The following is a 72,089-nucleotide window of genomic DNA, read 5'->3' as shown; positions in this document are numbered from 1 at the left end:
CTGTTGGGAGAAAAAGTATTAAATGACTGCAGAACAGCTGTAAGTTAGAGATCATCTCCACCTACCAGAGGGCAGGAGTTTTTGGCAGCTGTGTGTTTTTGCTGTCATATCTCATTGTGAAAAGTTTTATCTCCCATGGCATGTTGCCTGAACCATTTGGTTGGTTGTTGTACCCTCCTCAGTTCATAGCTTAAATCAGCGAAGAGAGAACCAGCCTGATGTGGCTTCACAAAATCAAGGTACTCGGTCTTCCTCCTTTGCCCCCAGCTGCCCTCCTGCTACACCGGGGGCAAATGCCAGGAAAGGAGAGGGCATCGCACAGCTATTAGCATTCGCTATGGCAAGGCTGATCCAAACCAAACCAACAGCTCAATGTTATGCTCAGGTGTTTCAAAAGGCAGGTTTTATATCACTGTAACACCTTCATTTGCTGTGGATGTTTTCCAGAGATGAAGACCTGATCACATTTATTTCCACATAACATAATGTCTTTTTTTTTTTTTTTTTTTTAATTAGGAATATATACCTCCCAGAAAAATGTTTTGCTGTATGACTACATCATTTTTTAGCAGGGTGTTAACAAACATACAGGCTGATCATGTCACTGCTTCTGAATTAAAGTAGGGTTTCTTTTGTCAAAGCTTTTAATAGACCTTTGGGTTGGAAAAGTGCCAAGGTGGTCACAAGATTGCATGACTCAGAGGGCTATTGAGATTTAAGAGTGTTTTAAAAGTTTAAAACAATAAAAATACTTCTACTGTGTCATTTTTAATAGATATAAGTAAGTTACACAATTCAGACCCAGAAACTCCTTTCAGTAATGAACAGGGATCATGAAAATAACTGGCATTTCTAAAATGCTTGAGAAGTAAGTTCAAGGTCATGTTCGAATGCAAACATGTTGCACATAGTAATTATCATGAGTTTGTTATATTTACTGGTACAAACTATTCAGAGAGTCATGCAGCAAGTAAACTAATGGTCTATTATTGAGCAAAGTTTAGCATCAGGCAATGTGCTATGAATTTTAAAACATTTTTTAATGTCAGACTCTCAGAAATTGTAATGAGAAAAGCATCCTGATTAGGAAATTTTTACGAAAGGGGAGAGGAGGGGAGAGGGAATTGAGAGTAGAGGGAAGCACTAGACAAAAAAAAAAAAAAAAAAAGTCCCCAAACACAACGTGGAGATCCAGTTCCACAGCTAACACAACAAGAACTGTGGAAGCGATTCAAATCCTGTTATGTGTGCTAATGTCTTAAACTTCCCAAGCCAGGTCAGACTCCCTCTGGTTAATTTTTAAGCCAGTATGTTTTGATCCACTGTCAGACTGAAACTGCCGTGCTGCAAGTGAGCTCGGCCTTTCCAGGAGCCCTGTGCGAGCAGCCCGCCAGTCCAGCTCCCCGCACAGAGTCCCTGCGCAGGAGGCAGTTTCGGTATTAATCAGTCGGTCGTCGCTAGGGGCTACAACCTACTAACAAAAACCCTGCACTGCTCCCTGATTCATTGTAGTCAGTGCGGTTACTTAACAAGGTTGTAATTTAACCAATGTAATTGCCTGCAAGTTTTTCCCTTTTTTTAAGAAAGACTTTTTCTGGCAGAGGATGTTTATTGATGCCGTGGTCTCTTTCTATTATTCGTTTCATATTTGCACTGTGGTAAAATTGTGGCATTGCTTTCTTTTAAAATCCTTGGCAAAATATTGCCAATTTTGTGGTAGCGACAAATCCTGGAGGATGGATTCAAGCTTGCTCAGGAAGACATATTGACGTCGGTGCTGGGGGCTGCAGACAGACCTGAAGAAAAACGAATGAATGGGAGCTCGGTTCAGCGACGATTTCTTCAAGCCATCGAGAAGCATTTCAGCTGCAGCTTTCTTCACTACTCTGTGGTGTGGCTCCACCACACAAAGCTCCGGGGTGAATTTTACTTGAAAAGAGGAAATTGAGTTAAGTGTTAACCAAAGTGACACTGCAGTGGTTATCAGAGATAAAGGTAAGGGATAATATTCAGACCTGCAGGCCTAGACCATACCAGAAGAATTAGGGAGTTAATTTAGCTGCCTCTAAGAATGGGGCTCAGCAGCGAAGTGCAAATTCAGCAATGGGCTCCAACAGCTCCAGCAAGGAATTAGACAAAACGTCAGTTCCCAGCATTGAAAAGCATGATTCAGCAAAACATTATATATACCCTCACTATGAGGTTTTGTTTGGTCAGGCATAGAAAATGCTGCTAACCTCCAAATAGAAGGAGAAACAGATTTGCTCCCCAAGAACTGCAATTGCTATTTTTGTATCCTTGGAGTGCCCATCTAGTGAAAAGATTTCTTTCTGGGTTGATACCAACTGTCTTCGCTATTTCCAGAGCCCTGGGAATCACTATTGCGGTCACTGTAACAATCCCTGGCTTCTTTCTGTGACAGTTTTCATTGGCAGATCTCAACACACTTTACAAAAGAAGTCAAGATCATTAACCCCGTCTTACAAATAGGATAAATAAGGCAAAAGCCAGGGGGGCGAGGCAGGCAGAAAGTGACCTGTTCAAGATCTCTCATGAGGTCAAACAAGGACTCAGACACCAGTACACTAAGTCCCAGGCCAGTGCTCAGCTGGGTAGATTACTAAGCTAGTGTCTCTACTTGCCTGCTTTGGCCCTCCGTCCGTTTTTTTTTTTTTTTTTTTTTTTAAGATCTATACACAAAAATGTAGGACTGATAAAAAACTATTCAGCAGCTGGTGGAGTTCAGGTTGTTGTTGCCCACGTTGGTGTCTCATTGTTATCATGTGCAAATACTTTTATTTCCCCCAAAACATGACTTATAAGACAATTTTTAATAATCCTAGAAGTATCTTTGTCTATTTAAAAGTATTTCCACATGAAAAACCACTCCTGAGCACAGTACCTCAGATTTAATTTTTAAAACAGACCATTTGAGTCAGTAGTCATGATTGCAATTTACCACTAAAGATATCGAAATACTGGAGACATCAGGGCTGGCCTTTTTGAAGTCACATTTCCTGGAGCCATGGGAAAAGAAGAGCATCTCCACTTCATTTTTTAATACAAATTTCTAGCTTTAGTTTGTGAAATAAAACTGAAAAATGTGAACTTGGGAGTCCTAAAAATAGGAATTAATTAAAAGAATTAAAAATATACATACTTTTATTTATTTACTTTTTCTTTGTAGGATTTCCAGTTTTGAGAAACTTCACTCATCTTTTTTGATGACACAGTGGTAGCATAGTCCAGAGAGATTTTTGCTGTGGCTTTGGATTTCTCATGGGTGACTCATGAAGCATCACGGATCTAGTACATAAAAATATGCTGGAGACAAATTTCCTGGGGACAATATATTTATGGTGACTGGAAAGGGCTTTGGTTCTCTGCAGGCCTTTCATTAGCATATTTCCAAATTTCTGTAGCTAACTGGTGATGATCCAGCCAAACAGATTTGGGAGATAAAGCAAAGGGGCAGGGACGCAGCTTGGGTACAAGGCAACATGCTACTCCGTTCTTCTCTTAGTTTTGAATGGATAGTCACAGCTTTGTCAGAGAGAGAAAGCTAAAATCTATGTGAGGATACAATCTCTTTGAAAAACAGCAGACTAACTATTACTGCTTAAATATAATCACCAATACCATGCCCCTGAAAAGCTATTTCTCTCATCCCTCACACACAGCTAGGAGCATATCAATACTCTCTTCAGAGGAGATGGATGACTAGCTTAATTCACTTTGCAAATCTATGGAAGCAACACTTTAGCACTCTGGCACAAACTGTCTCTGACATTGAAAATTAGTAAAGAAAAGAAGTGGTGAAAATGTCAGGAGCAGGAGGACTTCATTTTTCTCTTGTTTAAAATGTCATCTGTTATCTACGTTCAATGCAAGGAGACAACTTCCCATACCATAATGATTTACAGTATGTTTATAGGCACAGATAGAAGTAATCACAGGGTTAGGGGAATGTCTCTTGGTGAATTCTTCAAGTGTCAGAAGTGCTTAGTTCTGCAGTTCTCTCTTCCTAAGAATGCAGGAGAGATAGACACAGATAACTATGCAATTGCAGTATTTCCATATACAAACCTATAAAATCTGTAGTCTATCTGGCCTCAACTATGCATAAACACATCCATGACCAGATGCCTTAAGACTTTTTAAAAAATGTTGCCTTTACCAATGAAAAAAAAGCCATAAATATTTTTCACTCCTTTCATATCTAAACAAATATGTATGAAAGGAAATACAGTCATAGTCTTGGTGCTGGATTTAATGTTTTAAACTTTCCATTGTTTGGAATTTCCTGTTTAAGATCTTGAAAATAAAACTTCCATTACTGATTTTTGTCCTCTCCCAGTGAAAACTTATTGTCCAAATCTTTTAAACGGTACTGAGATAAATGAGTTCAAATTTATTCATTTCCTCTGTCCACCAGCATTTGGAATACTATTGGATACAATATCTTCTCTACCCACAGAATTCCTGTTTAATATTCCGTAGCAACAGAATCTTGGATGTTTTGCTAGTTTTTCTGGCCATACATCTCCACAATCCTCAAGTGCTCTTTCCACTCAATATTCCATATGAAGCAAGGAAGTGTTGAAATTCCGAGTTTATGGATGGTAAATTAAAAACAAACAAACAAACAAACAAAAAGACAGCTCAGCTTCTAAATACTTTTGAGAATTTCAGCCTACAGCACAGAGGTAGAATAAGGAACGAGTGCCAGGCCTTTCAAGTCTTGGGCTATTGCCCAAATAACTTGTTTGTCCTTCCTGTCAGTAAGTGAATGATGGCTTTTAATAAATGGAATGATTCCTGAATCTTGCAGCCACTCCTCATCACATTAGCACAGTGGTTTTCAAGAAGAGTTAGACACTTACTCCACATGGCTGCTGCTAACAAGCTCATCTTCCTACAACTGGGAAAGAGTTGAGGTTTACATAATGTTCAAAATTAGAGCTGATCAAACATTTTCAATTGAAGGATTTTTTAAAAATAAAACTGTTCTACATTCTTGTAATCTCATTTTTTACATAAAATATTGAATTCCAAGTATTTTAATGAAAAAGCTGAAAAAAATATATTTTTCTCCTCCTTTTTTTTCCCTTTGAAAGCCTACAGAAATTTCCAAAAACAAGCTAATGTGTTTTTACAATTTCTCACCAGCAAATACTTACATATGTTCTAGCCAGTTCTTGCTAGCAGGCTCTTTAGTCTTTTGTGGGAGCAGTAATGGAGCGCACAAAGCGTAGAGTGGGGAATTCTGTCTTCAGTCAGCACATCTGCTCAGGAACTACCCAACAGTCAGCTCCTGCTCAACAGCAGCCAGATAATGATCTATTCTGTGTCACCATTTTTCCCCCAAGCCTGGTATATTGTGAGTGTTACAGGGCATACAGTTGGTTAGAGCACAGATTTAATTACTCATCTAGGTCTATTTTATAATATCCAACAATCCCCTCAAATTAAAACATATGCTTTGGTCCCTAGCATTTCCACAGTGTTCAGTCAACTTCTCGTAGTATTTATCTATTCCCAGCTTTGCCAGTTGCCTGCAGGGTGACCTTGAGCAAGTCCCTTCATTTCTCCATACTTGCACATCGCTGGCTTGGGTTTTATTTTCAGGCTCGTCAGAACAAATATTACCCAGGAAAGGGACAAAATGATTTTTCTGTGTCTACAAAGAGTGTTACGAGGAAACAAAAATATTAGTATTATTAAGAGAATATATATTAATATTATTAAGAGAAAGTAATATGAGCAATAAACAGTAAATTAGTTGTAGGACTATAGTTATAAATGGTGAGGTCGTGCCCTTGCTTAGTTTACCTGTCCATGCTGCTTTTGAACAGATTCTCAAGTACCGTCCCAAGATAGACCATATAAACAAAACACAAAAACTCAGAGAAAAAGAAAAGAGTATAATCTGAAACAATATAAAAATAAGGTTTTTTTTTACAACTATAGATAGTATCTCAGCCCTGCACACACATTACTCAGCACAAATCCACTAATAAAATATAACTTGATGCTATGTCTATGGAAATAGTCATATACCTAGAAATCCTTGTATGGTAACACTTTGGCAAGCAATCCTTTAAGTGAAGGATCAGTCATTTTCCGTCTGTTACAGTAAAAGCTTCAGGATTTCAGATGAATAAATCCTTTGCAATTTGAGCTCGGTGAGTCATACTTAACAAGGCAGATGTGTGCAGAGAATTAGCAGTCTATAATGCATGGGTTTTCCTAGCCTCCTTTGACTACATTACTGAAGACAAAGTAGGCAGAAAATGCAAAGACTCAGACAGCCACGTGCTTGTCTTAACGCACAGAGATCACTCGCGTAATGGTCACATTACCCGCAAGGAGAGGCGGGAACCCTTCAGTCCCAGCGGTGCAAGCAGGGCACCAAAACTGCTCTGAAACCAAGAGTTTCCCAGGCCCAGGGTGGCTGAGAAACTGGCAGTCAGATCAGACTGAAGTCTGCAAACCGCTGCGCCTGTGAGCCCGAATTCAGGCACAGATTCTTCTCTGAAACTGATGGTTGATATGAAAGAAAATGAAATTATCAGGATAACTTACCTGAGCAAAAGCCATATTCATGTGAAGGAGAGAAACGGGGAGCTCTGCATGTAGCAGAGGAACAGCCTTTCACCCCACGCAGTCACTCCTGACTCTTTTCTGAATCTGACTTCACATTTTGCTCTCCCTCTTGGTCGCCTTGGTTTCATCCTTGATCCTGAACTTTCCTCAGCTCCTGTTTTTCTTGTCTCTAATTAACCCACCTCAGACATCCTCTACGACCATCACTTTTGTTTAAATTCTCAGGTATGTTGTTCTGCTCTCACCCTGACTGCTGCACTGCCTCTTTCTACAACACCCTCAAACTCCAGCATATGGCATTTGCCCATCTTCTAGGATATTCAGAAAGTTCGTCTTCTCCTGTCCTCAAGTAAATCCACACACCTCTATATCCATTCCCAATTGCATGTCCCATTGCAAATCTCTTGTCCAGTCAATATTTTTTGTTTCCTTATTGTGACCCTTACTGTGATTTCTTTTTTTCCTTTTAATAGAAAGTCACTATTGTTAAGAAAAATTGTTTTTATGCAGAATAGTTTCTCTGCCTATTGCTATCTCCTTGAGTTTTGAAGTTAAAATCACATCTTCTGTAGAATTTCTTTTGAAGTTAGTGGGACTGTGTGCATGTGCCTCAGGTTTATTTTTGCCCACAGATACCTCTAAAATAGCAATGGGAAAAAATATATTGTATCCCCTTGAATTCTGTCTCTTTCCACAATACTGAATTTATTTTTCATATATCTATCTATTACATATAATGATTTACTCTATAAAGTGCTTTAGAAAAAATATGTATGAAATAGTTGATATAAAATGAAATTGCCCTGTATCTCAGCTTCTGTAAATCCCTGTGTTATCTTTGGCTATAGGATACATCTTAATCACGGAATCATAGCCGAATATTAAATATTTGTACATGTAAGCCCCAAGGAATGCTAAATTTCTTTTCTCCTTTCAACTAGGCATGCTATTAATTAATGCATAGCAGAGTGATTAAAAGCATGAACAATACAGAGACAGATGAGTTGATTGATTGATTGGTGTACGAGCAGGGTCCTAATGGATTAGTATTTGCATATTAACACAGATCCAATCTCTCTTTCTTAATGAGCTACTCGCCACATTTTGTCTTCTTTTAAGCAGCAGTGAGCATAATAAAACAAATAAACCCACTGGATTGCTCTCTCTCAAGGGACAAACTTAAAAAAAAAGCCTTTCTTCAGCATTGACTTATGGAAACACCCTGTACATCAGTACAGGAGGTACCCAGGGGTAGTCACATTTATCACAAGTTGCTTCTGAAAGCTGCAATTCTGAAAATCCTGGAAATTTACAACTACTGCTTAAAAACGCTTATAACATAATTTTCCCCACAATGATCTACTATTTGCCTTAGAAGGTTTTGCTGTGTAAGAAGACAGAGTGGGATGTCACTGACCAGCTCTTTCCATCTCTAGATCTTTTTGTTCAGGCACAACCACAAAAAAGGGGGAAAAAAAACCAACAAAAAACCCGCACATGTTGATGAGGGCACAAAACCCCTAAGTGCTGCTGTCGCCAGGTAAATCTGAGTGACTGTGGGTGCAATATCACACAATATTGCAGGGTACACATACATAGCCATAATCATGCTGTGTTTTAGCCAAGTGAACTGGCAATTTGAGAAGCTTCTGGGATCCAAGTTAATATCACAATATGGAATCTCACTGTCCCATACACCAAATTATTTGAAATTAGCTCAGTGACCTATAATACAGCACTGGTGTGAGCCATGTAGACATGCCCTTTGAGTTCTTCTGTCCCAGAGCCTTCATTAGAGTCATTTGGCATGGTTGTAGTATAGTTATTTCCTTATTTACATAGGATGAGGATCTGTTCCATTATGTATTTTGGCCATGGTGTACAGCTCTGCCGTCTGCTCAGCTGGCTGGTGGTGAAGAAGGCAGGCGCTGGGTTTTGAACTTGGCATTCAGGGTCATGCCGGGTGACACTTCAAAGCCTGCTGGGCAAATGTCCAAGTTTTCCAGGAAAGCTGTGTGACCTCCAGTTACCTGAGATTCTCTTGGATTGTTTTACTTAACTCAGAACGGCTACTAGGGTCAACATTTACCGTGGGTGCACGGAAAGACTCGCTCAAGTCCTGCCCATGCTGGTACATTATCAAGGAACGTGAACACTTGCATCCAGGCATTGAACAGGAAGCAGCAACAAGCCAGCAGCTCAGACGGGATGTGCTGTCTTCAGGGTGATCATCATACAATGAACTGGCTGCAGATTTTGAATTTCTTCTGTATTCAGCAGTTAAAAGACCATGCTGCTGTTCTGATTGATATGGTCCAGAAGATATGAAGGCTATTTTCATCTAAGGCATGCAGTTTAAAGTAATCATTAGAAAATTCCCATTTCATTTCTAGGATCATTTATGGATCCTATACCAAATGGATTTAAGCTCCTGTTTTTTCTACAGAGATAATTAATCCACTTAAGGATTTTTTTTTTTTACTCAAATGGATTGTTTCAAATGAGTTGTCCTAAATTAAACATAAGCTTATCCGTGTTAAGTTAATACAGAATGTAGGACTGATCCTTTTCTTCACTCTATGAATGCTTTTTTCTTTTCAAAATCCATCAACCTGTGCTAATCATTTCAATTCTAAAAGAAAAGGCAATACAAATCTCAGAAAAAATCTGTCTTTAATTATTATTCTAATAATGTGTATATTATAAATTATAATTACATGTTGTGCATTCATGATTAATGGAGACTATAAAGATCTTTTGGAAATCAATGCTGAAGTATTTTGTTACTGTAATAGTGTCTGTTAATATCTGTCACTTTTTTCAAGGAAAAAAATATTCCAGGCATGTGTAGTGCTCTATCTACCACCTGTCTATCCGAGCATGATAAATGCAACAAAAAACCCCCAAGCATTGACATTGATACGAGTTTTCCATTGACTTTTATCAAACAAGAAATAAACCCTGTGTAGGGGCCTGGCCAAGGTTTCTATTTGTGATAGTTATTTTCAGTCTTTTTTTTCCAAGTAGGTATTAGAAAATAAGAAGAAACATAAACAGACCTCGTCTCACTAAAATGCCACATATCTCAAAAATAAAAATTAAAAACAAAAGCAGGAAATCTATAGTCTGAAAACTTCTTTGGTTTCATTTGCTAATCTGCTAAGAGCTGCTCAAACAATTGAGACCTTTATGATTTTGATAAAATCTTGTTTTCCAGAATTTTGTCAAGCTGAAAAAAGCATAAAAATGGCCAATATTTGTATGTTTTTCCATTCCTCTCCCTCTTTGCTTTTGACCTGCTTTAATATTAAGGTACACAGTTAATCAGAAAACAAAAAGAGGAAACATTACTCCAGCTCAGTTTAGTTGGGTGCGAAGAAGGCTGGTGGATACACTCCCCCCGGTGCGTGATGTATCTGCGATCGCGCTGCGTCACAGCCCCCTCTCGCGCTCTCCAGCCTCCCCCATGCCCATCCTGCATCTCAGCATAATCAGTGCCGTAATGGCGAGAACAGAAACCTTTCTTTTAGACTTTCTTATCTCAGTGTCCTTTGCTCATGCCAAATAGCAGCTTACGAATGCCAGCTGCTTTCCTCTACCTCTGTCTCACAAGGGTTGTGTTTCTCCAGTCCGAGGGGAGAAACCTATCATTCAAAAACAATTGAGGAGATTTTTATCTAAACATAAACAAACAAAAGCCCTCCATAGGGAATGTGGAAAAATGCTTTTCTCTAGAGCAACAGTTCCTGCACACGTCCCCCGCGTCCCTAGGGCTCTGCCGTGGCTTCTGCGGTGGCCCACCGCTGGAGTCAGGCTTAGAGGGTGGGAAAGCATGTCCCGGGGCTGAGGGAGTGTGGGGCAGCGCAGCAAGGAAGGGCTCCTGCTCCTGCTCCTTCTCCTTCTGCTAGGGGAGTAGCAGGAATCGAGCTAACGCTCATCATAGCAGGTATCCTGTGCTGCCGCCCATCCTCAGGCTGCCCCAAAGGAGCCGGGAGGAGCAGGGATCAGCTGGGAAGGCCAGTGGACGTTTGGAGCTGGGTAGAAAGAGTATCCATGAGCAGGTGGAGAGGGGCATGCGAATCAATGAGAGTTAACCGTGTAACTTCAAAAAAGTAAATGGCTAAATATTTTGGAAGGTCCAAAGTCTAAGAACATCCTCCTTTCCCAGGTCTCTGACAATATCCCTCTCCCATCCTCAAACTCTTCCTCTAGTTCGTCTTTAAATCTTGTCATTATCTTCAAGTCACAACCCAATTCTTCTCCTTTCTACTTGGCAAATCTTACTTCTTATAATGTCATTTTCCACCCTGTCACCTCTTTTTATTCCACAAAGAGGATCACAAACCCATGTTGATCCACTACTCCCAGAACTGTTCCTATGATTTCTTTCCCCCACAGAAGTTAAAATGTCGCTAGTCCCTGTTGTATGGCCCTTTAGTCTCAAGAAGGGGCATAGGCAGTTCTGTCCGCGTGACTCCTCTCCAGTGGTAACTACGTTTCAGTTGCATTCTGTATATAGATTCAGAACAAAAAACTAAGCCGGCATAAATGAGTAAAAACTTTAGCTGAATTAAAATTTATATTCACTCTGAGGTACTCAGGGTCAGAAAATACTAAACACTTAGAAAACCTCTGACAAACAATTTTAATGCAAATGAATGAGTTTATACCTCATCCTCTAATAAGAAATCTAATTACACTGTAAGGCCTTTGGGTCATTGTCTGTACCATTTCTTTTTGCTGTGAAGTGTCCAGAACACTTGGGCCAGAACCTTTTGCGTGAATAACTGCTTTTCCAGTGTATTCAACAAGAAGAAAGTAGGGACATAAACAACATAATCATGCAAAGTACAATAAAAGCATGCAGATAGGAAATATGAAGTATTAAACAAGAATTAGAAATTGGCAACACAATTATGATCAAACAGTTGTTGTGGAGCAGATTTTTGGCTGGTATAATGGCAGTGATTTACAGGGTGACATGCATGATCTGGAAATGTATCCTTTTAGTCTGACACTTTACTTTTGAAGATATATTTTCCTGTCCTTTTACGTACTTCATTACAACCTATACTCTCCGAGTTGTATCCTCTGCGTCATGGCATTATCATACCATACTGTCGGTTTCTGGGACTAAGACTCATCATTTCAAAATCCTCATCAGTTCAAATTCTGCTTCTTTGTGAGAAGCAAACTACATTACCAGTAACAGAAACAAGCTGCATAGAGAGGCTTGCGTTTGCTCCTCCACTGATGCTTATATTCTGATAGGTCAGGAATAATTAGGCAGATTGGCTTATTTCCCACCAGATCTTTTTCCCCAATAAAATACAATGTAAGCTAGGCAGTAAGAAATAGATATATCAGACAGACCTATTTCACCAAGAAGCATGAGAAGTCTTTTATAATTCTGAATACAGCTCTAAATGTAAACACTGTTTACATTTGAATGTAAACGCTCATGGAAGCGAAATATCAGAAAGGTGTGATTTGGCTCCTGTGGCTCTCTTGAGCTTTCTGTGACTGGCATTTCTCCCTGGGGTAATTTATAAACTAATATTCGCTGTTGTGAGAACATTGGCAGGCTTGAGGAGTGAACAGCTCCAATTTTCACTCTAACATGCCTGGCTCACATCCAAAATTGCAGAAAGAGTATTTGCCACAAAAATGAGATGAAAAGGAAATTCTTACATAGTTAATGACACAATGCAAAAAAAGGCACATTTAGAGCAAAAGTATATAAAGACACTATATATAATAAATAAAGGTACATAACATAGATTAGTAAGGTGGAATTATTTAGATTACAAGCAAGTATATCCTGTTGGCAGTAACAAAAAGGTAGAAAGAAATTTACAGAAATGAAAACAACAGCCCACTAAGCCACAACACTAACTGGACATTGGAAGCTGTATAAGTTCCCTTCTAAAATGTAATTTTTTGGATCTAGCTCATAGGTTTCATAAGCTACATGAATCAACAGATATAGCAGGTTTGAAGATATACACTTCTTAAAGTAGAAATTCTTAAAATAGAGCAACTGTTGAAACAAGATACAGTAGCGTTAATGGCTGCCTAGACACCGTTCTATTTTAATAAGTGTCACGGATGCTTTGGGGCATATCAAAAATAAATGGCAGTAACTAGGTAGGAAGCCAAGCTTCTGTGACTTCCAGCAGAATTGCAATGCAAATAAACTCCAGTGAAGTCTTTCAGAACCTCTCCTGGGTTATCTCTGCACCATTGTCTCCAGTCAACAATTTATAAACTTGGATTTGCTGATTATCCTTGTCTGGACAATAGATGACTCCAGCTGCGGAGGCCTTATATAACGTCAGACTTTGACAAGTGATTAACAGACTAGACTTACTAATTTCACCTTTACCAGGGTACTTTAGTAAGTCCGTTTTAAAATGTTTAATTTTCTTCTCCCATCACTTTTACATCCGTGCAGGTTCACTGACTCCAGTGAAGCTGAATATCATTTATTTTGGTATATGTGAAGAAAGCAAATGAGGACAAAGGCATTTCAACAGCGGCCAAAAAGAACCATCCAAAATCCTGAGCAGGTTGTATTTCAGAAGCTCTCATGAATGAGGGCAAAAGGATATTACTTCAGGCATTGTTCCTGTCTTCTGCACTGTCAGTCTTGCTCCATTGCTTCATATACAGAAAGATTTTTTTTTTCCAGAAAAGTTTAGTATTTTATATAAAACAAAAATATTTAACCATTTATTAAGATTTCACAACTAAAGACTTGGTTGCCAAATTGTTTACGTGATTAATAAGCATTTTCCTATTATTTTAGTTACAAGACATGATTTTTTTAATTTCTCAATTCCTCTATAGTATATACAAGAAATTAACAATTTATTCACTATACCAACTACCTAAAAGTCCTAGTGTATGTATGTGTGCATATGTGAGAAAAAAATTTTATATGAGAAGGACATATTAAACATACTACAGAAAATATACACTCGAGGAAATCTTTAGATAATAGTGAGATGTGATAAAGAAATTCAAACCCCTTGCATGATGACACTAACATGGATTTGTTTTTATTCAAGAGATTTTGGCACTATAAAGAACAGTTAAACACGTGGACAAAACTTCTTTGAAGAATATTTTGTTTCCAGCTATGTACATGAAAGATATTTTATGAGAAGAAAGTTGCTGTAGTCACAGACTAACAAACCAAACTTACTAATTAACTGCAGTCTGCACTACTTGCACTTAGCTACGTGCCCTGGCTGACAACACAGCATTCAGTGCTGGGTTGCAAACAAATTTAAATATTCAGCGCACAGCTTCTGGGAAGGAGGCCATCTTTTTTCATGTTGTAGCTTTGGGATGTAACATTTATTAGTGACTTATGCCTATTTCTGCTGGCTGTGTGATGCCAGGAGAGTTAGCAGCACTCTAAATCCCATTAAAGGTGTGTGTGGGGGGAAGGTGTATAGTAGGAATCGGGAAGGGATAGGACAAACGTGAGGGATGCAGCAGGAGGAAGAATATGAAAAGATATTTATTTAATGTTGGCTGGTAGTACAGCTGTCTAGAAGAAAAAATCCGTTTTGTGACAGATGTTGAAATTTTAAAACTCTTTGCATTCTCTGTGGGAAGGAAAATTATCTCTCTTGAAAAAAGTTCACCAAAAATAAATAAAAGCAAGGCCTATCCTAACTGAATATCTAATAACTAGCCTCAATAGCTCTTTTTCTGCCATTTGGCCTTTCCCTTACTACCACACTGAAAACCTTGACACTAATGATCCAACATGTCTTCCCTGTCCCTCTTTCCTTTCCAGAAATAAACAATGCCTCAGTTTTGGTGGTTCCTTGGCCTAAAGAAGAGCTATATTTAATTTGAAAGGGAAATGTTAAAAGCTTTTGTCATGCTGTTCATCGCGGAGCCTTGGAGATGACTGGTGTTAGCTCTACAATATATGCTGCATCAAGGGTTCACAAGCAAATAAAAGTTTTTTTTTTTCCTTCTAAAATACAGCTTGATCTGTAAAACAGGATAGCAACTCCAACTGGTTTGAAAGAAGCAAATATTTATTTATGAAAGCAAAGAAAGAAAGACTAAATCTAGGTCAGGTAGAGTAAGGCTGAAATGCAAGCACTGGTCTTATTCCTGGGTAAAGAGTATTCATTCCAAGGAATATCATAGTTTAAATATCTGGACAATGTATAGAAATTATTTATAGACTCATATTTGTACTTTACCACTTATGATCAAGTTTCCAGAAATTTTCCCTGTCTGACCTACAGTCCTCAATTTGCAGGTTCTACTTCATGAAATCTATTGCGATTTCTCTCTCGACTCGCATATATGTATGCGATTTCTCAGACATATATGCCTCCTCCTGCAAGCATGCTCCAGCCGGTTTATACCTGTCACAGTTGAATTCATACTTTCTAATAAAATTTGTAAAAGAGCATGCTTTGATGCTACTGGTCTCAGGTATAACTACAGTATAGTGATAAATGAAGTGATCTTTATGGCATATAAACTTCAGTATGACACGATTCATGTCTATAAATGTTAGGTACTATTATATGCTCTCCTAGGCCATAGAGACCATTTCTGCTCTTTACTCTCTAATATAATTTGGCTCTAATTTCCTCTGCAGAAGGATTAAACTAGAGGCACCTCCTACCCCACCTCCTAACACCGCTTAGAAGCATTTGATGTATGAGTTAATTTATTCCATCTCATAATTAATCATTTTCTCTCTCATTGTAAAAATGTACAGTCATTTACATTGCTGTATTCATTCTACCATCAATATAGTAAGTGACATTTCCTGTAATTAAGTAGAAATATTACATTAAACAATTAAGATGCACATATAGTGTGTGGCCTGTTCTGAGAAGTGGACTGACCTTACTTCCTGAGCATGCCAGTGCCAACCAAATCATTAACTTCTGTAATCCACACTTGAAGCCATGCAACAAGGAAAAGAGATATACCTAAATGACATTTTTGGTAATCTGGGCATTTTGGGTGCCTGCCTTGAGTCACTTTTAAAAAGCCTCAGGAAGAGGATTTCAGCAATAACGTAGCATTGCCTATAAGTGTTAGGCCACATCGTTGTTTATGCTGCCCATGTACTTACGGCCACAGAAGAGGAGTTCCACGATGCTACTTCTGCTCTATGCTTTGGTCACTACGGACTTCATAAAGACCATCATCCCCTTCTGTTCTCTTTAGAATGATGGTAATAAAGATGAAAGATTCTGGAAAAATGCAAAAGTCTCTCTAGGAAGATCCTTGATTTGAAAATAGTGAACAATTTTCCATCTTAAAGAAAAAAACACTAAAATCAATAAAAAGTCAAGAGGTGAAAAAATAACAACATATTCAGTGATGGTGTCCCTAAAGCTGAAAAATGTTGCAATGAAAAGACGAACTTTTCAGGGGAGTTTATGACAAGGAATTGAAAATAAATAAAGATCAGATGTCTTTTTTACCCTTTTCTCCCTTTTTTTCTTACTATTTTTAATACAAGATTGAAGAAGTCCCTCAAATGAATAATCTGTTGAACTAACAATATACCACATTGAAAGCTACCAAGAAAGCTACCAAGTCAATACACCGAATGTTCAATCTATATCTTTTTTGAAGGACAAGTACATAGAAGAACTGGAACTATCATACTAGGTTAGATATACGGAATAAAATACTGCAGCTCTCCGTAATCGTTAATCGCTGTAATCGCTGTCTTTGACATATCTGGTCATCACCAGATAACTGAGACGGTGGTCTAAGACCTATCTATCAGACAGGTGTGATATAATCAATTCCTTCTGTTAGATATCATCTGCTTTTGTACAACAGTACTATTCTCATTTAGAGTGAATAAAGGCCTAGAGCACAAGGTTTAATGGTCATTTCGATAACTACTCTTACACAATTTGCTTATTATTTACGATAATTTCAGGTACCACTGTTACCTATGTAAATATTGAGTCTCACTCAGAAACTTCCTAGAGTTACTGGCCTCATTTCCTCTGAGATTGAATCCTGCCATCTATTTACGCACTTTAGAAAAAGAGTTTCCTTATAACATTTTCCAGTTTGTCTTTTTTTCCTTACTGTTCCACGTTGTTAAACTATTTGTCAGAGAAAAGGGACATCTTCATTCTAGCACTTCAGTATCATACTTCAATACTTTTGATATGTTTGCTCTTATTCTCCTCTCTAAATCAAACTATTTCATCTTTTCAATCTCTTTTCTTGAAAGCTTTTTCTTGCTTGTGATCACTCTCATTATCTTTCTCCGAACACTTTCTAATAAATGATATATAAACACAAGTGTTGATTCTGCAAGATCCTGCATACCCACCAGACGATACCTAATTTAAAGTACACAAGTATTGTCTCTGCTCTCCGTGGGACTTCTTGTGTAATTAAGTAAATGCTTAAAGACATTGCTGGTTAATATCGCCAGATATGTGTTTACGCCTACAACCAAAAAAAAAAAAAAAAAAAAAGTATAGTTTTCTTAGTCACCCTCAAAGCACAACCTGTACAGCTATTTAGTTCAGCCACATACTCACATGCTTAAAAATAAGCCCACAGTTAAGACTTTGCTTCTTCAGCTTAATGCCAATCTGCCTATGTTTGTTCCTGAAAGACCACACACTTACCACAAGTATACCCTGTGACAATAATCTGCATAGAAATAAAGTGATATATGGAAATAAAAATTATAAAGAGCCCATTGAATTATGAAACAGCATTACAGCCAAACACAATGACAGTAAATAATTTTATGCACAGGCAATAAAATATTGCATCATTAATAAAGCTAAGTGGAGAAAAATTTTGCTCGTCAATTTCATTTATAACTTAAATTTTATACTCTACCCTTACACGTTAGCTCAGTGCATTACACATCTCTCAGACAATTCCCCCCTGGCCCCAGCAATCATGAGTTACTGCAGTTTCAAAAAGTGGTGAACTGGGTAAATGGAAACTGACTTTCAAGGATGAAATAATGGCCTAATTCAGGACTGCAGCAGTTTTTAAAGAAAGACAGCTGCGACAGAGAAATAGCAAGGAATTGATGATACAGAGGTTAAAACTCCAGCTCCTCGTGAATGTGGGAGACAAACCTGAGAGGAACTTGGGGAACATACTTAAGTTGTTCTGAGATTAATCATTCACAATTTTTACATGCCACCAATGACGGCTACAAATAGTGCTGTTCCTGACCTTCCTGGTGATCCAAACATGAAGTCCATTCTATGTCCTTGCTTGTATAGGCCATTCCAGAGAATGAAATGAAACGAAGGAATAAAAAATTAGGTGAAAACAGCACTTCATTCTATTGCATGGTTTCGAGAAAAAACAGGAAGAAATAGTAGCAAATTGTCTCACAATTAGAATGTAGAATATGGGGTGGGTGTATCAGTGACGTTAGTGAAGAAACATCTCAGTAACAGTGCATTTGACTCTCTCTAGTAGATGCAAATCAGGATAACACCATTGATGGCCTTAAACACAGTTATGGCTGTCTAGGATCTGGTCCTGAACATTCTTGCTATACCGTTAGTTCAAGCACCTAGTCACGGGAGATTTATTGGGTAGAAATCCAGCAGAACAAGTGTTTCACATATGAACCAATGATATTTGAGGGAGATAGGAAAACAGATGGAGACAAAACTCCTAGGGTTACCAACTTCTGGAGAAAGCAAAAAACTCACCTGCAGGCATCCAGGGAAACAGAGATCAAAAGGACTAATGGGCTAAACGTTGAGCTGCTCCTGAGATCTCCCTTCTACCAGCTATAGAAACTAATCATTATTACCACCTCTTGTCCTTTCGGCCATTTAAAAGAATATAGCATGTCTGCTAGAGCCAAATGTTAGTTTTGGTTTTATTTTATGAGTGAGCGATCAGTGAAACAGATCTTTTATTATTTTATTGCACTTATTTTTTGTTCTATGTTTTTCTGTTAGGGCACCTTATGGACACCCTGCTGTAAACTGCAATTGTTTATGGTTTGTTCCTTTAATATGTTTCATATTGAAGCTGAGAACTCCGTTGCAGTAGATAAAATTCAGTCTCAGTAAGAGAGAGATAAGCCTAGAAACTGAGGAAAAAAAAAAAAAAAAACAGAAGAAAATGCACATCAGCTGCAAACTAAAGGAGTTGGTAATGGTTCTGAGGAGGATTCCATCTAATGACCATGGCAGTCAGTGGAAATATTGCTAATGACTTTGGGTTTCAGTGACACAACTCTATGCCTGCTTCATTTGATCAGGAGCAAAAGAACTTTCATAAAGCTATTCCAAAGCAGAAACAATGCTAGAATCCTTGGAATTCACAAATGCATGCATGATTAAACTACTGTTATTAACACAACTTCTTTACCTGAAACTTCTGTACATACCTAATACATTCAGCTCCAAATCATTTCCAGATTCTTAATGACTCCCAGTATCATTACTGCTATTTGGTTTCAATCTTCTACATTTAAGCTCTTATTATAACCTTTGATGCTTTCTTGAATCAGGAAAGATTGATACTAGCAGGCTGGAGATCAAAAGGAAAGATTTATTATAACAGTAAACAAAAGAATATCTCTCTAGTTTCATCTGAATCTATCCAGATTGTAAGAAACTTGTGTTAGATCTTGTGTTGGGAAGGATTATTGTTTGCTAGTATTTACTATCTGAGTTTATTTTTGCAGTTAAATATTTCTCTATAAACAGTGTTAAAAAGTGTTTAAAAAAAAAAGAAAAAAAAAGAAAAGATAAGTATAGAGTATATATTTTTCTGGCACAATTGGCACCCTTATGCATTATCAGGCTATCAAGGACTCATCCATCCCATCACGTAGCATGTACTGAAGTCCATTCTTCTACTGTGAGATGTGAATGTATTTTAAGCTTAGTCTTAAATCATTTAAGTAAATATTTACATGTGCTTCTATATTTTATCTAGAGAGAGATGAATCTTAATTTTAAGCACTGAGATCTGATTATGAAGAACTTAATTCAGTTACTGCCAGATATTTTCCCATAGAGTTAAATAAGAGATTATCATTTGCTTCAATGGGTGTGTATTGCACCATTCAAGAGCTGCATGAAAATCAGGTGTCTGAGTTAGATAAATATGAATTTGATTGAATTTCTTTAAGTATTTTTTTAAAAAATTGAAATTATGTGATTTGGAACATATTTATATACCAATATATTCATTGATAAAATTTGCGTCATTAAAATTTTTTTGCACTGTAATTTTGTAATGTGTACACTTAAACACTTAGTGATGGGGCCCAGATTGGGTTCTTTTGTCTAATGAATAATTTGTCACAGGCAAACGCTGCTTTCTGACTTTGCACCTTATTGATCCTTCATTCTCAGTGAATTCCAATTCTGTGCCCTAAAGAGAAAAAAAGTCCCTAGTTTTCTTATGAATTGACATCAGTTGTAACTGTGTACAATACTGAAGAAACAGGCCTGAGCTAGACAGACTGAATGATCCAAAACATTCTTGAAAATGGGTTACCACTGTTGTAATAAATTTATTGGGAAAGGAATCTCCTGAGAAAAAGATGGTAAGTTTTGCACATTTTCTTGGTTCACTAGTAGCAAGTGGTAGGGAGCCAGAATATTTTCCACTGTCCATGATGTGATGCTCCAGATCATCTGCAGTTCTTTAATTCTGTTGATGTAATGCACTGCAATAGAAGCACTACTATTTGTATAGTAGAACCAGGCATAATTATGTCAAAAAGCAACTTATGAATGACTGTCTGAGTTGTCCTTTTTGCTGGTCACTGATTTAGGGATCAGGCTGCCATTCTGACCTCCTACAAGTACATTCCTGAACAGTCTTTGCCATAATTATACACAGGTAGCTGAAGGCAAGAACCAAATGAAATAATCATAGGGGAACTATCAAACAGGAGAAGGGAAAGAGAAATAACCAGTTACTCTGATGGTTATCTACTGAATAAGCCTCATAGAGTTGTAGAGTTTTGGTTTTGGTTCCAGTCAATGTATCTGTAAATTTAAACATGTCAGGATTAGTTTGAAAACTGAGGAAAACATCTAGTTTTCAAACTACTTGCAGCAGACACTGTCTCTCACATTAAGCTAATTCAGTATCTGGTCCAGTAGGAACCCAATTTCATCTGGATTTTCCAAGGGCAGCAACATCATTTTAGCTCATCTCACTTTGTCATATTTTCAGCGTGTTTTTGCCTGTATGCTAACTTTTTCCTGTTTTCTTTCATTATTTCAACCCAACTTTTCTGTTTTCTGAATGATTTTTTTTTCTTGTTAGGCCTCAATTCAGTATTCCCTAGCCAGCAGATACCTGCTTATTGTCTTATATAAAACAGACGTCTTTAAAAGATTTCCTGTGATGGTGAATTGTTGGCATCATGACTTATGTTATTTTCATCAGTGCCTCTCTCCTCATCATCTCAGCATCCACACGAGCAATCTGGTCCAGCTGTGCGAAGTGTACAGTGTCCTTTCTTCCTCATTGAGCAGCATTCTGAAACATACACAGAGCCTAACCATGCTCCTATAAAATCTGCAAATCTGTATCACATAACGTCCTTACAGATTGTTCTCATCATCTCTGCGATTTGCATGTACTTCTTTTGATAAGACTCATTAACTTCTACAATACAGAATGCAAAGTCCAGTTTCCTAAGCTTCATGGAGTCAGTCCTTAAGTAAACATCTAAAATATTTTAGAGGTAGTACTCTCTAAAGGTGTCTCTTCCTCTCCATTGGCTTTAAAGATAGCTCAGAAACAGCCACCCAGCTGTAGACATCTATGCTTTGGATTTCTGAGTGATATAATTCCTCCCTTAATGACCACATGGTTGTTTCCATCAGGGCACAGCAATGGGCAGTAGAAATAATAAAGAATAAAATTATCTAAAAGAGATATTAAGCTGTGAAATAATCTAACCAGGAGAGTGATGAAAAACTGTTTGGAATATCAGAGGCTATACAAGGCAAAGATTTAGAAAATATGTTTTTGTGCTTAAAAATATTTAACATTGCTAAAGCTTCTCATAAAGCAGTTTCTTGCTGCTCCCTAAACAAAAATGACTGAACTAGTCCAAATCCACAAATCTCCTATAAATATGTTTGTTCTGAGTTTCTATTCCATATCCTTACACTAACATAACACTGTTGTGCTGACATGGTAACTGCAGTGAAATAGGGAAACAAAAATAGAAACTGAAACTATAGTACCAAAGTCTGGCTTTATTTTTTTTTCTAGTTATTTGAGATGGAAGCTTTCATTTCATTTTCAATAATTACCTTTAATTGTCAGACACAAACAGTATTTTCTATTGCTGGTGTCCACTCTGCAACAGAAAATAACTCAGTCTCTACTCTGTCCCTGTAGAGACTGAGTTAAATCTGAACATCATTAGAGTGCCTTCTGTCTTTCAGGCTTCTTGTGTCAAAGCCTGTGTTGGTTTTGATAAATGTACAGTGATTTTTGTGATTAAAATCCCTTTAAAATCTTCAGAGCAGTTCTCTACTATAGAACTTAAAAGCAAAAAAGGTATTAAACCACATATAGCATTAGATAAGGAAACCAATGTGGAGGCTGTCCTTAGTTAGGCACACATAAGAAACTGCTAGAGAGACAAGGAAAGTGAAGTGTAAAAGAAAGCAGTAGAAATGAAGCAATTACAGAAACCATCATGATGCACATCACAGCTAAAAGATTTTTTTTCTAAGTTGGCATCACATTGGTTTGTCTTATTTTTACACGGATTCATAGAGGTTATTATAGTAGGTAATCAGAAGCGGTGCTCATTTTACATCACAAGAATTAAAGGATTAAACATCTGCAATCAATGACTGTGTTGTCACACATTCCTGCGCAGCCCAGTGGTATGTCCTTAGCGAAGAGTAAGGTTGCTATCCACTGCACCTTCCTGAGGGCTCATCCTGGCTACTGGGCAGATAATTAATACACGGATTAATACTGGATAGCTAAAAAGCACAGAGGTGTCACTACTGAAGACAAGATGGTCCAGGATATAGATGGAGGTGCTTTCATGGTGTAGGTGATAGGTCTGACTTCATTTATTCCATGGGCGGTAACTCATATTCCATGAGCTAGTCCCTGAACTGGAAGCACAACAGTGTTGCACCCCAAAAACAGTATGGTACGATACTGCGCTCGGACTAAGCCCTGTCAAGATCAGAAAGTGAGAAGATATGACCACATCAGGAGTCTTTCATCTAGCCAAAGTGTGTAAAGGAGCATTCATGAAAATAAGGATCAGGACCAATGTCTCTTGCAAGATACATGTAAGATGCTACTAATCCTCTCCAAAATAAGACAGAGATTTTCAGTGGCATCTATTACATTACATTCACTTCAATTTAAATAATAACCAAGAGACTCCTACCAAATTTCCTGAACACCTTACTGTTTAATTAGCAATACAATTAAATCACAGCCACGTTAAAGATCTCATCAAGAACTCATCAACCTACAAAATTACTAGCCTTTCCTTCTCTAGAAAGCTCGGTGCCTGTCCATCTAACTTCCTTAACTTCCTCTTTGAGAATCTCGAGCAATTGTAATGGAGCCATGGAGGTCTGAAGGCTTTGACAGAAACTCAGCTCAGTCTGTTAAAGGTATTTGTCAGTGCAGATACATGAAGAGGCTCAGAGCTATAAGGTTTTTCAGACAAGTCAGATAACGGAGGAAGAACTGCAGCTGTGTAGTCTCTTGCACTTTGACTTTGGTAAAGCAAAGTCCTGCCCATTACATACAATTTGCTATTTCCCTCCCAACCTTTTTCTCAAGAACACTAGACAAAAAGAACCAAAAAAAAAAAAAAAAAGGAAAAATATAAAACCACTACCTCTGAATCATATGTCAAAGAGATTACTTCCCTCCTGGATAGCTGGGGCAGAAAAAACAGAACCTTGAATCACAGTTCTTCTTCCAGTCCATGGCTGAGGCCTCTTATTGTTGGCCCAAAGCAGAGTCCAGCATCTGCTCTACGCTAGCAGAGATGCAAGGCCACTCCGCGGCTGCGACTTTTACACAGCTAGCAGAGCGGAGCCAGCCAGCAGATCTCTTTGGAATACTCCGCCGCTAATGGAGCTTCGCTCCCGCCCCACTGACACAATCTCCGAAGGACCTATAAATAACCAAAAGAATTCACTCAATGCTGAAATAAACACAAGGGACCAGACTGTATTGATGTAACTGAAACAAAGAATGTATTTGGGCTGTCAGTGCTCATCTTACAATCAGATTGCAGCAAAGTGCAGATGTCTGTGACATACTGACTTAGCGTACCATGGAGAAACAGCAGTCAGCCACTGTGGGACCTGGACTTGCAACTGGGAAAAAAAAAAAAAAAAAAAAAAGTCAAGTATGTATTCCATAGTAGTTCCCAACAATTTTAATACTGCCTTCTAACCCATTTTTTTTCTGAAAACTGCAAGCAACATTTAATTGTCATGGTATTTTTCTTCTCTTACTCTTGGATTCATCCACTCTGAAGATCATGTAGCTAAACTATCATCAGCATGATTTTCAACATTTTGGCCAGCTGTCTAATCAGTCTCCCCAATACTGCTTGTGTCATCATTTTTATAAAGAAGATCCAAAGAAGGAATGGCTGTTTTCCCAGCAGTGAAGCACCCCTGAACAAAATAAAAAAATGCTTCACATTCCCTCTGTTCAAACAATGCCTGCAGCCACAGAGTGGGTGACATTACTGAGAACAACGACATCTATTCAAATTTGTAAAGCAAGCATTTGATAGACATGCTTCCTCTGACACAATAACTTCACTGAATGAGCTGTTAGCTTATCTAGCTTCTACGCTTTGAAGTATACAGTTTGAAAAAGTCAAGCACATACCAGTAGTCCTAGATTCGAGTTTATTAGCTCAAGAAATGTTTTCAACTTCACACTGAAAATAAGAAAAAATGTGACAGCTTATTTTCTTTGCTTCGCTTTTGCTGATTGAAACAAGTGACAGTGAGCATTAATTTACCATACAGTTGTGAGGAGATATGCAAAAAGCTATGAATTTCTAAGAAGCCTCCTTTCTTTTATATTCCATGTTACATAATTTTATCCTTTGTGGAATTCACATTTGACATCCCACTCCCACAATACTTCATCCTATGGAAGATGTCACCTAACATGGATACATCATGTGCATCTGTTAAACAGATCAGTATGCATGGTACTTACCACTCTATATTTTGGCCTGCAGCTGATGTTGATGACAGTAGAAATTATTTTATCAAGTAAATTGGTCATTCAGATATTGCTGGTTATCAAAGTTTTCTGGTTGGTCGGGACAACTCACAAAAATAAGTAATTAAACAGTAAACTTCTTACCGAAAAAAAGTGTCTAAATAAGCCAGAAGCTACATCTTACATTAAGGGGAGAAAAGAGGGAAAGAACCAAGGAAACAGATCTCAACTGAACAAGATCGATCCTGCTTTGAGAAGGAAGATGCTTTCATCTGTAGTCCTCATTGCAACTACAGAAACATCCTTATTATAATATATAACTAATCTCACAAAAAGAATCCTTATTATAGGCTTCAGTAACAGTCCCAAATCATACTTATTTTGTTTGTATAAACTTAAAATAGTTTGCATTGCTTGCTACTTTTTGAACTTCATGAATCTTGATGTTTTAATAAAGCTATAGTCTAATTCCTTACAAGATTTCAATACTTTTTTTGAAAAGCTGGGACTGCCAACACCACAAAAGTATTTACACTAAAAGGGAGATATGACGTCTTTCAAGATCATTAGAAGCATTAAAAAGGATTTATAAACATAACAAACAAGTTTACAAACCATACACCAAATGTTGCTGTTGAATGTGCAGAGATTCAAAGCCAAATTTCCTTAACTTCACACAGAAACTCCACATACAAAGGATACAAAGAGAAATAAAAAGATACGTAATGTCCTGTTAAACATTTCTTGAAGTAGCTCTTAGGAGTTCTTCAAAAATCTCCTCATCTCTAATCAGATATGATATATTAACTTTTAATGTTTTGAAACATTCAATCCAAAATAGTTGTTGCTATATTGTGATATAGACACTGTTTTGAAATCTGCAGAGTTCAGTAATACAGTCTCATATTTAATATGCAATAATTTCAGCTGATTTTGACTGTCCATTAATTGGGCTAGGAAAAGAGGATACTTGCTGTATATTACTAAGATGCTGGAGCTAACATTCTTATTTCATGATAGAAGTATAGCTGTATCAGTGATTTCAGGAGGTTAAGACAGACATTCTCAAGTCTGTGTCAGACAAACTTTTGAAATGATCTACATTATTTCATGTAATGATACGGATTTCCAAGGATTTGTTGGGGTTTGTCGTTATTTTTTGTATGCAGAACAGGCCACTTGCCAATTTACCAAATTTTGTTTTGTGATTATTTTAAAGAATTCTGATTATTCTGTCTTCTAGGTATATGAGAATGTGTGTGTGTACTAGGCAACTTCCAGCTGTATAGTATTATCCCAGTAATAAAAGTGAGTTATTGAGCCAATTAGCAGTCTACTGAGGTTTACTGTAAAGTTTTCATTGACAGCAAGTGGTTTTCTGCAGCTAAAAATCCTTTATGGAAGGAAAGGAAAATTAGTCCCATAGCAGAATAAAAAAATAAAATAAATAAATAAAAAAAAAAAAACATTTTTTACAGTATGACAAAAGCTGCAGACTTCAGTAAGGCCAGTTTCTAGGAGGAACACAGGCGATACCAATCTTCCCTACATTTACTCAGATCTTTCAAACATCACAAGAAGAGCTTATGTAGTTTCATTAAATGGATGGAAAAGAAATGGCTTTAGGCAACTAAACAGGCAGGTCATTAAAATTTAAACAGTTTTAATATCTGTATCAGAAATACACAAAAGTGATAGTTTTAAATATCAGTGTTATTTTTCTTGAGTACATTACAGAGAGCTTTCAGCATGCCTGCAGATATGTAAGTAATCATTACCCACATGCAAAAGGTCAAGAACCATCTCAGCTGCGCAGGTTTATGTGATCCAAAGGGTTTGTTAACTATTCAACAGTCGATGATGTTGTTAGAGTGCATCTTATCAAGTGAGTCAGTTAAGCAGGAAATCAAGAATGTTTCAACTTAAACAATCCCTCAGCAACGGTTCAGAAGTCCTGTTTAATGAATTTGTAAACTGTACTATAAAGGAAAATCTGACTGCTCATTTTCCTTGTTTATGTCTTCTTTAGGAAACATCTGCTAGCCATTCTGCTGCTTCTCCTTTTTTTCCCCTCCTCTTCCCCCCCCCCCCCCACTATATTTACTCACATTGCTATTGATTCAAGGATTGAAGGCTTAGGTAATCCCCCCCCCTTTTTTTTTTTTAAAAAAAAAAAGGCATTTCTGAGTTTTCTTGAGGTCACCTAAGGAATGAAGAAACTACCAGCTGTTTGTTGGAGTGTAAAGGGGGAGGCGATTTTTCCCCATGGGGCAGAACTGTGAACTGTTTATATGGCTGGAACAGAACACAGCTTTTTTTTTTTTTTTTTTTTTTAATGTTTTGCTTCTCTTGCAACTGTGCTACCACACATATACAATCCCTATTAGACTGTCTTAAAATGCATTTTGAAAGATCCACACAAACCTGACTGCTACAAACCTGACATTTTATTAACAAGATTTGTATTTTTGAGCTGTGTAGCCCCAACTTCAGGAATTTAAAAGGTCACTGCAGGCACCAAATAAGGCTTCAAACTTTTAAGACCTGCTGTGAAGGACAGCTGGCGTGGCATGCAGAACTCTGCCATGGGGTGATAAAAGAATGAAGTGAATATTTTAGCAGTGAGCTGTCACTAATTAACACAAAATTTATTTACTTGAAAGATAAATATATTTGGAAATGGTAAATGCTCCAGAAAGAATGTTTGGCCGTCAACTGTGCAAGTGTTAGTTAAGTAGGAAACGCACAGAACGTGCCTTGGCCAGCATCTGAAGCATCAAGGCTGAATATCTCCAGACTCGGAGATGTGTGGCTGTTAACCTGGATACTGATTTCCCACTGATTGCAGAAAATCTGCTGGCTACAGTGGAATGACCCCTGATTTACACTCTTAAAATGAGAGTAGAACAGCATTTTCTGAGCACAACATCTAACACTTCAAAACTTTCCTAGACCTCCACAGCCCTGTGACAACTGACCTCCAGGTGCTGTGGGACGTCAGCATTTTGAATCGGCAATACGTAGGATTTTAAGCCAGTGGATCACAAACAAGAATTAGAAAAGGTGCTTCTCCTGCATTTGGCTTCTTTTAATGGGAATGACAGAACTGACAGCACTGCTTTGTATCCTGGGAGGGGCAGAAGTGTGAGGGCTCTGAAGAGGGGGGTGTAAAAAAAAGTTCAGAATGAACTTTCTCCTCCATGGATATTTTATGCTTTTTCCTTGCCCATTTAAAAGTTTTAATACACCCAAAATTCTGACTTCTGCCAGTTTTTTTTTTTTTTTTTTTCTCATACGAATGTAAAAGAGAGCAGAGCCAAAGCTTTATCTGCTAATACAGAGTAATCATATGAGGTTTATCCTGCCCACTCACACGACACGTGAAACAAGCCTAGTGAAAAATTTAAGGCCATAGAGAGTCCTGCACAGATATGCTAACAAGAACTGGAGCAGGGAGGATAAAAATATCAACAATTAATCATTGTAATTTGAAAATGCTTCAAGAATGACCTTAAAGGCTTCAAATGAGACAATACAGATTTTCTCTTGAAAGAGGTTCCAGATGACCATGATGCCCCTACATGAAGTCAAAAATGTTTCCTTGGGCATTAAATATATTTGATCCCTGTGGCAACACCGATACAGGTCATTATGGACTACTTCAAGGAAGACCACATCCCATGCTAGCAAATCTCAAGCCATCTTGGCTATGTATGACCACAGAGAACTTCATGTGAGGCTACTGCACCAAACCATATTCTCCAAAATACATTCAATTTAATACTAATAGGCATTGTTACTTTGCAGCGGCCACATGTGTGATCTCAACAATAAATACCTTTGAGAACTGGTATCCCGGGATATGCATGTATGGCACCAAATCCACTCAGGTTACTCAGTAAGAAGTTAAATTCGTGGACAAGTGGACCACGCAGCGAGAAGCTGTCTGCCAACGTACATCATTCGCACCTGCAGGTTACCAAAGCTTTGTGGACAATGGAAGACAATCATTTTAAATTGCCTTGCTGTGCTGTCTAGCCAGAGGAACTGGAAAGCACATATACAGGATCTTTCGATGGCATTTGAGCCAGTGAAAGAGATGTGCTTATTAAGGTGCTGACTGAATGGATTGCACCACGTTAACTGAGAATTCATTTGCTTTTGCCAGATGTTAAATAGTTATTAACCTCATCTCAGCATGACATAATTTATTTTTAATATATCATTTTTTCTTCAGAGTTACAATCTTACACAATCAAGCCAAAGCAAAGAAACAGATCTGAGCCATTCCAGAGGGCATCCTGCTTTGTTCCCAGGTGACACTATATATAGGAAATGTATATATCTGCAAGTTTACCTATACGGTTACTTCAGTTCTTTGTGTCACAGGATTCAACTGAAACCCACTCTGTGCAAAACCACTGCAAGGGGCAGTGGATCTGAAACACTGTAGCAGTACCTCAGATCCTCTACAACTCTGGGACCCCTCCATCTGCAGCACAATATAGGGAAGCTTTTGGATGCTTAGATGTTATTGAACAGAGAAAACCCAGTGGAAGGTTGCAGTGTTCTTGCAGTAGTGACTCCTCCATTGGAAACTGTGAGAAAGGGAACAGTACAGAAGCAAATCAAAAAATTCTATGTCATCCTAAGAAACCCTGTAACAAAGAAATTTGCTGGTCTCATAATCTAGACAATGTATGACCATTTTGAGTCTCTGAAATAACATAGAGGGAAGTTAAATCGAAACATGAGATTGTCTTTTTGTCTGCTTTTCCCTTAGAAATCTTAAATTCACAACACATTCTATACACTATAATAAAAGCTCAGAAGCACTAATGCACAGCCTATAGGACTGAAAAGAGAAGCAAAGAAGTGGGCAGTCTCAGAATGATTTTCTTTGTAATTGCCTACTGCAGTAGGAATGAAACATTTTCTTAAATTATGCTTCATTCTTTTTTGTTGTTGTTGTTTGAAAAAGTGCAGAGACACTGCCAAACTGAAACATTCAGACTCCAGCCAGCATTAAATGACTGAAGATGATGTGCTTCCATATAGTACTGAATCTCCTTAGATCATGGTCTAATCAAGCCATAAATGAAACATGTCAAGGCATTGGCTAGCCGAACTGTCTCATTAGTAACTCAGTCCCTACTTTCACAAAAACTCCATAAAGAGTAATATTCGTAGCAGAAATATTTTTGTCTCATAAAGAGTATGGTGGTGAATAATGTGTAGTTAAGTAGTTTCTTCAGTATTCCCAAAAAGCGTTTGAAGTTTAATTCTGCAAGCAGCACTGTGCTTCACAGCATTTTCAACTCCTATTGGCTTAACAGAAGTTGAAAATACTATTGAACTATATCTGAACCAGTATGTCTTCCCTATTGACCTGTGTTCTGTAGAACCAGTGCTTGATTCCAGCAGTCATCAGTGCTGAGCTTACAGGCACGATGTCAAATCTGCTACTTCGAAGGTCCTATTCTGTCTTGTATTGACAGAATACAATATTTGGAATATATTGGAACCATCCATATATGATATTGGATATTTGGATACTAAATATTGGAATATTGATATTTGGAACCATCAGGCTGAAAGCACGGAATGTAAGAAATTTATTAGCAGCAACTCCACAATTCCTTAAAGCTTACTCTCATATATTCTGCAATTTCCTCTTTCTCTCCATTACTCGTTAGTAAAGCCAAGGCCAGAGGGGGTGTCATGAAGCTCACAGGCCTCTTCTTAGAAGGGGTTTGTTTTAGACCTGAGAAGAAAGACGCAGACAACCCCGGCATGACTGAGGCTAAACTTAAAACTGGCTCCACATTTCTTTGTAAATGAACCTTGTTGGAAATCTTCAGTGTCTTACTTCTCCTGGCCATTGCCTCTTAACTAGTGCGTTCCCACTAAGATCTGTTGACAAGAATTATGTCATAGGACTGCAACAACCAATTCTAATACACCTATAACAGCAAAAGCCTGACATCCAGCATATCACACAGAATGGCATGGCAGAGAAATATAGCTCAAAGATTCATATAAATATTAACACAGGATCTTTTAAACATCCAGCTGAGGTAGACATGACCTCAGTCCTTAGTCTAGCCTCCAGAAAGTACATAATAATAATAAATGCTGATAGTAAATATTGTTATATGGAAAAAGTTTAAGACACTCACTGACCATCTTGGAGAGCTACAGAACTGAAATGACCTCTTTGTAACTTTAGATAATTTTCTAAAAATAAAATTTTAAGTTTCATAACTAGAGGGCTTAAATTCTGGCAATACCGATTTAAGTGGGAGTTTGCCATTGACTTCAATGGATCATGCTTTTTCATTGACTGAGGGGAGCAAAGTGTCTAATATGTTTAGCATTTGGAGTGAAAAAAAGGAAGGAGTGTTGAATTTGCTGGAAGATGGCATAGAAGACTTAAATTGCAAACATAACGTATATGTGTAATTTGAAGCAAAGGGGCTCCTCACATGCTAAGGATATCAGCAAGTCATTGTAGAATCAGGCTTTTGAACATTATTTGAGAAAGGTTACATGCATTATGTATGCTTGGAGCATACCCCCACCACAATGTTGCTTAGATTTCAGTAATGGATAGCTGTTACATTAATCTTGGTATGAATAACGCAGAATAATTGAATGTATTTATTTATTTATTTCCTTTGGGGCTTGAAAACCTTTTGCTTCATTAAGCTTCCCCCCACCACCACCTTTGGAAATGAGAAATCTTTAGGTTAAGAGAGAGGATTAGAGGACTGCTATGATAATTTAATGTGTATAAATTCCTCTTGTATCATGGTTGGTGGCCAAAAAATGTAAAATTTATCCATCAGAAATATCAGTTAGCACTTTTGGTCATCTAGTATCATAACACTATGCAGTAGTGGGCTTTATTTTTATATTTGCTGAACCTTTCTTCACTCAAAACTAGAAAGTTTCAAAACTAGTATTCCTAGACTTCAACAAAATTCATTCTTTCTGCAGTCTTTCCAAAATAGATCACATATGGAAAAACAATGTATTTTTTACTAATGAAATTGTACCAATGAAGGTTACCCAGTATTACTTCAAAAAATTAAAAGATCACACAAAATAAGAGAAACAAAAGTAAAAAATGCAGAATACGTAATAAATTGTATTGTAAGAGATTGTTTTTTTTAAAAAAAGGAAGTCATAAATGTTGCAAATGATACAGTCTCCCCAACTTTCAAGAGCAACGAGAGATCTGTTTCTCTTTATTTTAGGCCAACGTTAAAAATATATTTTAGTCTTGGGAAATGGTAGGCATCAATCAAAGCAAATTGCTGCCACTGCAGTCACTAAAGTATATGCCTGTCTTATGAGCTGCAACTCAGTGTGTGCAACATGTCCATGGATCTAGCTGCATGACTGCAACCTTAATTTCAGCAAGCACTACCCATGGGCCTGTGATAAATATTATTTTAGTTCTGCCACTATGAATCAGGGCAGCTACAAGTTTTCAGAAGCAAAGTGCATTCACAATGTAGCTTAAAAAAAAAAAAAAAAAAAAAAAGGTAGCTTCCATTTAAGGAAATAAAATACCCTTATAAATGTCAGGCAGTGTTATCAGCTACAGTATATATCAGACAACATCACTGCTTTTTTATCACAGCTGTATTTCTTATCATATTTGAATACTGTCTTTTCCCTTCAGTGTAGCTATCCCAGCAGTTTATTCTCTTGCTCTATCTTTGCATTCTCTCCGCTGCAAGTATAACAAATGTGTAATATGACTGGTATTTCAGCCAGCGAAACCAGCAATCATTCCCTCATGCTGGCATTTCACCTTTGACTCACCGCTCTGGAATCCTGCCGGATACAAAGCTCAGACGTTGTCAGGCTGCGGTCAGCGCTGCAACAAAGCAGGTGATAGGTACGAAACATGTCACTAATGACATCACCGGGGATGTGTGCACACTGCTGCGATTACCATCCGTTATTTGTCTCAGTGATGCTACAGATTGGATTAAGGTGTTGCTAAATACCATTGAGAATGTAGAAATATCTTTTAAATATCTTCACCACACGTTTTTGCAAATGGAGCTAAATGTCCCCTTCTTCCCATCTCTTCCCTCCCCCTGCCAAGTCACTGATCCAGTGACACGGAGGCATTCCTGCGACTATTCAAATCCCATTCAGATGGTCTGAAGAGGGTCTTTAAATAAAGAAAAAAAATAAAAGTAAAACATTGTGCACGATTATTCTGAAACAATTCAGTTTATCTTTGTGCCACTGGGGTGTCATTTTCAGAAAAAAGTTGAATCTGTAAAGCTTCTTTGCTGTTAGTGTTGTCAACTCCTGCGATTTTATCATGAGTCTTGTGATACTTGTGCCTTGCTTCATTTCAGAATGCAAAATATTAGACAGAATTTACTATTCCAAGATAAAACAGACCAACACAGGCCTTCAAGAATGTGAAGAAAACCCAGAACACATAGGCCCTAGAGCTTAAAAAGCTAAGATTCGTAACTTTGTGAGGTAAAAAGTGGAGGCAACTTAGAAGTTTGTCATTAGCGGTATTGGTAAGCATCCTGCGTTCGTTTGGCCCTTGTATACATGATAACCCAACTAAAGCCATGGGCCAGCAGCAGAGCTCACATCCAGGCATGTATTCGAAATTTCAAACCTCCCTGATGGCTAGGTAAGGACAGCATAGAGTCAGAAGCCATGTGAAGCTACCTATCATCTGAACAAGCAAGAAAAAGCTCAACAGAGCTTGCGGGCATAAAAAGTCTAAGTAATCACTCACTTCCCCATGGGATATGCAGGATGGAAAAAGAGTCATGGTATTGCATCATTCACCTCCTAATCCAAGGAGTAAGGCTGGCATCTTGCCAGGACCCCAAGTAGGACAGCTATTTCCTTTCACTCTATTTCTTTTACACTGTATATGCAGAAAAGAAAGAGGAGAAATCTGGCCTTCAGGTTTTGATTGCTAATCAGTTATCACACAGTTACTAGTGAAAACCACACCACTGCTTTGTGTAGAGCTCCAAAAGATCAACACTGGCACCTACTACTTTGTTTTGCAAAGTTTCACCCCTCTCTTCCTCCCCCTTTTCTGCACATGTGCTCCTCCATACACACACACAAACACACACACACACACACACACACGCACGAACACACTTCTGACATTCTTTTGTTCCTGTTTTTGTCTGTATTAGTGATATAAGAATACATCCAGCCTCATTTTCAACACATTTTCTTAAAGTGTGCAGATAAAGCCTTATTTTCCTAAATGCTTTTCACTCACATTCTATTTAAAACAACAGTTACAGCAACTGGCAAGGAAATTTTGAAAGAGAGAGAGAGAGAAACTACCTCTATCCCACAACAACTGTGGTAGGGAGATTTTTTTCAGCCCTTAGAGGTCTCTCGAGAACTTTGAACACATTTACTAGTATCAAAGCAGGGCAATAGCTTTCCAATGACATCATCTTCCCACTCCTTGTAACTGAGAACTCACCGTTCCCTGAACTAGATAGAGTCAGGAGGTTTAAGTGCCAAAGGTCTTACACCATAGTTTCACCTACAAGTATTAGGATTTTCAAGCAATCAGTAGAGACTTGCTGCATTTAATAAAATTTGCTAGTGGCAAAGCTCTTTGCTGTCTAAACATCAGTACTAAAGGGTACCCATGTCAAATTGTAAGGCTTTTTTTAAGACAGCCCTAAGAGGCTTGAATCTAGTATTAAAAAGTGTTCTTAAAAAATGCACGAGATTTTTACTATCCAAACTGAGGGCTCAATTATATTCACAGATGTATTCCAGGAGCAAATCAGTATAAGCACAGAGAAAACTGCTCACAGCGGAGTGTTCAAGGTACACAGCAGCATAACCTCATAAAAAATGAACCTTTAGGCCACAGTTATACTGTCAGTGTCTAGTAAGTTACACTGAAGACAAAGAAAATCATAGGCAAATACAAATCCTTTCCACTGATACAGCCTGGAACATTGTAAACGCAACTTACAGCCAACATTCATTCTGTTTCAGGAAGAAAAGAAACATATACAAACAACCATACTTTTCCATTCCTGAAACAATGGAATAACACATGAAAGCTCCTTTACAGTGGTGAAATTCTGACCGGGATCTCAACAGCTGCTTAGAAACCAGTCACAGCATTTGCAACTGGTTAATTAAAGACACCCAAAGCCTTGCAACACATTTTGTTTTCATGGCCCAAACAGTATAATCAGTGACTTTATCAGTGACTGCACAATAATGTCTCTGTTTATGAGAGAACAGAATATCGTGACTTACCCCCAGATTCATCATAATCTGTACTTAAACGTATCAACTTACATTTTCTGTTTTGTTTTTCAAATCTAAAGGAAAAAAAAAAAAGTTTTTTTTTTCTTTTGTAAAAATGTAAAAGAAAACTGCAGATTGAGCTTGACTAGCCTTTAACAAGATCCTTGTTCTGTGCCATGATTATAACAATTTGTTTTTGAAAGTGGGAGGATGAAAAGGATGCTCAAAATGACACACTTCAGATCAGTGTGATGCCCTTCCTCTTGTGAGTAGCACTTTACAAATACTTTCATTCATTTGGACTGCTCAAAAGCAGAATCTCTTTGTGCACTTGGTTGAGGAACTAAGGCATGAGAGATGTGGGGTATCTAGAACTATCAGTCAAATGGCTCTGAGGAAGAATTAGCATAAATTATCCTGCAGGAGGGATATGAAACAGTAAATAGGGCAAAAACAAATCCAGAATCTAGGGAAACTCTTTTGTTTGCTCAGAATGCTACATTTCTCTGTATGTACAGTGCTGTTTATCTGAGAATATTGAATTTCTTTACAAGTGTTATTACCTGTGTTTGAAAAAAAGTGCAGGCTAATTTTTCAAATGGTTCTTTTCTTTCAAGGACTTGATATGATACTTGAGTTTTATGGCAGAAAATAGGGTGAAATCTCTGAAATACGTTTAAGTTTCCCCATGTTCACTATTAATGGTTCAGTGCTCAGTCTTCTATCTGTCCCACACTTAGTCAGTAACAGAGATTCAGACACAGATCTGACAGCTTATCCAGAACACCAGGCCAACAGAGACACTGCTCCAAAATACTAACATTTGAAGCTTGGTGGAAAAAAAACAAATTAGCAATAATAACAAAAATTAGCAATAAAGTACTGAAACTAAACACTGGATTGGGCCCTTACTTAGCTGCTTTTACTGCAGAAAATGTTTTTACCAACTTACTTTGCCAAGGAAATGAATTCCAACCTGTTATGTAAAAGTCCTAATGAATTCCTGCTCCTGCTGAATCAGCTGTGCTGCGAAAGGAGACCCCCTCCGACTGCGTGCTGAGCACAGCGCAAATCCTGTTCAAATGTGGCTGGCCGACCGAAACCACCGAAGGTTTGATATTTTGAAAGATCACTGAAACGTATGTCTTTAAAACCCACAGTCAAGAAACCACTAGAGGATATTTGTTAGGTGACAAATGTTAGGTATTTCTCAAATCTTACTTCTATAAACAAGGAACAGCTGACTGTGATCCTGCAAATTCCACTTGAGAAAACTCTGATGGTATTAACGCATTACGTTGTGTCCAGAATCCCTTGATAGAATTACAACATTATCATCCACAGTTGGGTGGATATTATTATGTTGCACTAAGAAATCAGAGCTCCTACTATCAGGAGTAAATGAAACTGAGATCCAACACTAATACGTATTAATACAGAGCTGGTATCCCCAAATTTAGCACAGTATGTTTTTCAACACTAACTTTCTAACAACATGGACAAATAAAGCCATGCATAAACTAGCAAACTATACCGTGGCTAGAGCGGTTTGCTGATGACAGTCTTGTTATTGTAACAGGAAATGACTCAGCCTTGGCAACAAGAGATCAGATATTTTATTCAGAAGCATTAGGTCATTTTTTTCCCCTAACCAACAGTTCCACAAGGCAACTGGTTTTGTTTGAAAATAAGTATCTATTTTGAAAGTGATTTACTGGGGCAGGGGAGTTAAACATTTACAGTTAGGAATAATCACCGAGTTCAATTCAAGGCATCTGGAAATCTCTTGTCCGTTTAACTCTCTTGAATTTGCTGCCTGTACAAAATTCCACCCCCTCAGGCAAGAATTCTCCCACATGAGTGAATAAAGTATCACCAGTTTTATTATCATCCTGATAGCGAGGATGAGTGAGATTTTGTGCCTGGACTAGTAACTTTCCATGACAATTACACATGACTGATGTCATTGTTACACCTAAAGTAAAACTACTTCATAGCAGCATCACAGCTGAATCAAGTATGTGCTTTGTTATGATGGCTTAATACATGATCTTTCATCAGTTATTTATAAATAGTACATGATCTTACATTTCTCCTAAGATCAGTGTGAAACAAATATCCTACTCATATTTCGCATTCAGCCTTACCTAGGGCAGTTTTTCTCCTTCTCAGCTTGTGCACTGTTACTTATTCTATGTATCCTTTTCATTATATGTAAGTTCACACAAGCATATGGATAAAAAAAATAGTTTTCCATCAAATCCTAAAAGTATTGGTACTACTCATTTTTGTTTCAAGCAGCTTTTAGCACAGCTGACAACTGCATAAAGGTTATGCAAAAAGAAACTAATTTTTCAGGCCAATTTAAAATTCTCCCTCTAATGATAAAGAGTAAACACACCACCAGCTGCAGCACTCCTAAAAAGAACAGGATTTCATCATCTTCCTAATATCTTCCTGACTTGGTTGTCAGTTTTGTATTTTTAAAATACCAAGGAAGCATAATACTCCACATCACAATGACTCAAATATCCCATACATACATATAAATACCACATAAATAACAACACTAGCATTTTATCTTGGGCCAGGAGCAGATAAAAAAAAGTTGATGGGGGTAGCTTTAAAAAAACTATAGCAACAGGGTTTTATCTGTTGCCTCCATACTGTGTCCAGAGCCTAATTTTAAGCATTAAAAATAAGACTCCAGACAATTTTCAGCACCGGGCACTGCAGGAACACAATAAGGCCTCGAGCAGTCTTATTTAACACCACAATATTTTTGTAAATGTGTGAAAAATTAAACTTCTTTGAAAAACCACTGCACTGAATGCAAATATACAATTCAGCATTAAATGAAATATATCCAAGAAACCTCAATGCCCTACATTATTTTGAAGTTATCTTCCTCGTGACACAAGCAATGTTTTATATTTCCAGCCCCCTAAAACAGCAAATTTCAAAATTTTTCTGCTAAAGCAACGTGATTTTCTGTGCTCTGTCAAATGACATTTTTATCTTTAAGCAGGGAAAAAAAATAGCTATCTTGTTCCACCATCTGCCAAAAACTACTTAACTCAGGGTAGTGCTTCTCTGCTTTCAAATTGCAGAGGCTTAAGTAACTCCAGTGTTATACCTATTAAAGATACCGACAATCAGATCCTAACATTTTCAAAGTACTGTGGCATGCTAGTTAAGAAAGGTATTTCTGCTGTACTGTTCCAGGGTTTAACTGCTAACACTGTCTGCATTTCAGCTGGTTGTCCTTGCTGACCACTCTTCCGTGTTAGATGATTTTAACTAGATAGTGGTCTTGAAGAGATGGACACAGGCTTACTATCTATTCAGAGCTTACCACTAAATTTGAGAAACCATGCTTCTTTGTCCAACTGTATATAACCATTGAACACAATGTGAACATGACTTCTCCTCTATTGCAAAACTCTTCCTATTCTATACTAAGTCTCATGATAACAGCTGCACTATTGCAATCGTCTGACAAAGCTTACTGCCTGAGAATTGCAGTTTTATATGTGAACGCTCACAAGCACGCGTGTACGTGTTGATTTTTGTATCTCATATATGTCCCAAAAGATCTGAAAACACAAGCCTCCAGTGTTTTAACACTCAAAGGATAATGAAAGGAAGTTATATTTCTTATTATCCACATTTCAATATTTTAAAGCCAATGTCCTGCTTTTCTCAGGCCTAACATTTAATATACAAATGCTTGGAGTCAGCTTTTTCTGCCTTATATTCAACATGCACAAATATACTGCCGTCTTCCATTGGCACCACGGCGGTTTTACAATTACAAATCCCCCATTCGCATGTGTTCTTTTCAAAAGTACTCATGTTTTAATGGGCCTCCATCATACATGAAGCCTTAATCTAAAAACTGACAACTTTCAACCCTGATGTTGTATTTCTTACTAAAATAGAGACTGCAGAAGTATGATTTAGGACAGCCAGTCAGGAGCAGCAATTGACAGGAAGAGATAAACTATAACCTGCTTATTATTGTGTGCAACTCCCAACTTCATCTTAGAGCAGGCTGACCTAGGGAGCTGGAGATACAGAAAACATTTGGAGTTTTTCAGATAAATGGCTTAAATTTTTGCACTCTTTGTGGGACAGGATATTATTTTAACTTATTGTGAGGCAGAGTAGCAGCTAACAGTGTTCATAACTTGAAAAGCTGGGAAGATAACGTATTACATTTTCATAAGCCAAAATATTTTCTTCAGTTGTATGTATTTGTGGTACTGCTGTAATGCATTTTAATGGAGTCAAGTTCTAAACTTACAGATTTTGAAAATTCATTTTGAGCATGCAAAATTAATTTTCTGTAAAATACACAAGCTTTTGGTGGAATATGCATATCAAAGATATGTAGAGAGACCTATTAAATCATTTTATGATCATTTTTCTTTTCAGGAGACATTGCAGCATATGCAATAAGAAAAAAAATGCAGAAACTATGCAGAAAAAGGAAACAGGTTGGATAGGAGCAGGCTCTTCTTCAAACCAATGAAAGAAGCAGAAACTGTGGTTAGAAAAAGTATTTCAGAATGTGGTCTTCGTTTGCCTAACTCATTCTAAAAGTGATCCTAACAGGGTTACAGAAGAAGTAGTCAGGAAGGGAGAAAAAGAAACTTTTATGAATCACCCGCATGAATAGAGAAAATGTTCTATATTGAGATTATATCCTAATCTGACCGCTGAAAAATTATGGTATTCCAAAAATTCTTCATTTCTCTAAGGAAGACTTCACTGTATAGTAATGTATCCTGTAATGTCTTCAAGGAATTGCAAGCAAACTACTCCGGTGAGGATGCAGTTCCCAGATATTTTACCAGATATTTCCAGGTATTTTATTTTAAGTGAACAGGTATGGAATTCATGCCCACCTAGAGGTGTTACAGAAATCTTTCCACATCACTTGAGCCCAGGAATAGCCTTACAGACCTTCTGTATTTGAGTTTCAGACAATATTTCCGTATTTGTTTCATTCCGCTCCCTATTCACTTTCATAGCCAACAACGTCATGACCCAGGCTCCTTGGGCAGGGAAGTTGCTTCCTACCACCCTCCACTCTAACAGCAAGGACATGGATGAACACAAGCCCAACTTGCTCTGTGCTCTACAGTGCCTCCCAGCTCTTCATTCTTCAGACTGGAACTTTTTGTAGTACAAGGCTTCCCTCCCTTTACTGGATATGCCCAAGGTTTTTTTTGTTGTTGTTGTTTTTTTTTTTTTTTTTTTTTTTTTTTTTTTTTTTTTTGCCTTTTTTTTTCTGGCAAAAACAGTCTAAGATAGGTAACAGTAATCCTAGTATGAAATTAGGACATAGACAGTGCACACTGCTGAATCCTATTACTGAGACACGTTCTTGAGTCCTCCTAGTTTAAATGCAGAATTCATGAGACTTACTGAGAGAACAAAGCCTATGTTATTCAGTTGATCTTTAAATACATGAAATCCTCTCTTGCCTCAGGTTTTGATGTGAACTGGATTTTGATCTGAGGTTATGCATATCTGAGAAAGGTCAGAATTTCCTTCTAATCCAGCCCCTATTTCTGGATAAATCCAAACTGATGTGTCAGTCAAGAGTTCTTTTTGGTCTCTGCAAAATAAATGTCTAAGACTCTTCATTTGGACCATGCTTGGAATAAACAGAAATTACTGAAGGATGAAGAAATTCAGGAATTCATGTGTTCTGCAAATCAAGTGTCTCCCTATAGATGCAATATTGACCTGAAACCATCCTGTTGATTGATGAAAGGCTGATGATATCTTTAAAATCAATTGGAGAGTGCAGTCTTTTTTTTCTTATGCAATTCATAAACCTTTTGAAAAAAAACTGACTAAAAGTATTTTTATTAAAGTACATTATTTTAGTACAAATGTTTTTATTTAGTTGCCTCTTTTTTGCACATAGTGAAGGAGGCAAATTTCTTTAAGTTATTTATGTATGACCAGTAATTTTCACCAGTAATTCTGAATCTCATCCATATCGTTTCACCAATAAATCACAGGTCTGCCATCTATTAGAAATTCCAAATGTCAATTAGAAACCATGAGTACCTTGCTAGTATAAACAGGATTTCAAATATTAATTCAAGTCTTGTAAGAAAGAAAGAAAATATATACTAGCAGTTCCACATGGATTCTAACTTACCATTATATATTACTAATATTTACTCAATGTTATAAAATCAAATAGTTTATGGCAGAGGCTTTTCTACTCCCATTTCCCTTCTGAGTTGTCCATTTCTTGTTCTGCAATTTAAACATATTTCCTGTTAGCCACCAAAAGGGAAAAGAGCAATCATCATACACAGCTCTTAACACAATGGTGTGTTTCCCACTCTGAAGAGTAAGAGCCTGTGGAGCAGGTAGTATAAGCCTCAGAAATGTTCATTGTGAATCAGTTCAATAAATTCAATACACTTCTTGTTAAAGCTAGTGCAACAAAAGATACTTAAATATTTACAGAAGTGAAAGTAGGCAACCTTTCTACCTACTTATCAGAATATTTGTAGTTTCACTTTGAGGAAAGTGACATCTTGCAGACCAAACTGCAAAGCAAGTCTTATTTAAAATGTCAAACCAACGCAGGAGTGAATGAGAAAGAAACAATCATGCCTCTGACAAATATTTGGGGGTTCCCGGGGAGACATTTCCTGAGGTTTTTTATGACTATCTGAAGCTCAGATAGGTTAAGGATGGGAATCATGATCATAAAAGTAGAATTGCATGCACAAATTAGTGACATGCATGTGACATCAAGGACGCATGACAGGTAAAGACCAAATGCCAGTGATGATACAGAACAGTCATCACGATTATACAAGCAGCCTTGTTGAAGAGAACCTGCTAGACAGTGGAATATCCACTCCCATGAGAAAGTCTGAAAGATGAAGGTGTGTTGGAAGTGAGTAAGTGCCAGCTCAGGTCTGCCTCCAGCTCAGTTGTCTGCCTATAACTAATGCAAGACCAATCATGACTAATTTTTAAACAGCAGCACGGTAAATGGCATAAAACTTCCTTTCTGTGCTGTATAACTTGCAAATCCTGGCCCATCATCATTGTCCTTGCTTTTGGACAGAGCCTGAGAGTGAGAACTGAACTAACAACTCTAGCTGAGTGGTTATGTCAAGAGGCAAAAAGCCTATTTAAAGTCTGAAATATGTCTGCTATGTATCTTGAAAAGTGAATGCATGTGCATTTACTTCAAATACTACTTGATGGTTTGAGATAGGACCAGAATACTAGTTTCTATGTTACGAAACCATATTATTTTGCTGTTACCAAGCTAAACATACCTTAATATTAAAAAAAAAAAATCATATAGCTGAGGACTTTCACTATGTAAGGCTGACACAAGGAATTCAGCAAGGGCAAATACTTCTTCCTGCTCAGAACTGAAATGCAGGGGATGACTGGGAGGGACCTACCTGTAATGTAAAGCCTAAACTCCTGCTGCCACAGGCAACAGACATTACTATTAGTAATAGACAATATAGAATTAGACAGTAAACCTATAAACAGATTTTTTAAAGCACAGATGTAACGTCTATCACTAGTATAATTATTCTGAACACTAAGTAAATACAGGAGGAACTGAATGTAGAAAGTGGTCAGGCTAACATGTTCTCCCTATGTAAGATCTACTGACACTGACTTTTTGTTTTTGTTGTTTTAAGGGGAGAATGCAAATGCAGTCCTTCATTACCACAAATTCTGAAGTTGAATTTCCTGAATTTCTAGATAAATATTATTGCTGTTGGAGACAGAATACTGACTTGATAGACCTTAGGCCTGACCTAGTAGGGCCTTCTTATGTTTTTATGTAAATTAATGGTATTTTTAGTCCATTGCTACTATTAAAATACTTACTACAGATCTTCGTTCCCAGTCTAAACCAAAAACATCCTGGTCTTGAGCCTCAACTTTTCCATAACCACCTTCTATGGAACACTTCTTTTGCCTACGTTGGATCTTGTTAAATAGCTCTCTGGTGTTTATTCTCTTGATTTAGAGAACAAACATATGCCTCCTCAGCTGTCTCTCCTTGGCTAATTAAGCCTTTTTTTTAAAACTTTCAGTCTCTTGCAGCAAAGGTTCTCTAGGCTACGTGTCTACCTTCTCTGCAGTTATTCACATACAGCACACTTCTTAAACATGGAAGACACCAGATAGATATGATATTCCAGACAAGATCTTACTTAGGATTTTGCATCTCAGCATATATTTCAGGAAATTCCTACTATATTCCATGATTTCATTTATCATCCTCCTGAAAATCTCCTAGCAAACCAAGTGATCTCATGATCAGATGATTTCATGATCAATGAATAAATGACCTATTTGTTCTTCTGTCAAATATAACAGATGACCCCGCCGTGCCAAATAAAATCTTGGGTTTGGTACATAAGTGCATGACCCCAAATTTCACACTACTTTTTTTTTGTTTCCTTTGGTATTATCCCAGCCCTCAAGGCCATTTCTTCTTCTGTGGTACTACAGTACAGTCCATCTCTGTATTGACAATGTCTCCCAGCTGTGTGCCATCAGTATATTTCATTACTCCATTCCTACTTCTTGTGCCAAGGTCAGAATGAAAACATTAGTAATTCTTCATGTAGTATCACTTCAAATATTTTCATGAAGTCTAGGTAAATTAGATCTGTCCAGATTCCCTTAAGAACTTCTATTGATTTTCTCTTGATAAGAGAAAATCTCTTATCAGTGAAATGTCTAATTAATGATATCATGTTAGCCTAATGAAATCTAAATTAGACACCAGAGGCGTTTGTATGGGAGCCAAGAGAAGGATCATAACTCTTTATTTTTAACCTGATTGAGATCCCATTAAAATCTGAAAAGATTCCCAATGATCTCAGAAGGAATGCAGTGAAATATTTAGCATGATGATGACGTCTGTAATATAAAAACATCAGCCAGCACTTAAAATAAATCCTACATACTGTTGGTCAGGCTTCTAAAAATTCATATTGTTCCAAAAACAGTATTTTTTACACCACCTTGCTACTGTTCCTGTGTTTGGGTTTTGCATTATTCTCTTATATTTTTTGAGTCCTTGAAAGTAACTTAAAGATTATAAGTTTAGATTTTTCTTAACTGTTTAGAGACAGTGAGAGCACATATTTTCTGGTGGAACTCATATTTTCACCTGTTCATATGCCTCCAAGATATAGGTTTCAAAGGAAAAAGCAAATATTGTTAATTTCTTTAGAGATGGCTGAGTGTAAAAAAAAGTGGTTAGGCACAGAACTTTTGGATCGACTGGTGAAAAGGGGCATTTTACAACTAACTAACTAAATACTAAATGCTGCAATCATATTAAAATTTCACAAGAAAGGTCATTTCATTAAGAGATTTTTGCTCTAGAGATTTCACTTAAGGGGTCCCTGTCACTGCAATTGTACTGAAGTAAGAGGACATCCACTGAGATTATGGTGGATAAAAGAATTACTCATATCGTAGGTTCATTCAGGGCTGTCTTACTTGAGCCTACTAGTATGAAAATTAATGTTCCATATTTCATTTCAAGACTGAAGTATGGATAAAGGATATATGAATGTGTCTCAAACTTGAAAAATATTTAAACAGTGCTGTAAAGGTGTAGGAAGCAACCGCATGGATTGGAAAGGACTCTGTTTTAGGTGATGCTTTGAGATGGAAGTTTGTGTTTCAGGGCCCTATTTAGACCCAGGGATACACTTTGAGGGCTAAATAACAATTGTGGCAAAGATCTCTTTCCTTGGTAAGACAGGCACACCCTTTTTTTCTTTTTCCAGATGAAGGCATTGCTACAAGCATCCTGGCCTTTGGCAATGTGCAGATTAGGCTACTGTGATGGTGTTGTGCCCCCTATTTGGAGCTACCCCAAGACTTATTCAGCTGCAAGAACTATTGCTGAATGCAGCTGTCTGATAAAGTAGGATTTCATAAGCAAGATTGTTATACCTGAAGTCAGTGTTTGCAGAAGCTATTTACTTCTGGCTGATATTCATACTACTAGGTTTCAATGCGGCAGCCAAAGACTAATTAAAAGAGCATGTTTCTTCACTGTGTAGAACTGCTGTAACTCACAGAAGTGCTCAAACTAGTGCCCTATTTTTAAACCACTTTCCCTGACACATTTTCTATAAGAAGTCTTTCACTCTGGAACTGTCTCCAGAGTCCACATTCATTAACCTTCTGAGCACGGCACAAGGCCGATCTTTTCATCCCACAAGGATCTGGGAAGATTGAAAGCTACTGGATTAAATACAATTTTACTTGAGCAATCAGTAGTTCTATTGCTCAAAAATCTTCAGGACAGTTTATTTAATTGCATTTTTTGAATTCTCAATTTTAGCATCATTTTACTTTGTGAAGCAGCACCTATAACACTGTCTGATACTTTATAAATGTACAGAAACACCACATATTGTGAATTACAGTTCATGGAGGCAGGGAAATGATGGTATTTTAACTCTCTGGTTATTGATGGTATTTTAACAAGTACCACTGCATGCTGGTGTCTTTAAACACTCAGCTAAGAAGCTTTTACTCTCCTTTGAACAAGAAGTCACCTTAAAATATCCACTGTTTTCATTTTCTACTTTTCCACATTGCCTTCCATGATGCTCTGAGCAGCTATTCTTTTTCTTCCTATGACTTTTTCTCCTGTGTGATCAGGTATAGACATCTCCCCTTTAAAATTACAAAACAATTTCCCTAAGTCTTTTCAAAGATTGATGCCTACATTGCTAAAAAAGTAATACTATGAACATCAGCCAAAAACTACAGAGTAATTCTGCAAACCTTTGGGACCAGCAACAGCACAAACGAGCAAAGGATAAAAACCCCCAAAGCTCATACTTCAGGCGATGTTTCCTCCTATGTACCAATAATGAGTTACAGCAAAGTGAAAGCCATCTGTTCATCTGGACACAGATACTACATGTCAGTTAGCAGGAAACATTTCTACTGAAAACTCTCACTTCAATCTCCTTGTGTAGACAAACTTCCACCATTTCAGATCCTTTAGTCTGTAAAATGGGAACACCAGTTCCACACTTCCTTTCACCACGTTTTTGTCTACCTTGCCTCTTTTGAATACCAACTCATCAGCAAGAGGTGGTCCATGTGGATGCACCCGTACCACCTGGCTAGTACACAGGACTGCCAGGTCATTAATGAGAGTACATGTTCTTGTCACAAACTAAGTACTCAAAGCCAGCCACACAAAGCATCAATGACTTTCAGCCAGAGGCTGAGGTCTGGGTTCATGAGGCCCTCCGGCAGCAGCATCTTCCCACTCCTGCTTTCCTTTCCTGCTGCCCATAACAGGGCTGGGAATCCTCCTGATTCTGGGGAATTGGCATGGTCCTTCCTAAGCACAGCCTTGCCACGAGCTATTGATAGAAATGAGAAAACCACAGTCATCATTAATACACTGGATCTTGAAATGATCATCAGCAGAAATACACTCTGTAAAGAGACCAACTAGCCATAATTAAAGTCACATTTAACTGAACTTTTGAGGGTGAGAATTGGTATTTATTATGTGTTCCTGCCACATGTAGCTCAATGGGACTCAGCATTGCTATCATCTTCAGGTGCTATCCCAACATAAACAAAGAATAGTAACTACATAAGCAGAGAACTTTTTCCTAGCATGACTGCTTCTGTAAGCATCATGCTGCAATTCACTTGACTATGGTCTAGTCTAGGTCATCACTGTATAAATGTTTAGCTCCCCCAGAGCTACTCATATGTGCTGCATGAGTAGCTAATTCTTTTCATGTGTGTAATGTTTTGGATCAAATTATTTCCACACTCATTCTGATGGAGTAGGTTTCAGGTGAACAAGATCCAGAAAATCAGACAATTACTCTTAAATACTCTGCTACGCACTTAGCTACTCTGCTACTCTTAAAAATTACGTCTAAAAGAATAAGAAAGCACTATATACTTGGATTAAAATTAGATTTACAACATAGAGGCAAAATTATCTCCAAATACATTTTTTCCCAAAGAGCCATCAACATTTCTTAAAACAAAAGTGTGATTTAATATTAAACTAGATGAGTTTAATATTAAATTATATTAAAGAGGAACCTAGTTAAAGTTCCCTCAAGTTAAAGAAATAAGCAATGCCTTTATGCTTCAAAGTACCTAATTTTTGATTTCTATCATGCCTCTGAAATCCATGATTTCTAAACTAATGCCAAATGAGATTAAAAAAAAAAAAACTCACATGCATTACCCATAATTTCATAAACTTCAGGACACTGGGAAAGATCTAGAAAGAAGGAATTTGGCTTTGGTGTATAAATATTAACTTAATTATTTTCCCTTGAAAATAGCAACTTGCCTAGAGTATTTATAGTCAAAAAGTCCTCATTTAAAGCAAACCTTTTTTTTTTAAAAAAAAAACACCTGGGAAATCTTCTAACAAACTATCGATATATTTTTGAGAGAGAAGAGAGTAGATGTAAATGACAGGTTAGGCAGTCAGAAAAAAAACACCATGAAATGATAAAATGATAATAGGTGCTTCCAGCACCAGGTAAAAATCAGACAGCATTCACCTTCAAAAAGACGGTCAAAGCTTTCCTGGAGAAATCTTGAAGGAAGCCACCTATTTCTTAAAAAAACGAAAAAAAAAAGAAAGAAAAAGAAAGAAAATCTACAGGGGAAAAGAAGTTTTAAAAGGCTTGTGAAATTGCCAGCAGGAAATGAAAATGACCATCACAGATAAGACCTCCATCAGTCTGTAAATGTATAGGAATACGGTTAACACTTTGGTTGTTATTCAAAACCAAATGCCAAATGAAAGATGAGCTTATGATAACAGGCCTGGATTAGGACTCAGAAGATCTGAGTTCATTTCTTGTCTCTGCTGCAATCTCTCTTTGTGATTTTGGGCCAAGGATTACATTTGGCATAGACTGAAGAAAGGAAGTAGTATCCTCTTTGTATATTAAGCAATTGAGACCCAGAGATAATAATAAGCAAAGATTCACAATGTCATATAGGCATTTATATTTCCAATAAATTTCCCTGAAGAGAAAGATGACTAACAGAGCTGAGGAGTACCTTTGTGGGTCTGATCCTCCAGTTACCTCTGTGTTTCTGTTTCCTCATTACAACACAGTGATAATAATCCCTTCCTCCTGCACTTCGAACAAAGGCAGGGTTTTTTTTCACTCTCTCGCTAAATTTGAATATAAACTCTGAGGAAAAAATACTCTTTAATTTATATATTTCTTATAATTTCTTGAAGTGAGTAGAGGAGCCAAGGTGCTTCTACCAAGATAATGACTAATAAATAGTTATTATGTGTATATATAATTATTATGTATACATATATCCTGCTGCATGATAACAATAATAACCTAAGTATATTGATGGGGTCTTTCTTGGGGCTTAAACAATAAATAGTTTTTCAGATTTCCTATGCAATGGACTAAATTCTGACACTGATTGGGATTAAACCCGGAGTACTTCAGTGTAAACTTGGGATTACTTCATCAAAGTCACTTGCTTTTCATTTCCTTTTCCCTACCGATCTTCTGAAGTTACTAGAATTACACTGATGTGAATGAGATCTGAATCCTGCCCATTGGCAGCAGTTACTCATAACAGGAAATGGGATATTTCAAATAACAATAGGTGGGAACAGCGAGTAAAGGTTCACTATGTTGTAATGGTGCTGACTCTTTAATGACCATGTTTATTTCCTTGTGTCCCAAAGAAGGTTAAGTTGCTGAAAGGCCACTTCTCATTTTACTCTGAAATATGTATGCATATTAGATTTTCAATCTAATTTTGCAGTTTATACTAATGGAGGGGGGAAAAAAAGTTATGACTCTCACTTTTCTAACGAAACAGTTAGATTGCTTTCTTGTACCACAGCACCAAAAGAACACGTCAAGCTGCAAGGGCCAAAAGGATCTGCTCATGTCTTGTCAATAGGGAAGCTCACCTCCGCTGCAGCAGCAGGTTAGGTGTTTTGTTTTCCCCATGCAACAAGAAAGGGTCTTGTGACATAAAGGAGAAGCCCTTTAACTTACAGTCTACATGATACACTTAGCATAAGGTCAGAGCCGAGATGTTAAAGAGTCAGAAAAGGTATCCTGGGCCATGTAGCTCATTCCAAGCAAAGGTCTGCAATTCTTGTCTGAGGTTTCCACAGAATTGCTTGCCTAGTCTTGCCTTGATTAATTCCTAGAAAAGGCAGTTTCACAGCCACTCCAAGCAAGCAACTCCTATGTCTAATTGGCATCACTGTTTAGAAACACTTATCTGAACTCTTTTGTGAAGTTCATAGTTATAATCTAATCCTTTATGTTCTTGCTAAGCCTTACTCGGACAGACTCAAGCAACTAGTGAGACAGTCCAGCTATTTCCAGCCATAATTAGCCCTTCAGTCTCTCACTACATTTCACAGAATGATTGGTACATGTAAGGTTCCTTTTCTTACAACTTCCAAAATTTGTCTGAATTAGATTTCCTGGCACGATGCACTATTAAATAATGGTCTCTTATTAGCAATGGCCAAAAGAAAGAAATGATCATGTGAAAATGGTAAAATGTCCAGTGACACCATTTTTTCCCTGTTCAGATTGTTTTTTCACCATTAATCACTGCAATTGCTGCTCCTTGACCTGGGGAAACAGTCACTAACTTCCTGAAAGCAGCCAGTAACTTGGCATCACACAAGCCCCAGTTGCTCATTTACTTCTTAGGAAGATGCTTATCCTGCAACCCAAGTTTCCTAAAGACAAATGGCAAATAAAGTCTGCTTTTCTCTTCCTTTTTTAACTCGTATTTAGGAAGAAAGACTTGGAAATCTACCTCATCCACATTTTTCCCAACAACAGAAATTCAGGTCTTCTAAACCATAGAGGATTTTATAGAAGACTAGAGAAGGAGTCCTAAGGTACAGACACCACAAAAATGAAAACTGTTAACTTTCTGAACTTTTATTTATACTGCATAGGACTAGAACGCTGTGCTTTTAAGTACTTTAAAAACCCGCAAGTGCTATTTGCTGCATTAGAAACCACAAAATAAGTAGTATTTAAATAAGACTTATAATTATTAATAATACTCATGTACTACTAAGTGGACTGTTCTACTAAGGCTCTTGTGGGAATAGGGTCTAATCTTTTACTAAGCTGTCACCCAATAAAAAGTTGAAAGTGAGTATAATTTTGTTCATAAATACGTCCAGCAGCTAAGTATCAGGGAGGAACAGGAACTATTTAGATCAGAACAACAACATTAGCACATGGGGAAACAAGTAAAATACACTAATTGTGGATATTCCTGGTATTAGGAGACCATCACTAGCAATTACTACACTGAGAAACAGAATTACCTTTCCACTGTCAGTTATGGAAGCAAACTGTCAAGGTGGAGGTATGCAGAATTAAGGAGGACATTGTGTAGTACCTTTACCTGAAAAAGGATTGTCTTTTGGTCTAACACTGTTTCTTGGTGCTGATAAAGATCACTGACCAGTTCCCAGAGTGTTGCTTTCTCAGGAACTGTTTATGCATATCTGAAAGTAGCAAAGTGAAAACATGAGCTTGAAAGCATGAACTGGGCTCTACAGCAGGTAACTGCAGAAATACATAGCTCCAGGTTTGGTCTGTGGAGTAGGAGGAAAAAAAGTATCTGTTGACTCAGTCAAGACTTGACTCAGGTCATTACTTCATGTTTTGTTCACATTAGCTAATGACAACAATTTTGTCCCTCTATTCTGGTTAATTCTTTACCAGTATTTGTAGCACAACACATCACCTTTCCTAGTTGGCTTTTACGTATGCTGTACGAGTTCAGGTTACATCTACCAAAACTCTTGTATTATTGTATTTTGGTCACTATTTCTTTTTAATGATCTCAGCTTTCCCTCTGTCTTAAGCCAGCTTATGATCTGAAATGTAATTCTTTAATTCTGCTTCTGCCAGAGTGACAGATCAGGAATCACCCCACTTGCTTGCCTACTCATAACACTTCTATTTATATATCCTCAAGAAGCGTTTACTTTATCTGTGGTAGAATCACATTGCATGCTAGTTTTCGATTTAGCAACTTACCACCTCAGAAGCAGATCATTTCAAGTAGTGTTCTTTGCTAACCAGCAATGCTTTCCTGCACTTGACACTCTTTTTCCCCAACTAAAGTCCATTTATCCTAATCAAACCGCAAGCTATTGATTCTTTTCCCTTTCATCTAACTTGCCTGTACATGAAGTATTTTCAAAAGGATTTCCTCTTTTTCTACTCTCAGCACTGAATACAGTAAAGCACGCTAATATGTCCTCTAAGAATGTATGAATATTCCAAGAACAGAACAGGTGCTCCCCCTGCCTCACACAGAGCACAGCCCACGTGGAAAAACACGGTCTGTCGCCTGCTAAGCAGGCTAGATTTTCCAGGAATGTCCCACCATCCCTGGCAAAGCGGTTACTACGGAGAAGTGGCATGGCCTTTAATGTAGTAATACAGCTTTTCAGACAGAACCTTATTAGAATTAGTGAACCGAAAAAATTAAAGCACACGTTTTTTCCCCCTGCAGATATTTGTAAATCAATGGCCTTGAAGGGGTAAATTGACTGATTATCCTAACTTTACTTGTGGATAGTCCTTCTTCAAAGCTCTTGTGCAACTCTGCAGGCAAAACACTGACATTTTGGAGTGATCTTATATGATTCGTACAAATTGTTGCTTCTTTTACAACAGACTGAGCTTAATACAGAGGTAAAAACACTCTGATCATTTACAGGACATTGGTGACTACCTCTACGTAATCAGGGGTACACAGACCGCATTAGCTGTAACGGAGTCAGAAGAAATTTACTCAGGAACTGCCCAGCTAGAGGCCTTCCCTAGCCCTGGCTGTTCAGTACACATGCGTCAGTATCTTTCACCACTACCATCAGTGAACAGTCCTCTGCTCTAAATCAGGTTGACTCTGACCTGGGTTGGCACATCTAAATACAGTGGTACAGTCTCAAGAGATTAACTGATTTTGGTATGGTGTTTTTTTTTTTTGTTGTTGTTGTTGTTGTTGTTTTTTTTTTTTTTTTTTTTTTTAGTTGGAACATGTTTTCATCAAGGTTTTCAAGGTAAATTCCACTCTGGCTCATGATTCAAAAAAATCATAGTGGTATGAAACAGGTATTTGGATATTTAAGACTTTATTACTATGTATAGCTTGCAGAAAGGCATTAGAACCAAATTGTATCTTCAAATATTTCCATTAGCTTGTTCTTTCATTTGGAGGACTATAAAAATTTGTCCTTATGTTTATTATCTTTCACACAGTACAACACATTCCCTTCAATTTACACTCTATCCCTTCATTCAGCCTGGCTTCTCTCAGTGCAAGAACTTCTCCCTTCAGCTCAAGGAACAGACTATCAGACCACAGCATTTTATTGACATACCATTTAATTTTAATTCCTGATTAAAAATATACTAGGTAAAAACACTGTTTACTTCCCTCTACACAGCCCTACCTACTCTTACTAATCTAAGATTGCTCTTGGTTCTGTGACTCCTTTTGTTATTTAAAATCTCCTAATATGGTTAATAACCTAAGATGTATATCAATGTATATCAATTTTGTTCTGAATAACCATTTATAATGGCCCCAAAAAAAAAAAAAAAAAAAAAAAACATTTAATAAGGATATAATGTAAATATTTTTTACTATAGCATAGTCACATCTGTGCCATGGTGTTCTTTGATTTGCTTTATTTTTCCTTAAGGCAATAACCTTAATGCTTCTAAACCAATCACAGACTGGCCAAAGTGCATGAAAAGTTTTATTTGCCAGCTAAAAAATTTATTTCATTATAGGAGTTTTCTCTTTAAAAATGCATATCCATCAATTTACAATCACTAATCCTAGTTGTCCTTCACTGGGAGACACCGTCTACCTGAAAAATAACTGTAATTAAGTAAGATCCTGGATGCTTCCAATTCGACATGGGCACAGTAAATCTCTCCCAGTCTATGAAGTGCCCAGATCTCTGCAACATGGAGCAAAGCTGAAACAGGCAAATCAGGGAACAGCAGACAGTAGCATTCGCTGTAACTGTGTTTGAAACTACAGTCCTCCCAAAAAGGGAGTGAACCTGTTACACAAATAGTAGGAATTTCCAGCTACATTACAAGGTTATATTCCACTGGAGCCCACATCACATTTCAGGCCACAAAAAACTCCACAGAACTAAAAGTAGGCTCCAGTTCGGTGTATAACTAATCTACTTAAATCAAGAGGGTTTTATTTTTCTCTCCACACTTAAGCTTTCTGTCTACCTGCAGCCGAAACTAGGTTTCAAACATATCTCAACCATCATCTGAAAGGCAATTTTGGATATAAATTCACATGCTTGGTCATGTGAAGCAAAGTGAAGAGCTCTAAATCAAGTAAGCCTAGCTGTCCCAATGTAGATGTTTCGAGTCTTCTGTGTTGGCTTATTTTTCTAAGCGTATAACAACACTTTAATCGGCCTTAAGCATTTCTTCATACACACATAAAAAACCCAAGCAGCTGATCCCAGCAGCACCAGTTGTTTATGGAATCACCATATTAAGTTTCTGCAGGGTTAGGAGATGGAAAGTCAGACTGGTGACACTTTCTCTGCTAGCAATCACCAGTTCATGGAAGACAATAAGCAGAAGAAACAAATGCTTAATACTTGCGTTACCATCTGCAGGTAACCAGCAACAGATACAGAGAAAAACATGGAAATGGAAATAACAGATGATGATAGCAACACTAGCGGAAAATTGTAAGTCCTTTAGTAACTGAGAAGCATCAGATGCGTTTACTCCATGTGCTGGACACTCCTTTGGAAGGTTAACAACCAGAATTTTTAAAGTTGTACTACAACATCTGCAGCTCTGGCAAGATTAAGAGCTGGTCTTAAAACACCAGGTCTTTGATGGAAGCGCACGCCGGAGAGTGAACTCTTCCTGGAGGAACACCGCCTTTCGGTGAAGGCCAGGAGCTCGCCAGCCCCAGCTCAAGCCACACAGGGATGGTAACTTTCACTTGCAAAAAGTAAACAGGAGGAAGGAAAAAGAAATCAAGTTTCCAGCCTTCCTGTTCACAGCGAAGGCCTGACCCACGCGAGCTGGCAGCACGCACGGCACTCGGCTTTCGCCTCCTGAGCCTTGCGGGGCCGCCGGGGAGACCGTGGGCACTGCTCCTCCGGCCGGACAGGGCCTCCGCATGGCACGGCCCGGCCCGGCCCGGCCCGGCCCGGCCCGGCGGCCGCCGCGCCGCGCCGCGCCGCTCGGGCGGCTCCGCAGCGCCCTCAGCGCCCGCCGCCGGCACCGCAGCGCCCTCAGCGCCGCCCCTCCCCCGCGCCGAGCCGCGAGCCCACCGCGCGCACGCCTCCCCTTCCGAACAGGCAGCAGCTCCCCGCGTTATATACCCTGCTAAAAATAGCCTGCCGCGGAGCTCGCCAATCAGGACGGGGCGAATTTCGAATCGGGCCAATGGCGGGAGCCGTCACGGAAAGGCTCGGTCACGCCAGGAGGAGCCGCGATGCCTGCCGCCCGGCGATTGGGCGGCTCTGACATCATTGGCACGCGGGGTAAGGAGCGTGCGGCGGAGATTGGGTCGCGCCGCCCGGCGGCGTAATGGGATCACGCGGGGCGGGGGGAGGGCGCGGGGGGCGGGGGCGGCGGCGGCTGCGGCCGGGCAGAGCTTTGAATAGGGAAGTTTTGCAGGGGGTTACATTTGCAGTCAGCGCCGTGTTTGCAAATATTGTGTACGCTCCTGCGCAAGTGTCCTCCGCCAGCCGCGGGAGGGGAGAGCCGCAGCGGCAGCCTTTGGAGACGTCCTACATTGCTGTGCAATTAAACTTTGCATGAAACTTCGGGTCTTTTTTCCTCCTTAAGCTCCTAAAGGAATTAATATATATCTATAAATACATTTTTTTTTCTTCTTCTTCTTCTCTGGAGAAAAGGGGGGGGCTTGGAAACTGAGACAAGAGGTTTGACATCCCCCCCGCACACACCCCTCACCCCTGCACATAAAGGAGGCATCTGTATTTTTGTAACCAGCACTGACTTTGTTGTTGCAACTTGAGACATGGATGTTCTCCCAATGTGCAGCATCTTCCAGGAACTCCAGATTGTGCACGACACGGGTTACTTCTCAGCCTTGCCGTCCCTGGAGGAGTATTGGCAACAGGTAAACGAGGTTGTCGATGTTGTTGTTGTTGTTGTTCTTGGTTTTTAAGCCGTATAAGCGGATTTAACAAAAAAGAAAAAAGAGAAAAAAAAAAACAAGTGTCAGCAGCGAATGTGGGGAGCACTGAGCACAAACGTTTAGAAACGTTTTGAAACAGGTGTCTTGTTTTTAAAATAGCTTTTCCCTTTTTTTCTTTTTTCTTTTTCCTTTTTCCTTTTTTCTTTTCTTTTTTATTTTTTTTTTCTTTTTTCTTTTTGGAAAGAGCTCCGAAGGGGATTTAAATTCTCTGCGCATCTCCGTTTCCCCGTACTGCGTCCCCCTGCCCCAGAGCGGCTGTCAGGCACGCAGGCAGCCGGCGTCTCCCGCGCCTCGCTCGGGCTGCGCAGCCCCGCGCAGCGCAGCGCAGCGCAGCCCGGCCCGGCGCAGCTCCGCGCCCGCGCTGCTGCGCTCCGCGAAACTTTTGCGCCGGTGCCAGGTCCCGAGTCCGCAGCTGGCTCTTGTCACGCAGCTCCCCAGCTCCTGCCAAGGGCTGTTTTTCTCCTTCTCCCCCCCACACCCTCCTTGCAATTCATTTATTTAATTTTTTGGCCCCTGGCGATGATGAGGAAAAAAACGAAGGGGAAAGGGGGGAAAGCCCGCTCGGGCGGCGGCGGTGTGCGGGCGCGGAGCCCCGCGGTGCTGCCCGGCGCGGGCTTTGCACAGCCGCCAGTTGTCAGTCATATGACAGCGATCCGCCGTGCTGGTCGCCTGGGTCCGCAAGGAGGAAGAGCGGAGGCTCTTGCCCTTTCATGGACATATTTTCATGGCTTTTTTTTTTTTTTTTTAATATTTTATTATTATTGCTATTTGGCCCGAGCAGTCGCATTGCTGGAGACGAGATCGCCGCTGACATTTTTGCATTATCTGCGCCTGGCCCCGGAGGGGATGTGGCTGCTGGCGCGCTCCCCGGCCGAGCTGCTTGCGCTTCGGCGGAGTTACCGGATCAAATACCTGCTTGCTTTTAAGAAGGACGAGCAGCCTTCGAGAAGGTTGAAATGCAAAGTGTTACAACCTTCACATGCTACTAATTGTATGCAATGTCTTTTTTTCCCCTTTTCCCTCCCCCCTTCCCCTTTCAAAGAGGCAGCTCCATAGTACGTGATTGAAATTGAGCTAAGTAGTTTCCTTCAGGCATTTGGGTTTTTGGCAAAGGGCCAGCCCTGGTTCCCAGTGGCCTTCAGAGGCATTTAAACTCGCGGAGAGCTTCATTCTGGTCCCCATTACTAATCAATCTAACGAGGAATTTAAATTAGCCGGGAATATTAAAATTTAACAAGATCTTAATAAATGCTTTTTTTGCCCATTTCCTTGGGAATCAATACACTGTTGTGGTCGTCTCCATCAAAACCTTTCTCTACTGCAAACATGACCCAGTCATAGGCAAATATAGAAATGTGTGTGTGTGGTGGTGGGTTTTTTTTGTTGTTGTTATTGGATTTTTTTTCTTTTTTCTTTCATTTTTGCACAGGCTCCCAGCCTGATCAGAGCATGTGACCCAGTTTAGCTGAGCGGTGCTGGGGGAGAAGGGACGCTGATCCTATGGCAGCCCTCTCTTCGGACAGATGGGAAGGGGCTCTGAGGGGAATGCATGGCATTTGGGATCAGGTTTTGCTACCGGGATTGGAAGAGTTGATCTGGCTAAAATAAGTAGAGTTTGGTATGGAAACTTGGTGTGTCCATCTTCCATGTAACGTTCCCATACGGATTGTTTCCTATAGTGGAAAGAATAATCCCAAAACATCGTCTTGTTGCCATAACAGTTCTTACCCCTCTTTGTATTCCTCTGAAAATGGCTAGAAAGAATATATACTGAAATTGAAAACCGCAGCTGCAGCCTTTTAAGGTGGTTTTGTTTTTTGTTTTGTTTCGTTTCGTGGGGTGGAAGGGAATGCAGGGCAGGGGGGAAGTTGTCCATGTACTGTTGCATGTATATTTGAACAGAGTACTTTCTTGGCAGATGGTCAGGATTTTAAAAGGAAGTCTCCTTTGGCATTGCGTGAAAGAAACAGAGAGATGACTCATACAGTTGCACTCTTGGCCAGTAGATAAAGTTCTTGTTCATTGTGGGACTCCCAGCAGGACCTCAGAGTAATTTCCCGTTTCGCCTTCTATCGAATAGGACATTTCTATTCTGGAAATTTTTCTTCCCCTCTCTCCTGTGGTTGAAGTGTCCTGCGTTGCTCTGAAACATGCACCAGAGCGGTTAGAGTTACGTGGCGTGCATGTCGGTATGCGTGGAAATGGCATTCTTTGAAAGTGTGGTGCGTTCTCATGCAAACGGGTATTATCTGCTGCTCCCTTGATGCCCCCAGAACGGGGACCAGGCTGTCATCTCTGCAGCCCTGCTAAAATGTGCCTTTGTTTTCTGACACAGCGTTTGGGTTTTGACTGCGGGTCAGAGCACACTGTGTTCAGTTGGGTCCTTTCAGCCTCATGCTTGTGTGAGGGAGAGAAAACAACTGGAATTAGACGAGGAGGCAGACCAACATGTTGTTATTTGTTGTGGTTCTTTGTAGTCCTTTTCTACATTAGCTTGCTAAAAATACAGATTTTATGATGAGAACGATCGTAATTTGACTGACTCATCAAGACGCTATTTTGAAGGCCAGAGCTGACTTGCACCTTCAGCTGTGTGTTTGAACTCCTGCCCAGGTCTCAAAAACTGATTTCTTTTCATCATAGCAGTCACCTGGTTATGGCTGGAGGAGTCTTTAATTTGTTTTGAGCATGGCAACCTCAAATTGAACATACTACATTCCTTCATGCTTTTTGAAGCATAAAATACAATGGGTTTTATTTTTAAGCAAGTTTGTAACTTCTTTTCTTTCTTTTTCCTTCTCTTTCACCTAGACATGCTTAGAGCTGGAACGGTATCTTCAAAGTGAACCCTGCTATGTATCTGCATCTGAAATCAAATTTGATAGCCAAGAGGATCTCTGGACCAAAATTATTCTGGCGCGTGAGAAAAAGGAGGAATCTGAACTGAAGAACACTTGTGTCCCAAAAGAGGACAATCCTCCTAGTCAGAACTTAGAGACCAACAGTTTGAATTCTGATGTGAGCAGCGAATCTTCGGACAGCTCTGAGGAACTGTCGCCTACTACGAAGTTTACCTCTGACCCTATCAGCGATGTTTTAGCCAGTTCAGGAAACTTGAGTTCGTCTGTCACTTCTACTCCCCCTTCGTCTCCTGAACTGAGCAAGGAACCTTCTTCTCAGCTATGGAATTGTACACCGGGTGAGTTGCATTCACCTGGGAAAATACGTACCGGTACCGCTGGAAAGACTGCAGAAAAAGGTACCCCCGTCAACGGTGACACCTCACCAGATGGCAGAAGGCGCGTTCACAGGTGTCATTTTAACGGTTGCAGGAAAGTTTACACCAAAAGTTCACATCTGAAAGCACATCAGCGCACTCATACAGGTTAGTAACCATGTGCTTATTAAGAGTTGGCAAGTACAGCAGGGAATACCCCTGGCCGTAGTGTTGTCACAACATTACCCAATCACTGGGTGGGAGCCCAGGTTTGGAGAGATGATGTAAGAGTACTACAGGCTTACCAGCACGGATGACATCACTTCCTCATTCTCTTCGTAAGCCAGCAGAAGCCAAGACAAGTTGGCTGTAGATGAGTCCTCCCTCATAGCAAGCAGAAACCAGTCACTTAAGCAGACTGAAGTCAGGAAGCTGCAGGCCTGTATAGTCTTCAGGAAAGTTGGCTAGCCAGAGTAGACACTAGACCTCTGTTGACATTTATTTCAAAAGTAAAACCAAACTGAGACTTTCTTACAAGAAAAAGGAACTTCATATCAAAAAACTGTGCAGACAGCTAAATAGCATAAGAATATGTCTTCGTAGTTCATTCTGTATCAGGTCTATTAAATCAAACATCCCAATGCCTTGCCTATATTAAGTGTAGCTATAGCTGTAACTCACTGAACAGTTTTATGTGCTGTACTATCAGCAAAAATCTTGGAAAGCCACAGTGTGTTCTAGTCCGTGTAACTAATCAGCCTAATTGGACCTGAAAATGTACCATTTACTATTTAATTTCTTCCTAAAATACTGAGCAACAGCATTTTATTGTTACGGAACCTGGACTTAAAATAACAATCTTGTATGTTATTGGGATAGAAAGTGAGGAAGATAGACACTTCAGGGCTTCTATAAATATTTTATGATTGAAGTAGCTGGCTGGTTTGCTTTTGTGAGCATTAATATTCTACATCTCTCTATGACTGCAGTTAGATATGTAGAGCAACTCAATATGGCTCAATAGCCATAGCTTAACATGAGGAATTAGATTGTCATTCTTGGTGTGCTAATCCAAGGATTTATGCATTTTTTTTTCTCCCCAACTGTAGAAAGAGGGAGTTCAAAGAAAAGATCCTATTTTGACTCATGAGCTCAGTATTTTTATGGGAAGTCTGAGCAAGCTCTGATGTTCCCATTGTCATGTGGAAGTCAGATAAAACAAGATTATTTCAAGAGGAAAGAACAACTTCCACTGAATTCTTGGTGGCTGAGCTGACATAAATAGCTGCCAGCCTCAAAAGTGTTGCAGAACTGTTGCCCTGGTGCTCTGTGACTGAGAATGTTCCTGTGAATGAAAGTGGTATTTCTTGAATGCTGAAATAGCAGTGTTCAAAGTGGTGTGCAGGCTTTTTCCAAGAATACGTGGCTCAGCAGAAAGAGGGCTGCATGTTATGCAGATGAGTTGAGTGAAAAAGGACTTTGATGCAATTCAGCAGCCTAATTGCATTTTGGAACCTAGCTCTGCTGTCTTTAATCACCTTTATGGGGTGAATGATACCTCTTTGGGAGTAAAGGTGCCATTAGAGATAAACAGGAATGGTAGAAGGATGGATTTCTTTGTTTCCTGTGAGCCTATATAATAGCTTTTTAAAGAAGAATGGTATTATATGATGTGCTGTTGCAGCAAAATAGTTAACTAGGAATCCTGTGGATGATTTTTCCAGCCTTCTTTCCCTGTATGTTTTGAAACATTAGATACATAGACTAAAACTGACCCTGTTTGGGGGGTGCAGGAGGTCTTCATAGGAATGAATGAGATAGCGCCTACGTTTGTTTGAAAGAAGTCACAACTAATCTGCTTTCTTTGTAGGGGAAAAGCCTTACAGATGTTCGTGGGAAGGGTGTGAGTGGCGTTTCGCAAGAAGTGATGAATTAACCAGACACTTCAGAAAGCACACTGGTGCCAAGCCTTTTAAATGTAGTCACTGTGACAGGTATGTGACTAAAATGCACCTTTCTAAACAGTTAATTTTTAATGCTTGCTGGAGAGCGAGCATAGGCTACCTTTCACGAGGTTCACTTGTGAAGGAACTGCTTCAGGAGACAACTATGTCTAGAACGTTTAGCGGATTATTGTATTTTCACACTTAAAAAACCCGTCTGCTTTAATAATCCCCTGGAGGGAGGTTTGTAGCCTGATGCTGCAGATCAGTTTGGAGAAACCCCTAGCGTTCGCACCTCGCGGCAGATCGCCTGGGTACACAGTGGCACCTTGCGCGTGACTGTGTACCCAGGGACTGCCACATGCCTCCTCCTCCGCCAGCTTTGTTTGGGAATAGCGGAGAGACAGGGGATGTGTCACCTGTGTATGTCTAGCTCTGTGCACCAGCCACTGGGGACTAACGTGCCATCCCACGCTCCTTCCTCCGCAGGTGTTTTTCCAGGTCTGACCACCTGGCCCTTCACATGAAGAGACACCTCTGAATGGGTCAAGAGGTGACTCCTGTGGGCTAAGAGGCGTCAAGGTGGAACAGCCTTGAGCAGAGGGATGCGTGTTCCAGCCAAAGCATGCCATTTTGCACCCTACCCAGTTGCCTCCAGGACCTCTCTTCCTTGAAGGTCTTTTGAGGGCTAATAAGTCATGTAAGAAACGGCATAGCAACCGCGGTGCGTGATGTTTGGGGTTTCCTGGACTCATACACTGGTATCTAACCTTCTGAGTGGCTCCTAAGCCTTTGCCGTGAGCATGTGCACTGAGAATGTTAATGATTGGGCGACTGTATGTTATGAGGATCTATTGATGACTGTATGCTGGGGCACATTTTTTTTTCTTGTGGTTGTTTTATAACTGTAAGAGAAAAAAAAAAGTCTGAATGTCTTGTATGTAAGGAATATCTCGTGAGATGGGACGACCACCAATCATTTCCAAGGGGTGGGGGGAGGGGTGTCTGCACCTTTTTCGAGGGAAAACAGAGAGGGGAAGGGGGGGACAAAAAAAGAGTCAGAATGCCAGGATGGAGACGGGGGACCTCCCCGTTCCTGTGTGAGAGGAGCTTTAGGTGTCTGGTGCAGCTATTAAACGTGCAATGTGTCAAGTAGCTTGTTTTACTTGCTACAGAGCTCATTTGTAATCCATTGTATAAGCTGTGTATTTACAATGTAACACAACTATAACTTTTCATTATAATACAAAGGTTATTGCATGGTTCCGGGGAACTATATGCTTTTCCATTCTTTAATCAGGACTGCAGTTTTGATTCCAGTTAAGAGCAGCTAAAATACAATTGGTCTAATGTTACATAATGTATGGAACATGAATAATTTTTTCTGTTGGGTGGATAAAACCACTATTGGTTAGAAACTGATTTTTCTCATGCAGCTAATTTTTCTCTTATTTATGCCTTGAGGACTAACTTCTGGTTTTCTAGCTGTTAATGCACTGTTGACCTTAATAATGGTGCCTTATGCAAGTGACCTTCTCTTGTAGGGGGTCTTATACAGGGGTATGGGTGATGCATGCTTTATTAAGGCTCTCTTTTCACCTGGCATTGTACTGTATCAAATGTATAATATGAGGGGAAAAAAAAAAGGTTACTTCCAGGGTCCTCCTTCACAAAGACAAATATAGAGAAAAGTCGTTCATGTCAGTACAGTATTTGTTTAACTTAGACAATTTGACTGTGTTACAGTATAATGCTTATGCCAATTGAATACCTGACCAGTTCTGCCACCTTGAGACTTTTTTTATATTGACCTTGCACAACAACTGTGTATATACACACCCCAACTGTACTTAATATGTCAAGTTTTCATACATATTAAAGATACAGAAGTATTAAAAAGATGTATTTGCTTAAAAGGCACAAGTTTCACATCTATATATCTAGCTATCTGTTGGTCATACAGAAAGAAACTATATTACTTTTTTTTTAAAAGTGGGCAGAAAAATAATTGTGTATGTATATTTGTGTGTACAGTCTGTGTATGTGTGTATATATATAGATAATATATAAATATTTTTTTTAAAAGGAAAAAAAATAGAACACATAGCTAGGAAATGCCACAGCCCGTGAAGACTTCCCCACCCCCCAGTATGGTCATTAAGGAGACAAAGAAATGAAAGATACAGTTATTATAATCTAGCATTTGTAGAGGCTTTTCCTTTAGCTTAATGGTATGCTAAAGGCTCTGTTGGCATTCAGTCCTTCACAGACTGCTGACTGTGTTGTAGTTGTTAGGTTGTCTGGAATAGCGTATCTGTGGCCATTTAAGAATGGTATGAACTGAATATTGGCATGCTAAAAGAATATTAGCTGTGTGCAGATGAGCTGCACTCAGATTTTGGCCTTCCAGCTTACTGGAGGACCTGTAAGTGAGCTAGTTGTTGTGGTGGTTGAACTCTAATTTTACATAGTTCAGCTCAAATAAAGACTCTTTTTCCTAGAGTAGAAATAGTCTGTCCAAAAGCAGTATTTTTTTTTAAACCAGCTCACTACAGTTGATGCAATGAAACACGTGATCCGTTTCTTTTTCTATTTATTATTGGTCTTGCTTACTATGCTAATATTTTGGTATATCTTCCTGGAAATGTATGTAGATAAGTGGTTTAAAAAAAAGTATATGCAAGTCATCTGGTTCTAAGGAATACATAGGCTTAAATCATTCTCATTTCATTTCTTATTTTAAGATGCCTAAAGATGCACTTTTTTTTTCAAAAACAAACAAAAAATCCCAGAAAATGGTTTTAGGGTTGGATTTTGTTTTGTTTTTAACTTGTTTGCAATGTCTTTGGCTTAGCCATAATTCTGATAAACAAGAAAGTAAACAAAAGCAAAAAAAAAAAAAAAAAAAAAAAAAAAAAGGAAAGAAAACCCAAACAAAAAAACATTAAACTTGCACTGGCTTGTCTCAATTGTGAAATACCATCAGACTTGTGTGGATGGGGTGGGGCTGTGTGCCATATGTCGAATGCCTGTAATTTTCTTAATAAGCAAGTACATTTTGTTCAGGTGATAACTGAGCCTCAATCAAGCTGAAAAATAAAAAATAAAACATTTTTGCTTGAAATTTAAGAAGAAAAAGTTTCTATTAGTGAAATTTCTTTTTTTGTTTTTGAAGCACCCTGTTATCTAAAGAATCTCTTTGTAAGATTTTTGTAAAAATTTTGTTTTACAAGATTTTATTTGAAATTGTTTTTTGCAAGATTGTTATATTTCTGTATGAATGTATTTTTTATTGGAATAACATAAAAAGAAATTCTTATCAGCATCACGTGTCTGGTTTTCTCTTTGTGTTCTCTGAAGGCATACACACAAAACACACAAACACACAAAACAATGTCAACTACTATGTTGACACTTCATCTTGAGTCATCTGATCATGGGTACAAACATCTGTGGGCTGTGTTATTTCGTGGGAGACAAGCCCTTTTGAGAACATAATATTGGCAATAGCAAGATAAAATTCTTCCATATCTGAAAAGCTGCTGTTGATTCATCTTTTGCTACAACGGGATAAATAGTTAACAGAATCGTTATTGCAAGACCACACCTCTCTTCCAAATAGTTTGTTCTGGAGAGGTGACTACACGCAGGACAAGTTCTGCATAGGTGAAACTGCTTGAGCAGTGGGCATTTGCAGTGAAGGAAAAAGCAGAAAGGAGGCGGCTGGGCTGGGAGCACGTACTCGTGACGAGTTCAGCGAAGGTGCAGGCCCTTGAACTGCCTGGGCGCTGGGGAGGCGAGCCCAAAACCTTGAAGGGACAGTTGCGGGCAGGAACGCAGAGGAAGAACCGCATGAAATTTCCCTGGTCTAGATGCACAGGTTAAGGTCTGCTGTCAGGCTGTCCTAACCCACATGTTGATGACCTTCTACCAGCCAGAGGGGAGCATCTGCATGAACAGCATTTTATCAGAGAAATGGCTCTTCAAAGCCTGCCTGACATGTACACTGGCTTTGGACCCATACATAAGTTGTTAAATGTTGCCTTGTGGCTTCTGCTGCACCCGTGCTTGTTTTAAAAATCTCTTAAGCAAAACATAAAACCATTGACAAGAAATGAGAAAGTTATGTGCTGACTTTGAACATGTGAATGGATTTCACAGTATTTGAATATTTCTTGGTTTTAGATTAGAAAATGTCTAAAAATGGTACAGAAAATAACACAATAAGTCAGTCCAAACTGAGGCAGAAACGGTGTGAAGGAGAGCCCCTTGCTGTCTTCCTCAGCGCGATGGGCTAGTAGGTAGACCTGAGAAACCTGTGAGGTGCTCCTAAATGCCTTTGTATAGGCAGTGAAGCAATGGTAGTTTAAGCAAATTCATGATCTGCAGTGAGAGTAGAATACTACATTTTACCACTGCATTTTTGATTGTTTTGAGCAAAAGCTCATTTCTTCACCTTAGTGTAGTTTGGATAAATTTCACCTTATATTTCTCAACACCTTGAGGTATTAGTCTGATTCTTGCTCTGCCTCATATTTCTAGTATCAGCAATGTTATTTAATCCATCTTGCTGAAGGAGGTATTTGTTTTTGTTTTAATAGCTTGCTTTCTCCCGTTTTGTACCTTAGGTAAACTTAGTCACATCTGTGAGTGCCTCTAATCGCTGGTACCCTGCCACACACAATGAAACCTAGGTGGCAGCTGCAAACTTAGCTGCGGTTGCAATAGAAATAACAACGGCTCCCAAATGCTTGGGGGTTGTGACGTTTTGCTTTCTCGTCTGTATATAAAATAGAAACATTTTTAAAGAACTGAGCTTGACCCTGGAGGTTCTCCACCCAAAATGTTCAGTAGGTGAGTAATACAGAGCAAGGGTTGGCAAATTTTTGTTTATTGGGTGTGTGTCTTTTAGGGCAGGGTCTTACCATACCTTTTAAATACAGCCTGATAACTGCATTATTAAGGCTGTTATTGTGATCCCATCCCCCTTTTCAGAGAGACTGTACAGAAAAAAAAACGTAGTGTTCAAGCAAAAAGGCAAGGGAGCACAGAACTATTAAGCAATAAGGAAACAGCAAAGCAGAAAGCCATAGCCCTTGCGGGGTTGGTGCATTTCAACATGCACATCTGCAGGCTTGCTTAATTCCAGATTTTGAAACACGGAGCAAATGGGAAGGGATGTGAGTTTGAGGGTGAAAATGCCAGATGACTTATACAGTGTGTTGACCTTGATAGTAGCCTCAGCAAGTTCCAACAACTTCAGCTGAGGTGAAAATGAGGATAAAGCCCATGAGCCAACGTGTTAGCTTCTTACTGCAAAGCTTAGCAGTTAGGCACACATACATGCATGCAAAGGTCAAGATGAAAGAATTAAAATCCTGGAATGGAACCATTTTTTTTTCCTCTGTATGTGAAAAATCATAATATACAAGTGGGCAGTGCCAGTACAGCACATCACAGTGTACTAGCTTATTTCAACAGCTGTGTATTTATTATAAGTATAGGATGACTTTGAAGTTCACAGTGGATAAGTGATTGCTGTTTTTTTTTATTTTAAATTGGATGTTCAAATTATTTAAATGTTACTTTCTTCCTCTCTTCTGAACCATATTATTATTTGTGGCAAACTGAATCTAGAACTGTTGTGCTTGTTAGAGCATGTCGAAGACAAACTGTAGTTTATTCTTTTCTCTTTAGAGGTTGTTTATGGTACCACTGCCTTTGCATCTGTTTTTTTACCTCTCCTATTCCTCTAAACTGCTTGAGCATTCACTCTTTATTTTCTTTAATTGCATTGAAAGCTCTGAGGAATAAAAACAACCTCTGTAAATCGCACAAATAGCATCAGCAAAATTACAAACCAGCAGAAGGAAGAACACTGTGGTGATTGTTTCAAAAAGTAGCTGAATCTTGTTTACACAGCACCAACAGAATATGTGATCTTATAAAGTCACATAAAAGGGGCAGACAACCTTCTTTAATAAGAAGTAAGGTCCGTTGGACCGTGGATGGACCTTGGGGGTCTCCTTAGACTTATCTGGAAAGAGGAGTTAAGGTAGACTTAAACAGTAAGGGGAGCTCTAACTGCACAGGAGGACACAGGGAAGAGGGGAGGGAAGAAACAGGTAAATAAAGTTTCCTCCCTGATTTTAAAACTGTAAGAGGAACTTTATCTCCCCCTTATTCCTCTACTCTTCAAGACTTCCATGGAGACAAAACAGTTTGGAAAGAAGAGCTCTACAACACTTTTTCCTCAAGCTTTGCATCCTTGGGTAACATCATGTTGTAGAGTAGGCAATGGGACAGTACTGAAGTTCACTATTTCTGGTAACAAGAGGATACCAGGAAATCTGGACCACCACAGAAATCTGCCTTCTGTAGCTTCCTCTCCATGGAGTCCTGTAGCAAGAAACATTAATAGGGTACTTCTGAAATAAAGCCTCTGATATAGCAAGAAACTCTACTGAGCTTACATAATCCAAGGCAATAGTATCTCTATTTTCTTTTCCCCTTTAGTGCCTTTATCCTTTACATTGACTGTTTCATCCCTTATTCATTGTCCCTAGATATACGGCATTTATTTTTGATCAAACCTGTAGCAATACTGTCTCATAACTACTTGAACTCTTACATATAAGGAAGAATGAGCAGATGGAGTATTGGCTTTACACACGGGTCTACAGAGGTTGGCTAGGGTCCATTGGAGCCACTCTGGGAAATAAGGGTATTCAAGTTCATGCGTTAATATTGTGAGACCTTGGTCAAAAGCTCATTAAAGTCAAGGAGAAATTCCTCACTGAATTCAACTTGCTTCAGACACAGTCATTTTTTCATAGACCAAGGAAGAAGGTGCATCTGAAATCCATTCAGAACCAAATTTTGATTCAATGACACTTATGACTATATTTTGTCTATTTTTTCATATTTGATAGCTGGAGTTGCCTAGTGTAAGCATTACAGAAATGATTCTCTTAACAGAAATGTGGTTTTTTTTTACAGAAACTTATTTTTGTTTGCAGACTGATGATAAACTTTGCAATTTGCACTACAGTTCCAGTTACACAACAGCTACACTGTCATTTGGTAACTTATAGTAGTGATTATATTCAACTGCAATGTTTTCAATCTGAATGCTTCACAAATTAGTAGCTGCAAAATTATTAACTGAAGAAATTAACTGAATTTGTAGGCTGCCATAGCAACAAAGGTGGCCTATGGCTTTAAAAAAAAGTGCTGCATCAGATACAAGCCAGCGCATTTTGTTAAAAGAAAGAAAAGCTATTCAGAATTTCCAATTGAGGCTACAGACTGGTCATGTTCTTGAAATATAGGTTTATAATTTGTCACAGGAAAAATAACTCCATAAAGCAAAACCACTAAGGTGTTTTAAGATGATCTATTGTGCGGAGGTGTCTAGCACAGCCATTTTGGATTGGTGTCATGATAGGAAACAGATGGTATGTGTTTTTATGTTTAACATTTAAGGAGGTATAGAAAGCAATTGGGAGGTGATGTATTTTGTTAATGGGTGAGTAAAGCCTCATATGTACTGTTAAAATAGAAGGTAAAAAACAAGCAACATTTTTTCAGCACAAATGGGGCAATGCAACAACTCGCTTAAGTAGATTTATTTGACGTGTTTCATTTTAAATAATTTTAATGAGAAATTCTCTAAATGTTTTTGAGCGCAGATAGAAAGTAATCTGGTAACCACATGTCTTGATGTAAGCCAAGCTGTTCTTTAACAGCAGTTTCTTTCAATACAATATAAATTTAGCTGGAATTAGCATTGCTGAATATTAGTCCCTCAGTGCTTTACTTGCTAAGCCTCCATCTTCTTTTTATTGCCTCTGTGCATTTTAGAAGCAGAATGTGTGGCCAGCTCTGGACAAAAGCAAATTATCTGGGCTGGGAGGGGAAGAGGATATATTTGCTGAGTTCTGTAACATAACAAACACTTTGGTAATAATTCTGGAAGGCAGCAGATCTGCATTGTACAGTAAGATTTTTTTCTGCAATGTGCTGCCTTTTGAATTTGATACTGAACATATAAAAAATCTAGTTACGCATGCAAAGCTGTATTTTTCTGAATTGTGTATACTTCACCCTACTGTGTGTTGTTTCATTACACAAGATTTATCTTTGAATACATGCAGATAGCCAAAGACTATTGTTAATTTTCAAGCTTCACTAGCAAAGTTACTCAGTCTTCTGGGTTTTCCTTTATTTGCTTTTGCTAACTGTGAAGAGGACATTGAGGGCAACTGGATTTTAATAGATCCTCACTGTAATTAATTATTCATCAGCTGAAGAAGTAATAACAGTAGTAGTCAGACATCCAGATGAGACTCAGGTCTTACTGTGGCAAACTCTATAGGGAGAGGCGATTCCATCCACGCTCTACTGAATTAGGCCAAGGCACATTTGGAATTACCCACACCAAAAGATAAAGCAATTTTGTAGACTGGTCTGATAATCTCAGGGGTTTCCCTTTTCCTCATCCAACAGATTATACTATTGATATTTTAGGTAATTCCATACAATCACACCTGCCTGTCGCAGATAGATTCATCCTGGACACTGAGATGAGAAATCACCGTCCAGATCACTGGACTTAATGCTCTTCAATGAGCGTTTTTAGGTGGGACCTTGTAAAGTCCATCCCTGTATAACAAGATCAAAATATTTCTTATCATTTCTTGATTTTGTTTTGTATTTCTAAACATCTTCTTGTGGCAATAAATTTGGTGTATTTTATGTGAAATGCCTTGGATCAACTGAGATTTCTTCTTAATTTGAAAAAAAGTGTTAAGAATTAATCTTTAATCCCACAAATAGAAAAGAGTAAATAAGAGATGTAATAATGTTATAGTATTAATGGGATTTGAGCCTCAGTAGGAAATAGATACATTATTCATAAGGATTGATGGTCTTCAGTGTCCCAGTAGTCCCTTATGGGGCTTTGGAGGTTTTAGACTGGTCGCTGGAGAGAAGGTTGCTATAATATTCAATAAGCTAAAATAAAAATATAATAAGATTTATAAAGCAAAAACTAATCAAATCCTAAACATAAATACGATGATACAGATCCATCCCCTAGTTATCACCAGAAACCACCCTGCCTCAAAGGGTTGTCAGTGTCTCGTCCCTCATTATCTTTAATCTAGCAGAAGAAAGAGGCGTTGAACGCCACAGTGGATCTGTATAAAGAGGCTCTGCAGGTGAAATCTATAATGCTGTGCTTCCACTCTGTGCACGCTGCTGTCCTGCCCCCATTTCACCAAGGAAAGAAAGTGCAAGAAGGAGACAAAGGAGTGCAGCGTTGTGATAACGCATGTGATGTCCTGTGTCCTGCGTAGCTGCTTCTGATTTTTATCCCCAAATTCCAGGCCACAGATGCTTTGTAGGGCATCTAGCCTGGATACCTGTAGGTAAAACACACAACAAGGAAGCTGACACAACAAGGAAGGGATGTTTGCAACAAGGTTTCCAGCTCTTATGCAGACACACGTCCCTGTGCTTTGTGGCAGCACATTATTTATCTTACGTATTATAGATAACTTTTTTTTTTTTTAATGAATGTTTGTGTATTCTTTCATTTATCCAAACAGATTAGGTACTTTCAGTTTGAATACCAGTGTATAAAATTACTGGTCACCAAACAAATGTAACTGTATTTCAATATTAAAAAACATCTTCATTATATGTTGGGTATCTTGGGATAATGTTGAGGTCTTGAAAGACTAATCTGTTTGGCCACGACAGAGAAAATGATTAAGAAAAGAATAAAGAGCTTTGGAATATGGCTTCTCTTGGCACAAAGGGTAGCACCCAAAGTCTGTTCAAATGTTCATGGGTACAGAGAATGTAAGGCAAAGTAGGTTTAAGCCTTAGTTCTCAAATAAGCTCCATGCAGTCTTCTGACTCTCACCTTCAATCCACTGAGATTCAGGGGGAAAAAAAAGACTTCTGAATGCTGTGGAGGACCAAGGCCAATGTTGATAAGGGATGCAGAGGCTTCAAATGAGAAAATCACATGTCCCTGAGGCTTCACTGTTAAAGTCAAGGTTGGATCAGGTCCTCGAGTATGGGAAAGAGAAACAACGTCCAGAAGCATGTAGCTTTTTGTGATATTGGGGATTTGAAAACACAGGTTAGAGCAAAGGTGCTAAGAGTCAAAATCTTGAGCCTTAATACTGAAGCACTGGCCTTTTTCAGTGTTTGGTGAGAGAGCCCCACCTTAATACCTGTACAGGTATCACTTAACAGTAAAGGAAAGGGCAGTTGTTCAGTACCCTGCGGTTTCCAAATATTTTATTGTGTACATTCAATCCATGACATGTAGATATGAATCTACATTTTAAGACTAAAATTAAGTTCTAGATTTGAAAACATTATTAAAGAAGGAATCATGACAGAAACTAAGGAGTCCAAGAATATTCATATTTTTTATTATAATTTATATACACATGCACATACACACACATAAATGGAAATAGATTTTGTTGTCTATTTTTTTTCAATGTGATCTTACATTCCAGTAAAACAATATTCTTCAAAAGTCATCTGTTCAATTGATATCAGCCTTAAAGTAGGGTGTAAGATGAAACCAGCTGAAAACAGAGAAGAAAATCAAACAATCTGTTCTAGTGAGACAGATGCAATAAATAAATAAATAAATAAATAGTCAAAAAATAAAGTCAATTTTAAGAATTCTTTTGAATTTAATTCATTATGGGAATATGAGTAACCTAGTCAGGTCAATATTGAGGTTGTTGATGGATATAGCTAACCAACCATAGATCCAAACTCTCCGAAATTAGGAAGTTAGGAACTAGGTTTCAAGAAAAGAAAAAAATAATAATAAAAAAAAATGAAAAAAAATGACTTAAAAGTTTGAGAAGTAAAATAAATGGTAATATGACACTGGACTTTTTAATTATTTTTTTTTTTATTTTTGATCCAGCAGGGTATATTCAGAGCATATTTTCATTATATGCTTTACGATATAAACCAAAAAACTAAAAAATCTGACAAAAGCTACTTGAAGTCCTACTATAAAATGATGTGAGCCAGTCACACTGAGACAAGTGTAGGCAAGTAAAATCTTCTGCTAATGTAAATCAGTAGACTTCCCTCAATTTCGTGGGGTAGAAGTCATGGGCCATAGTTTTCAGGCTGACTCAGTTCCTTTAATGACTGAAAAAAGTTGCTAAAGCAAAAATATGCCCCAAATCTGATAATATGTTCTTTCTTAGCATGAAATCCAAGGAAGTAGCTGTGCACAAGTCCTTAAAACTGCCTGAGGAGTATCACCGAGTCTTCCATTGGGGAGAATTTATATGAGCATTGCTCTGAACTGACATTTTTCCTTTCAGCTGTTCCACCTAACATTTTTATCTCATTATTCTTAGCAGTGGTAAGTAGCTATGACAGGAAGACAGAGTGGAAAATTAAGGCTTGTTAAG

At 38.5% G+C, this 72,089-nt stretch overlaps 1 protein-coding gene and 1 long non-coding RNA gene across 5 annotated transcripts; one reads left to right on the top strand and one right to left on the bottom strand.

Moving 5' to 3' along the window:
• Positions 1-535: 535 nt before the first annotated feature.
• Positions 536-23,702, bottom strand: LOC134135982 (uncharacterized). Of its 3 annotated transcripts, XR_009957397.1 has the most exons (5): positions 15,731-15,809; positions 5,181-5,680; positions 3,909-4,024; positions 3,161-3,306; positions 536-1,929 (listed from the first exon to the last, which is right to left on the bottom strand). It is a non-coding gene; the product is annotated as an uncharacterized LOC134135982 (long non-coding RNA). The 3 variants fall into 3 exon arrangements; XR_009957396.1 differs by lacking the exon at positions 15,731-15,809 and adding an exon at positions 23,486-23,702 and having other exon boundaries at positions 3,161-4,024; positions 5,181-5,370; XR_009957395.1 differs by having other exon boundaries at positions 3,161-4,024.
• Positions 23,703-54,909: 31,207 nt separating this feature from the next.
• Positions 54,910-61,617, top strand: KLF6 (KLF transcription factor 6). Of its 2 annotated transcripts, XM_062568884.1 has the most exons (4): positions 54,910-55,383; positions 58,273-58,846; positions 60,549-60,672; positions 61,111-61,617. In XM_062568884.1, the coding sequence occupies exons 1-4, from the start codon at positions 55,282-55,284 to the stop codon at positions 61,160-61,162; spliced, it is 852 nt and encodes a 283-aa protein (XP_062424868.1). In that variant the 5' UTR covers positions 54,910-55,281; the 3' UTR covers positions 61,163-61,617. The 2 variants fall into 2 exon arrangements, with proteins under 2 accessions (XP_062424868.1, XP_062424867.1); XM_062568883.1 differs by lacking the exon at positions 61,111-61,617 and having other exon boundaries at positions 60,549-61,103.
• Positions 61,618-72,089: the final 10,472 nt, after the last annotated feature.

Source organism: Rhea pennata, chromosome 2 (genome assembly GCF_028389875.1).
Source record: "Rhea pennata isolate bPtePen1 chromosome 2, bPtePen1.pri, whole genome shotgun sequence".
NCBI classification, from domain to species: Eukaryota; Metazoa; Chordata; class Aves; order Rheiformes; family Rheidae; genus Rhea; species Rhea pennata.
Note: the sequence above shows the minus strand (reverse complement) of the source record. Positions and strands in the feature narration are given on the sequence as shown.

Coding starts and splice junctions, on each gene's coding strand:
- KLF6 (XM_062568883.1), top strand. CDS start 55,282: ATGGATGTTCTCCCAATGTGCAGCATCTTCCAGGAACTCCAGATTGTG. Junction 55,384..58,272: donor TGGAGGAGTATTGGCAACAG/GTAAACGAGGTT, acceptor TCTTTCACCTAG/ACATGCTTAGAGCTGGAACG. Junction 58,847..60,548: donor ACATCAGCGCACTCATACAG/GTTAGTAACCAT, acceptor CTTTCTTTGTAG/GGGAAAAGCCTTACAGATGT.